General features: G+C 40.3%; 1 protein-coding gene across 2 annotated transcripts; it reads left to right on the top strand.

Moving 5' to 3' along the window:
• The first annotated feature begins 15,809 nt into the window (after window positions 1–15,809).
• LOC143643145 (beta-galactosidase-1-like protein 2) lies at window positions 15,810–62,857 on the top strand. 2 transcript variants are annotated; one of them, XM_077111927.1, is made up of 21 exons: window positions 15,810–16,127; window positions 17,626–17,718; window positions 17,868–18,065; window positions 30,670–30,738; window positions 33,444–33,539; window positions 34,397–34,505; window positions 37,644–37,736; window positions 47,236–47,317; window positions 49,242–49,306; window positions 50,348–50,432; window positions 51,200–51,337; window positions 51,984–52,064; window positions 52,664–52,770; window positions 56,790–56,936; window positions 59,031–59,102; window positions 59,553–59,640; window positions 60,316–60,403; window positions 60,767–60,878; window positions 61,517–61,633; window positions 61,734–61,797; window positions 62,452–62,857. In XM_077111927.1, exons 2-21 carry the CDS (start codon window positions 17,627–17,629, stop codon window positions 62,457–62,459), a joined length of 1,911 nt encoding a protein of 636 aa, XP_076968042.1. In that variant the 5' UTR covers window positions 15,810–16,127; window position 17,626; the 3' UTR covers window positions 62,460–62,857. The 2 variants fall into 2 exon arrangements, with proteins under 2 accessions (XP_076968042.1, XP_076968041.1); XM_077111926.1 differs by having other exon boundaries at window positions 15,811–16,212.
• The last annotated feature ends 9,232 nt before the right edge of the window (window positions 62,858–72,089 follow it).

The following is a 72,089-nucleotide window of genomic DNA, read 5'->3' as shown; positions in this document are numbered from 1 at the left end:
GGTTCAGCAGGAACTAATTCATATTTCTAGTGTGAATCAGTGGAACACATAGGTCTATACAACCCCTTTCAATCTTGTTCATCTTCAATATGGTAATATTATTTATATATACACTAGAAAACCACCTTCACTCCTACTTATTCCCTTATAGTGGAGTTCAACCTCATTAGCTAACCGTTCACCCTTCTCTATGTATCTCTAAGTCCCCTATTTTCTTTATTATAAGCCTCTGATTATACCTTTATGCTGGTCATAAAAGTGGAATCATACAATATCTGTCCTTTTGTGTCTGGCTAACTTTGCTCAGCATTATGTCCTCAAGGCTCATCCATCTATCATGTGCTTCAGAATGTCATCTTACCACTGCATAATATTCCATCGTATGTGTATATCACATTTTGTTGATCCACTCACCTGTTGATGGACATTTGGTTTGTTTCTATCTTTTGGTGATTGTGAATAATGCTGCTATGAACATTGGTGTGAAAATGTCTGTGTCATTGCTTTCAGCTCTTCTGGGTATATACCAAGTGGTGCTATTGCTGGGTCATAGGGCAACTCGATATTTAGTTTCCTAAGGAACTGCCAAATAGTCTTCCATAGTGGCTGCACCATTATACATTCCCACCAGTAGGGGATAAGTGTCCCAGTTTCTCCACATCCTCTCCAACATTTATAGTTTCCTGTTTGTTTAATAGTAGACATTCTTTTAGGTGTGGGGTGGTATCTCATTGTAGTCTTGATCTGCATTTCCCTTATAGCCAATGAAAATGAGCATCTCTTCATGTGTTTTGAGCCATCTATATTCACTCCTCAGAAAAATGCGTATTCATATCTTTAGCCCATATTATAATTGGATTGTTTGTTCTTTTTTTTTGTTGAGTTGTATGATTTCTTTGAATATACAGGAAATCAAACCTTTGCCTGATATGTGATTTCCAAATATTTTCTCCCACTGAGTTGGTTGCCTCTTCACCTTTTTGACAAAATCTTTTGAGGTGCAGAAGCATTTGATTTTGAAGAGTTCCCATGTATTTATTTTTTCTTTTGTTGCCTGCACTTTGGGTGTAAAGTTTAGGAAGCTACCTCCTATTATTAGGTTTTGAAGATGTTTCCCTACATTTTCTTCTAGAATCTTTATGGTGTTAGTGCTTATATTTAGGTGTTTGTTCCACTTTGAGTTACTTTTTGTGTAGGGTGTAAGATAGGGGTCCTCTTTCATTCCCTTGGCTACTGATATCCAGTTCTTCCATGCCCAATTATTGAAAAGACTATTTTGTCCCAGTTCAGAGGATTTTGGGGCCTTGTCAAAAATCAATTAACCGGGCGGGCCGCGGTGGCTCAGCGGGCAAGAGTGCTTGCCTGCTATGCCGGAGGACCTCGGTTCGATTCCCGGCCCCAGCCCATGTAAAAAACAAACAAACAAAACAAAATATAATAAAACAAGAAAATGTTTAAAAAAAAAAAAATCAATTAACCATAGATTTGGTGGTCTATTTCTGCATTCTCGATTCGATTCCATTGGTCAATGCTTGTGTCGTTGTGCCAGTACCATGCTGTTTTGACCACTGTGGCTTTATAATAGGTTTTAAAGTCAGGGAGTGTTAATCTTCTCACTTCGTTCTTTTTTAGGATGCTTTTAGCTATTCAGGGTCTTTTTCGTTTCCAGTTGAATTTGGTAGTTAGCTTTTCCAAATCTTCAAAGTAGGTTGTTGGAATTTTGATTGGTACTCTATTGAATTGGTAGATCAATTTGGGGAGAATTGACATCTTGACTATGTTTAACCTTCTTATCCATAGGCAGAGAATGTCTTTCCACCTATTTAGATCTCCTTTGATTTCTTTTAGCAATGTTATGTAGTTTTCTGTATACAAGTCTTTTACATCCCTAGTTAAGTTCATTCCTAAGTACTTGATTCTTTCAGTTGCTATTTTGATTGGAATTTTTTCCTTAACTGACTCCTCAGATAGGTCATTGCTTGTGTATAGAAATGTTACTGATTTTTGCACATTAACTTTATATCCCGCCACCTTGCTGAATTTGTTTATTAGATCAAATAACTTTGCCATACATTTCTCAGGATCTTCCGAGTATAGTATTGTATCACTTGCAAATAATGAGTTTTACTCTTCCTTTCCAATTTGGATGCCTTTTATTCCTTTGTTCTGCCTGATTTCTTTAGCTAGAGCTTCTAACACAATGTTGAATAATAGTGGTAACAGTGGGCATTCTTATCTTGTTCCTGATCTTTGTTATTTCTCTTCTCCTATTTGCTTTGGGGTTAGTTTGCCGTTCTTTCTCAAGTTCCTTCAGATCTGCTGTTAAGTCCTTGATTTTTGCTTTTTCTTGTTTTTTAATACAGGCATTTAGGGCAATAAATTTCCCATCAGCACAGACTTTGCTGCATCCCATAAGTTTTATTCTCATTTTTATTCATCTCCAGATAGCTGCTAATTTCTAACAATTTCTTCTTTAACCCACTGATTGTTTAAGAGTGTATTATTTAATCTCCATATATTTGTGAATGTTCTCATTCTTTGGTGGTTGTTGAGATCCAGCTTCATCCCATTGTAATCAGAGAAAGTGCTTTGAATAATTTCAATGTTTTTAAATGTATAGAGACCTATTTTGTGACCTGCATATGATCTATCATGGAGAATATTCCATGAGCAATAGCGGAGAATGTATAACCTGATGCTTTGGGGTACAATGATCTATATATGTCTGTTAGGTCTAATTCATTTATCAAGCTATTTAACTTGTTTATTTTCTTGTTGCTCCTCTGTCTGGTTGTTCTGTCTATAGAGGAGAGTGGCGTATTAAAGTCTCCTACTATTATTGTTGAAACATCTATCACTCCCTTCAGTTTTGCCAGTGTCTGTCTCATGTACTTTGGAGCACCTTGATTGGGAGCATACATTTATGATTGTTATATCTTCTTGATGAATTGACCCTTTAATTATTATATAGTGTCCTTCTTTGTCTTTTATGGTGTCTTTGCATTTAAAGTCTATTTTGTCCAATATTAGTATAGCTACTCCTGCTTTCTTTTGGTTACAACTTGCATGGAAAATCTTTTTCCATCTTTTCACTTTCAATCTATTTGTGTCCTTGTGTCTAAGATGAGTCTCTTGTAAACAGCTTATAGCTGGATAATGCTTCTTACTCCATTCTGCCAATCTGTATCTTTTAATTGGTAAGTGTAGTCCATTAACATTCAAAGTTATTACTGAAGATGTGTTTCTTTTATTCCACCATCTTATCTTTTTCATTTTATTTGTTAGATCTATATATTCTTTTCCCTCTTTCTCTTTGTATTCTTTAAATTACCCTTAGTGGTACTCTTCAATTCTGTTCCCTCCTCCAGACCTCGCTCTCCTTTCATTTTTTTTTTCAACTGGCAGAATTCCTTTTAGTATTTCTTGTAGGGCTGGTCTCTTGTTGGCAAATTCTTTCAGGACTTCTTTGTCTGTGAAAACTTTATTCTCTCCCTCAATTTTGAAGGACGACTTGTCTGGGTACAGAATTCTTGGCTGGAAGTCTTTCTCTTTCAGGATCTTGAATATATCATACCCTTGCCTTCTTGCCTCTAGGGTGCTAGTTGAGTATGAATTCAGTCTTATTTGATTTCCCTTGTATATAGTAAATTGTTTTTCTCTTGTTACTTTCACGATTTTCTGCTTCTCTTTAACATTTGACAGACTGATTAGTATGTGCCTTGGGGAAGGCCTATTTGGATTTATTCTATTTGAAGTTCACTGGGTTTCTTTGACTTGTATGTTAACGTCCTTTATGAGGGTTGGGAAGTTTTCGCCCATTATATCCTCAGCTACTGCTCCTAGTCCTTTACTCCTCTCTTCTCCTTCTGGGACAACAATGATTCCTATATTTGTGCACTTTGTTTTGCCTACATTTCCCTGAGTTCCCACTCAATTTTTTCCATCTTTTTGGCCATTTGCTGTTTTGAGTCTTTGAAGTCAGTTATCCTGTCCTCTATATCATTTATTCTTTCTTCTGTCTCTTCACATCTGGTGTTGTGTACCTCTAGTATGTTTTTTATTTGCTCAACAGAGTCTTTAATCTCTGTGATTTCTGCTGTTTTTCTATTTATTCTTTCAAATTCCTCTTTATGCTCTTCTACTGTCTTCTTGATCTCCTTTATGTCATTTGCCATCCCATTTATTTTATTAAGTAGAGTTGTATGAACATCTTTGATAAGTTGTTCCAACATCTGTATCTTCTCTGGTGTTTTAATTTGGTCATTAGGCAGGGCTATATCTGTCTGCATCGTGATATGCTTAGTGATCTTCTGCTGTCTTTGTGGCATGTAAATGTCTTGGTTGATTTACTTTGGGAGTTGATTTCTTTCAGTAGTCTAAGGCCTTGTGTTTGTGGGATGGTTGTATGAGCAGGGCAGGGGGTGGGCACTCAGTTCAGTGATTTGTTTCAGGGCAGATATAGGTGCAGGTTGGGGATGTCATGCTAATTGTTGTGACTGTGGGTGCCTAGCTGTCAGGGAGGATGTAGGTGTGTGGGTTCACCGGTCTGGGGGACGTTATCCAGGTATGTGGTGGTCTAAGGCCTGGGGTCCTCTGTGCACAAACGTAGAGCTGTGGCAGCAGATCAGCATGATGCCTTCATGGATTGGGGGCAGATGTGATCTGGCTGCACAGGTCAGCATTTTCTCAGAGCTGGGAAGTGCGGCTGAGGGTTGTTCACATGAGCAATTCTAGGACTGCTGTGAAGTGTGGTTTCCAGAGTGGAATGACTTGATCGGGGGCCTGTGCGCATGCGTGGGCCTGGGAGTGCCATAAACAGATGCACAGAACTCAGGCGGGATTAAGTGAGGCTGTGCAACACTATGGGTGGGGTGTGGTGGGGAGGTAGCCTAGGTATGGAGGTTAGTGCCCGCAGCCTTTATGTGCTAGCAATCCTGCAGGGAACAGGGAGGGGGAGGGAGTGCTCAGGAAGGGTGCAGGAGAGGTGGGTTGGGCTGCCCTTGGGGTGGGGGCTGGTGGGGTTGAGGTGCCTGGAGCCTGGGGAATGGGTGTAGGTGACAGGGTTCACTGTGTGGGATGTGGAGGGGGTCGCTGGTCATGGGACTGTGCTGGTGAGGGTAGCACACCCAAGGAACATGACCTGATTTATTTCCTAGCCCTGGGCTCCCGTCTGTGTGCTCCTGCGGGCTCTGTGGCTCCACACCTCCACGCCAGGCTCCAGCCTTCTGCCTCTCATTTCCTCAGCCTCTGAAACTAGAGCTGCCACATGTGGTGCAGAAGGCTCTTCCAGGCCAGCTGCACTCCCAAATCGCCGCCTCAGTTGCCCTCCTGCCCCTTCTTTAACTTCCCCATGGAGCAGGGCTAATCTTGAACTACTCTACTGGGCCATCTCCTGGAGGATGTCTTTTATTGCTCAAATGTGGCCTCTCTCTCTCTCTCTCTCTAAGCCCAACTCTGCAAGTGAAACCATTGCCTTCCCCCCTGCATTGAACATACATCCAGGGATGAAAGTCTCCCTGGCAGCCTGGGAAATGACTCCCAGGGATGAGCCTGGCCCTGGCCCCATGGCATCAACAATGCCATCCTGACCAAAAGGGGGAAAAGAAGTGGAACAAATAAAGTATCAGTGGCCCAGAGCGTCCAAATAGAGTTGAGAGGCTACTTTGGAGTCACTCTTACACAAGCTTCAGTTAGACATTGCTACCTATCATAATTTGCCAACCCCCAACCAAAACCATTCCTTCCAATCCTAAAGAATACAGAGGGCAACATATAAGATTCTACAAAGGTTCCGTGTGCAAAGGTAACTTTCCCAAACCTACAACCTCCAGATAGGTCCCTGAACCAAACAAATCCTAAAATGCTGAGGGGCCAGCCTCTCCAGAACATCAACTAGTTCCATTCCCCCTATTCCATGTTATCGACAGTCCCTTCCATCATAAAAAGTTAGAATGATCATAGCCATTCACAGAATGGTCAAAGGCGATGGTGGCATTACACAGAGAAGTTTGGGTTTAACAAATGAGTATGAGTGCTGAATCATTAAATTTATATTTCTTTTAGCCTCCAGTACTTTACGGCGCTAGAAATAAAAACTTAAAATTGTGGAATTGTAACCCATACCAAACTCTGAAACCTGTTCTACAACTAATTGTTGCAATGTACTTTGAAATTTATTGCTTTTATGTATATATGTTATTTAAAGAGAAGGAGAAGTATAACAAAGAAGATAGGATTTATCAAATGAATATGACTGCTGAATCACTATATGGTGTTCTTTTTAGCCTCCAGTGTTCTGGAGCAGCTAGAATGAAAAATCCGAGATGATGAAATGGTAGCGTATGGCAAACTCTTGGATCTGTTCTATAACTAGTTGTTGAAGTGTGCCTTGAAAACTATTGCTTTTCTCGTTCTTTGCTTCATATATATTTTTACAACTAAAAAAAACATTTAAAAACAAATCAGCCAGATTTTGTTTTAACCTTGGCCCAGATCTATTCTTGGTGGTCCTACAGAGGCAGAGCTCTCGAGCTTTTGGGCAGAGCTTTTGGGCAAAGTAAGGAGTTTGAATTTTTATTCTCAGCACTCTGAGAAACTATCAAATACATTTAAGAAGGGGCTGGAGTGAGATGATTTGATCTATGTTTTAAGATCATTCGTATTGTTTCGTAAATAATGGAGTGAGTGGCCGTAGGGGGCAGGAACAGAGGTACAAACAGAATGTAAGTAGTCTTAATTTCCTTCTATTTTGATATTTCATTTCTTGAAGGAAATTTGCTTCTCCTACTTTGTGTTATAGATAACAAGAAAAGGGAAAAACAGAAACAAAATGCTCTCCTAAATTTTCCTCTTCCCTCTTTCTCTTCCTTCCCTCCCTCCCTCTTTTCTGCTTCCTTCCATCCTTCCTTCTTTATCTTTTATTGGGTAGTAGCTAAAGATGTACATTTCTTACGTTTTCCCACTTACAATATACCACTCCACTGAATAGTTAACCTACAATAAATATTTAGGAAACTTTATTCCTAAATTATGTTTAGGCTGTGAATTATCCAGCTATTAAGAGGATAAAATTTTTTTTGCACATTGAATAGGTTAAATTAATATTCTTTATAGAAGCGTGAAGCCAGGAAGCAGCGAGGGGCCCAGTTTCTAAAGCCCTTCCTAATGATATTTTCAGAATTCTGTTTTTTACCTGAAGTATATTTGGATTTGTTTATTCTTTTCAGATACATGTAAATAATATATCAATGAATAAAATCTACTCAGGATACTAACCTGGTTCTACAAGCTGGCTTTATTTTAACTTTTAAGAAACCCAATTTTTGTATATTTTCCCATTAGATTTGACTAAGCATTTGGCTAATTTCTGGAAACATTCATTAAAAAAAATCTTCCCCTAATAAATGAGGCTCCAAAAATAAGCCTCCTCCTTTTTATTAGGAACTTGGCAAATTCAGTAGCTTGGGAAATTAACAGAATTCAATTTACAGTTTTGTTTATAGACAAAAATACAAGCATGTCCTAAGAATTACACTTGCACATGTTTTCCTGGCATACAGGGGGAATACAGTATTTTCTAATAAATACAAACTGGCATTCTGAGAGATGAGCATTTGCGTTTTCAATTGCAACTAACACTTGTTTATCTGTTGAATGCATGCTGTGTGACGAGAGAGGCTGGGCTAGGACAGAGAAATGCTTAAACTATGGTCCTCACAATCAAAGAACTTATCACCCCATTTCCCATTGCTGAGGATTATCTTCTGGAGCTTGGATGTGATCCCTCCTGGTCCAGAGTCGGATGGTTCCAGAATCTCCTTTCCCAGGATCAGCCTCCCTGTCCAGTGAGGGGACCAGTGGTGCACCTGGGCGCCATGGCCGTCTGCAGGCTCAGCATCTCTACCCTATGCACAGAAGCAGCTCTCGCAGATTGCAAGTAGGAAAAGCTTTCCAGAGCTGCATAACTCCAGTTCTCTTCTTCCTTCTCCAACCTGTCCGGGGGTCCTGCCTTTCTCCAAATTGCAGCTAACTGGCCCAACCAAATCAACCCCAATTCCTACCCTCCCCAACACACACACAGGCACTCAGAGTCTTTCTCCCTGCTGTTGAACAAGATGTCTGGCTCCTCAAATAAGGGAGGGCTGTTATCATCTCAGCCATGGAGACAATTGGAGGAAAAAAACACGTAATAACTGATGCAACTTGTTTTGAGGTTGTCTTGTAGTTTATTTGTGGACATATCAAGCCACTTATAGCCAGTTCTTTTCCAATGCCATCAATTCTTTGATGGATCCTTTGGTATCACATCTAAACCTGACTGAAACTCCATATGAGGGATCAGCTCTAGGTAGCAGAATCCATAAATTGCTGAGATGCAGAATCGAATCAGCCTGACCTTCAAAAGGCACGAGAAGAAAGGCTGCTGTTTTCTTCCACATCCCCCAGTCCAGCACAGCCTTCAGGCCACTTTGCCGAGGCATGGGAACATGCAGTTTTCTTTGGTCAGGTAGCTACTTTTATTTCCCATGTCAATTTCCCCTTAGGAAATTATGGAGTAGGAATTGTTCTTAATTTATTGAAATTCTGATGAGGAAAGATTACGTGACAAGACTTAGAACTGCCTTTGGCAACTTGTTTTCTTTTCTTTTCTAAAATAGTTTTTATTATATCAAAGTTACACAGATGTAAATAATTTTAAAAGTCAAATAGTTTCATAAGGAGTTTTTTGTGATACTATAAAATTATTTATTCACTTTATATGTGGAACATGTCCCTTATAAAACCTACATGTAAATCACTAAAAAGTATAATTTGGTGAACATTTTCTCAATTATAAGACATACTAAATCAGTTGATGTGATAATTCTGTCTGCCTCAAAATAATTTTAGCACCCAAAGAATCTCCTGTATTCAAGACTGAATACTAATTTTGGGGTTTCTTATTAATACGTCTTTGAGGAGGCAGTTAACAATATAATATAACTCTATTGTACTACAGTCACAGCACAATAAATCAGTTTATTGCAAATTAAAACAAATCATTTTTATTATTTATGTTAGTGAGATGCAAAAAGAAACATTGGGCACAATCGCAAAATTACTTATCTTTGATAGTACATATTAAGTTTTGTAATTTCATTAGGATATGAGTCGTGTAAAATATTGTTATAAATAATGCACCGCAAACAAAACAATGAGGCATACTGAAATGATTCACTAGATTGTGCTCTCCATAGACATTTATTGAATAAGTGAATTGTATCTATTTTTCTCTCCCCAATTATCCAGTAAAATGTTTTACCTAACAGTAAGGGTGCAATAAATGTATGCTAGGTAGCTAGATATCAAGATTCAGATTTGGAATTTACTTTGGAAAGGAGATAAAAACTGCATGTGGAGTACAAGTAAACAAACTCAGGTGCCTAAAAGGCAAATGGTTAAGCAGAAAACACTGGCACCAGAATAAACACAGGGAAGGTTTGTCAATAATTGCAAAACTGGAACTGACTTTAAGAGAGGACCAAGAGAAAGTTTATATTGGACCATACCTTTTTCCACCCAATTCAGTTTTAGACAGACCAACAGAGGCACTGTAAGAGTCTCTGGCTGTCTTCCTTGATATTGAGATATTCTAGTTTTCAATAATTTATTATGGACCTATGTTTTAGTTTGCTAGCTGCTGGAATGCAATATACCAGAAATGGAATGGCTTTTAAAAAAGGGAATTTAATCAGTTGCTAGTTTACAGTTATAAGACCAAGAAAATGTCCCAATTAAAATGAGTCTATAGAAATGATCAGCTTAAGGCATCCAGGAAAAGATACTTTGGGTCAAGAAGGCCAATGAAGTTCAGGACTTCTCTCTCAAGTGAGAGAAACTGTTCACAGGGTGAACGCAGTCACGTTTCTCTCTCATGTGGAAGGGCACATGGTGAACATGGCATCATCTGCTAGCTTTCTCTCCTGGCTTCTTGTTTCATGAAGCTCCCCGGGAAGCATTTTCCTTCTTCATCTCCAAAGGTCGCTGGCTGGTGGACTCTCTGCTTCTTGTGGCTGTGCTGTTCTTCTCTGCTCTCTCTGAATCTCCTTTTCTCCAAAATGTTTCCTCTTTTATAGGATTACAGTAAACTATTAAGACCCACCTGGAATGGGTGGAGACATATCTCCACCTAATCCAGTTTAACAACCACTCTTGATTGAGTTGCATCTCCAGGGAGATGATCAAATTAAGGTTTCAAGCATACAGTATTGAATAGGGATTAGAAGAAATGGTTGCCTTTATAAAATGGGATTAGGATTAAAAATGGCTTTTCTAGGGTACATACATCCTTTCAAACTGCACAACCTATTACCTATGAATAGGTATAGGGGATTACCTATTCATATTAAGGATTAGTTTCCACATGTACAAAGTTGAATTTCCTTTAATTTGTCCTAAAATGCTTACTTTTAAACTCTAAGGGACTTCAATTATTCCATGTAGTTTTCCATAACATTCTTTTATCTTTTCAGACCAGAGTCAAAATATTCATACAGTATTCATACTGCAGCACCTTCCACCCTTTGGTCACTTGAACTGCCGTTCTTTGGCTTTTTTCCCACTTTTTCAGATCTTTCTTGAAGTGTAGTAAGCAGAACTGTACTGGGTATTCCAGCCGCGGTTTGGTCTTAAATAAAAGAAGGGTGTTTGTCAGTTTGGTTTTCTTTACCCTTCTCTGTGGTATACAAGATTTTATTAGTTGAGCTGGATGTAGCAGCTTACTGGGCCAAATTTTCAAGAAAATAGTACAATAGTTTCTGGTCTTTTCCCTGGACTGTAGCTTATCAGCTCACATTCTGTGTAGCACCCTTCCTTTCTCATTGAAGCATTTTCTGTCATTTTTCTTCTTGCTTCCTTGGCTCTCATTGTGGCAGTAGCTTCTGGTATGCCCTGGTCTTCCTTGATCTGCTGTTTCTAGGACTCTGTTCCAGTTTGCTAGTTGCAAACTTTAAAAAAGGGGAATTTAATAAGTTGCTAGTTTACAGTTCTAAGGCTGAGAAAATGTCCCAATTAAAGCAAATCTATAAAGATGTCCAAATTAAGGCACCAACAAGATGTTACCTTCACTTAAAAAAGGCCAATGAAGTTCAGGGTTTCTCTGTCAACTGGAAAGGCACGTGGTGAACATGGCGACATCTGCTAGCTTTCCCGGCTTCTTGTTCCATGAAGCTTCCCCCGGGACGTATTCCTTCTTCATCTCCAAAGGTCGCTGGCTGGTGAACCCTGGCAGTTCTCATGGCTATCTCATCGTTCTCAAGCTTTCTCCAAAATGCTTCCTCTTTTAAAGGATTCCAGTACACTAATCAAGACCCACTGGGAACAGGTGGAGTCACAGCTCCCTCTAATGAAAGGTTAATACCCACAAGTGGGTGAATCACATCTCCATAGAGAGAACCTAATCATGTTTCCAACCTACATTATTGAATAGGGATTAAAAGAAGTGGTTGCTCCCACAAGATTGATTAGGATTAAAACAGGCTTCTCTAGGGTACACAAATCCTTTCAAACCAGCACATCATCTTTGGCATCACGAGAATCCTCAAATTGAACATAAACCAATCCTCTCGGACTAGGATTATAAAAATCAAGTGGAATGTACACATCAACTGTAACTACCAAAATCAAGATGTAATTCTTCAGACCTGGTGTTGACGGCCATGTTCCTCAAGAACAGAGACCTGTTGGGTTGGGGGTGGGGGTGCAGGTAGCAGGGCCTAGAGACTGGACCCCAGAACTAACCAGCTCAGCAAACCACCTCCTCACACACACACAGTCAAAAAGCTCTAGCAAGGCAAGAGCTTCTCCCAAGACTTCACTCACAAGGATTTTAATGAAAGACAACAGCTCTCCTTTACATATTTCTCAACTCTCGAGTCCTATTTTGCAGAGACAGTTACAGAACTCTCTAGCAATTATCTTCAAATTTCCAAACAGCCTTAAATTCCTATTTGCTAATATTTAATCTGAGATATATTTATTTCTTTCTTGATGTGGAAAATGAGTATGTATGGCTCCTGCACCCCATACATAGGTGTCTTTCTCTCCACCTATCCTACCAGTGTAATTAACCATGGTCTTTGGTTAAATAAACACTCAGTGTTTACATTAATCAGTGTATTGTTTACAGCTGAGGAACATAGTGTTTTATGGTGTCTTTTCTTGTATGGTTTACTTTTGGAAATTTTTAACCTTTTCTCATTAGACAGTCAAGATACAAGTTGTCAGAATTGATTAATACTCTTCTATATTCTAGATTTTGAAAAAATGTCTTCATTCCACAATATAGTCATAATGTTAACATAAAATAATACTAATATAAATAATGATACCAATAAAATAGTAATAATATACAAAAGTAAATATAAGGAGAGAGGTATCACAAAATGCAAATCCTAGAATACGTAGTGTAAGTTGGGTTTCTATACCAGGAAGTTCCTATTGGGCTGCAGAAAGTGGAGAAAGAAATGGACAAATTCAGGGCTTCAAATTCCCAGCTCTAGTGCCACAAAAATTATCTCTAATTTGTGGGTGTCTTGAAATATACTCTTTATCTCCTGTAGCCACAGAATTGGAGACTTCTGAAAACCAATCCCAGAGTTTGATTACAATGCAAGTTGCCTTCCCAGTTTTGCAGGGTGCATGCTGCTATTAATTGGGAAGGAATGATGCCCACAAAATTGGTATGAGGAAATATGGGAAGACGTTGAAGAAGATGAGATACTGAATTCCTAAATTCTGCTGATCCTCTTTGCCAGTAGAGGCAGCCCTTCCAATCCACCTGTGGGGGTCAGTCCTGCTTTTCTGTATGAACCTGTAATGGGTTGAGGTAGTTGACTTGAAAAACTGCTGATTTTCCGCAGGACCCACTCTACTACCCCTCATTGCTTCTAGACCCCTAAGTAGTCTAAAGTCTCAGGAGGTTCTGAAAAGTGAACCACAAAGTGTTACCTGTGAGGATGTGATCTACACTCAAGAAGAACTGCATTCTTTATCCAATGCATATGGAGACAAATCTGGGGCATCTGTGTGGGAGTGGATATTAAGGGTGTGGATAATGGTGGAAGGAACATAAAGTTAGATTCAAGCTAAATTTTTGATAGGGTCCCGCTAAACAGAGATTCTGGGTTCAATGTTGTAGTTCAGGACTTAGAAAGAGCTCTAACAGTTTGGTTGGTTGGCTGAAACATGGGCCAAAAAGACGCCGTCTTAGTTTTCTGGCTGCTAAGAAAAACACTACACAAAGTGTAACAATTTATTGGCTCACAGTTTCCGAGGCTAGAGGGCTTGCTTCCCCCTGGGGTTGGTAGAGTTCCGGTTGGCCAGCAATCCTGCCCATGGCAATGTCCTCTCCTTTGTCTTCCTGAGTTCTGCTGACTTCCAACTTCTGCTCCTCCATGTGGTGGCTTTTTTCTTCATAAAGCCTGAAGAAATAGGACTAAGGCTTCACTCAGGTGACCACCCCTTAACAAAAACTAACATCTTCAAAGGGTCATTTTTATAATGGATTCATACCCACAGGAATGGATTAAGATTAAGAACATGTTTTCTCCAGGAGTATATAATCCAACCTTCTACAATGACCTACACTACCTGAACTTGAAATGCCAGAACTTCCCTGAAATAATGTAGAGGAAAGTATCCAAAGGCTTGAGGAGATTGGAATGGTAGAGTAGATTTATCATGTAAGATATGCTCACCCACCTCAGGAACATCCAAAGGACACATCTGTCACCATGATAGTGAGAAATTAATTCTTGAGGGGAGCGCCAGCATCCTTGAAGAGCTCTGTGGATGGTCTTTTCTGTAGGTCAGGAATTGCAGTTGGAGATGCTGCCACTGAACTGGGGTTCTCATTGTAATTAAAATGTTTGGATCCCCAGGCTGGCAGGGGCCAAATGGCAGCACTTAATCACCAAAGACAAGGTAGGCCTGGCAGAGTCAAAGCAGTAATCAGAATAGTCTAACTCACAGAGACCTATGGCATTGGCAATTGATCATGGGGCAACTAGAAGTGAAATAGATGAGCAGTCCATTAAATTCTTATTTGACATGTATAAGCAGAAGACTTCTAGGTCAAGTGAACAGAAGTCTAATTTGAATAATCAAAACAGAGAGTCATAGCCCATCAATCAACTCCCAGATTTGAGACAGTTTTCAGATAAAGAACTCCTTGAATGAAGAGAAGGCCAGGTCCCCTTGAGGGTGGACTTTGCTACACTGCCAAAAACTCATACTGTTTATCTTTCTCCAAGCTTTCCCCCGAAGGGACCTATGGCCTTTTACCAGGATGACTGTACATTAGGGAAAAGAAATGATCAGATTTTTCAGGGATTACTGGACCACGGCTCAGAAGTGACACTAATCCCAGGAGTCCAAAGTGTCACTGTGGTTCACCAGAATAGGGACTTATGGTAGTCAGCAGTCAACAGAATTTCAACCCATGTCCAGCTCACAGTGGATCTGGCTGGTCCCTGAACCCATCCTGTGATTATATTCCCAGTAATGGAATTCATAATTGGAATAGACATACTCAGTAACTGGCAGAATCCTTACATTAGTTTCCAGACATTGGAGGCCATAGAACAGTCTCTACATAGGAAAACAGTAAACCAAAAGCAATATTGCATTCCTGGAAGAATTACAGAGATTCGTGCCACCTTCAAGGATTTGACAGATGTAGGGGTGGTGATTCCAACCACTTCCCCATTCAACTCTCTTATTTGGCCTGTGCAGAAAACAGATGGATCTCGGAGGATGACACTGAATTATCATAAACTTAACCATGTGGTGACACCATTTGCAACTGCTATTCCAGAGTTGGTATCATTGCTTGAACAAATCAACGCATCCCATAGTACCTGGTATGCAGCTATTGATCTGGTAAATGCTTTTATCTCCATACCTTTTAGAAAGACAACCAGAAACAGTTTGCTTTCAGCTAGCAAGGCCAACAATATACCTTTCCCATCCTACCTCAGAGGTATATCAACTCTCCATCTCTGTGTCATAATTGAGTCTGTAGGGGACTTGAACCCCTTTCTCTTCCACAAGACGTCATGCTAGTCCATTTTATTGATGACCTTATACTGATTGGATCTAGGGAGCGGGAAGTAACAACTACTCTAGTTGTTACTGGTAAATTTAAATTTTAAAGATTCACTTAAAATGTGGTAAACATTTCTTAAAATAAGGATTGTTATTATGGTGCACAGTGTCTATGAAGAGGAGAGTTTATTATCTTCCTTGGGAAACTGGATCTGGATTATATGAATTCAGCTGTGTGAATTTTAAGTGGGCCTCACTCTCCCACCCCAGCAGGCTGAAAGAAGGGCCAACCCAAACACACTGGTGAAGTCAACATTAGATTCTCCCTACTTCTCCCCCATACTCCACACCCATATACAGGGGAAGCTCCAGACAGGTAGCGGGCCAACTTCAGCATGCAGAATGGTCTTGAGAGTTTGTTACAACACAGAATGTATGGCCCCATCCCAGAGTTTCAGCTTCGGTAGATCTGGGCTGGAACTGGGAATCTTCTGGTGTGTTCCTGGTGGGGACTGCCTCTGTGAGCTACAGCCTTGGGCACAGTCAAGTTACTGGCTTTAAAGCAGGATGGCTGAGTTTCCTACAGGTCTCTTAAATCGACTAGGGAAGGCAATCTTTCTTTTCTTATTTATTTGCATCTCAGCACCTAGCAAGGGGGAGCCCTGGTTTGTAAACCACTGGTGAAAGTTGCCTCCAGACTCTAGCTTGGACTTCCAGGAGGATGGGTCACCCTCCTATGGCCAGGCGAGTGTGTGGAAAGTCCTTTTCAGTGAGGACTACAGACGAGGCTGAAACCACACTCATAACTAGCCCAGAACCTGATCAGGCCGCCTCTCTGAGCCAGACGCCAGGCAACTCTTGGCTTTCCTGATCCTTAGCTACATCATCGGCATAATTCGGAAAGGTCAAAGCCAGCCTCGGGGATCCGTGGGCGGTAAAACCAACCGACCCAGCAAAGCCACTGGCACTCACAGCAATTGTATCCCCGGGGGAGGCGGCCCCGCCCGGGCGCGGGCGGAGGGTCGGGCCTGCCAGGAGAAAAGGTCTGACCCGGAGGGGAGGCTCTGCCAGAGACCGGGTGCTTTCTGCCCCAGAAGGGAGGGCCGCCTGGGAGGGGCGTCTGCCGGGGTAAGGGATCTACCTGGGAGGGGGTTCTGCCCCGAAGGAGGGGTCTGCCTGAGAGAGGGAACTTGCACCGGAGGGACGCGTGGGGGCGGGACGTATCTCAAGTGCCCGCCGCTCGTACTCGCACCTTGCAGGCTAGCAGGGCGGCCGCGGCCCGGGCGCAGGTCGAGGGACACCTGCTGAGAGGTGGAGCGGCGGCCTCTGACTGCAGAATCTGTCCACGAGCGCTCTGGGATTCCCTGGTGCCTCTACCTGGGCCCCTCTCCAGCCCTGGGCGACTCCGCAGTCCTGGCGCCCTTGCTCTGGACAGCCCCCTTGTGTGTGTAGAGCTGTCACCCCAGATTCTTTCCGCGGGGCCCCTCCTCTCCTTAACCTGGAGTTCTGCTTCTCCCTTCTCACTTCCCCCTGAGAATCCCTGCTCCAGCGTCCTCGAACTCATTCTGGTTTTCCCTGCACCCTTCAGAAGCCAAGCCCGCAATGGGTAACCTGGTGCACCTCAACCTCCACTGCCCCAATCCTGCCGAAAGGGCGGTGGCTGCATTTCTTCCCCGGGCCTGGCTTTGCCTGACCGCCGCCCGCGTTCTAACTTCCCTTTTGTCACCCTAACTCCTCTCCCGCGCGTTCCGCATAAACTGCTATTTGCCAAGCAGACGGCAAAGCTGAGTTTTCTGGTGGCGTCACGGACGTTTTGTTGATTCTGGTTGCTCATTCATGTGTTCCAAAAATATCCAACTATGATTTTAGACACTGTTCCGGGCCCTGGGGATGCGGCCAAGGTCGGCGGGGCACCCCTCGGGGTCCCAGACCCACAAGCCGTCTGAGCTGCCGTGAAGCTCCCTTCCGTCCACCCCAGACTCAGCATTTCTCCCAATATATGCAGCAAGTGCCATGTGTTCTGGGACCTCGTGGGGGGAGTCGTACAGTGGCAGGGAAGTGGACGGTTAGCTTGGAGACAGAAATGGGGACCTCACTCTAGAGGAATCTGACCTTACATCCTAACCAGTTTTCTGCCGTGTATCTGAATAAAGGGTAGTTCAATCCTTAGGAATCGGTGGTCCCAGCCAAATTTCTCAGAGGTTATTCTGTTTGGCAAAATGTTCTTTGACTGAAGCTTGATCCTCTAAGAAGCAAACGGATCTGAAAACCCACCCCTTTAGCAGAGGCTGTCCCATGCAGTTCATCTCTCTCCAGGTGGTAGACAGCTGGAGGGGGGTGGGGGTCCTGGCCTTGAGGTGTTCTGTCTATGATGATTGCATGTGGTGGAGAGACTGTGGGACAACTGCTCCAGGATTCTGCCTTCCAGTGGGGACCCCCTCTCTCCTCTCTTTCCGCCAGGTCCTGCATTCCTCAGACCCCAACTCTCCCTTCCCTCCTTTGCCTAATCCCTCTGACCCATCTTCTATTTTATCTGTTCAGCATGTCCGCCTTCCAGATGAGACTTGAGTGCATTCTGTGCCTGTCTTCAGCCATATCAGTGATGGCTCAGCCCACATACAACCCATCATCCAGGTATGCTGAGGAGGTAGGAAAAGGCCGGTTTCTCATTCTCCTGGAGGTGTGCCCGAGGCTCCCTCCAGGAAAGACCTTGCCCAGCTGCTCTTTTACTGCATTCTTAAGTAATATCTCTAGGACTTTATGTGCTTCCTTTGTCCTTGCAGGATTAACCAAACTCACCTGACCCCCTTCCACCTGCAGAGGCGAGGTGCAGGTCTGAAAGTGGAGGGCTCAAAGTTCGAACTTGACGGTTTCCCGTTCCTGATCATAGCGGGAACCATCCACTACTTCCGGGTGCCCCGGGAATACTGGCGGGACCGCTTGCTGAAGCTGAGGGCCTGCGGCTTCAATACCGTCACCACGTGAGTGCCACTCTCAGCCAAGAGAAGAGAAACATCTCCTGTGAGGTTTAGGTTCCATGAGGGATTCTGACGGGGTCTAGGAAGAGTAGGGGGTAATTCTGGATAGGGTATTGTTTCAGACTTGATTAGGAGAAGTGAGGATTAACAAAAGATTGGGTACTGGCATGAGGCCAGGGCCACTTAGCAATTGGACATCCCCAATAACAGACAGGTGTAGCAAAGAGGGTCAGAGGTGTGACAGGTGAGAGGAAGCAGTAGTTATTCAGAGATGTTGATGGCCTTTCACAATTGCTACATGACCTTGGGAGAAACTTGTTTCCTATCAGTTTTGCACCTGACTTTGTATCTACGTCTCAGTCTCAAAATGGCGATGCTGGTTCTCCCTTTTCATTCAGTTTGGGCTGATTTCCACTCTCTCAGTCCTTGGCAGTTTTTTTTTAACCTTTTATTTTGAAATAATTTCAAATTTATAGAGATGAAAATAATACAAAACCAATGCAGAGAACTTGAATATGACATTTACCTAGATACCCAGATTTACCAAATTTAACATTTTAGTCCCATTTGTTACATGATTCTATCTTTTTTCAATACAGAAAAATCAGTTTTATCTGTATATATATACTGTCATAAGTAATTTGAAAATATTTTTAAATTAGAAAAATGCCATTTATAATAGCAACAAGAAGCATATTCTAAGAATGAATTTTTAATTATTATTATTTTTTACATGGACAGGCACCGGTGATTGAATAATTATTTATTTTTTATTGATATACATTATACATTCACTTACCATGTAATCACCCAAAGTGCACACTCAGTGGTTCACAATATCATCACAGAGCTGTGCATTTAACATCAAATTGACTTTTTTTCACTTTATTGTGAAAAATAACATATATATATATAAAACAATACATTTCAAAGCACACTGCAACAATTAGTTGTAGAACAGATTTCAGAGTTTGGTATGGGTTACAACTCCACAATTTTAAGTTTTTACTTTTAGCTGCTCTGAGATACCGGAGACTAAAAGAAATATCAATATAATGATCCAGCAATCATACTCATTTGTTAAATCCTACCTTATACCCATCATTCTATCTCTATTTATCTGAACATTTGAAAATAGGTTCTCCTTTGACACTTAAGAAATCCATGTATATTTCCTAAGACCAAGAATATATACTATGTAACCACATTAGTGGTTTCATAATTTTGGGATTTCATAATTTTTAGCCAGTATTTTTAATACTTATTTCTTTCTTTCTTTCCTTCTCTCCTGCTTTTCTTCCTTCCTTCCTTCCTATTGAATCCCTCTGGGGAATTTTTTATTTCTGTTATTGTGGCCGTCAACTCTGTTTGGTTTCCTTTTATGACTTCTATCTTCTTATTGGCATTACTTTTTTGTTTCTCTACATTTTCTTGATTCCCTTTAGTTCTTTGTCATGTTTTCTTTTTGCTCCTTGAGCATATTTAGGACAATTTATAAAAAATCTTTGGTATGTCCAAGGTCTGGCATTACTCATTGATGGCTTCTAATGTTTATCTTGTTCCTTTACATGAGTCATCGCTTCCTGGTCCTTTGTATACTTTGTAATCTCTTGTTGCACACTGGACCTTTCAATCTTTTAATGTGTTATCTCTAGAATTTAGTCATTGAGGCATCTGTTTCTTAAGCTTGTATTCAGCTAGTGTTTTGAAAGAGAATTCCCTCAATGTCAGGAGCTAACAAAAAAAGAGAGAAGAAAAGTAAAGAAGGAAAACACCTTTCCAGTCTTCACAGATTGGCCCATGCAAGAGTTCTCAGAGCTTCGCCTGCTAAAATAGAGTTTAAAGAACAGCCTGAGGCAAAAGTATAAGGTCCTTCACAGTCTTTCATGAGCATGCGTCTTTTCTTAGTTTGTCAGGGCTGCTATGACAAATACCACACTATGAGTAGCCTCAGTACTGGTAATTGATTGGCTCACAGTTTGTGAGGCTAGAAGTAAAACATCAGGGCTCCAGCAAGCACATGCTTTGTTCCCGAAGGCTGTAGTATTCTGATGCTAGCTTGGAATTCCTTGGCTTGCATCTCTACCTGCCATCACATGGTTATCACTCTCTCATGTCTGATCTTCTTGTTTCTGCTGACTTCTGTTTTCTCCCTGTGACTTTTTCTGACTCCTCCATCTCCAGGCTTACCTTTATAAGGCTTTCATTAATATGTTTTAAGACCCACCCTGATTCATTTAGCCACACCTAAATAGAATCTTCAAAGATCCTATTCATTAATAAACCTACACCCTGACTTACTGTAACATATTCAAGCATACTATTTAAAATGGGTTCACATCTATAGCAACAGGGACTAAACTTGAACATGTCTTTTGTCAGGAATGTGACATATGTCGTCCTGGGCATGCATGCATTATACATGGCCTTAGGAATTTTTCCATTTACATGGGACTGAATGTCACTTTTCCCCTAGGAAATCACATTTCTTCCTGGTCCCAGGTGTTACGCTGTTTGTCCTATGGTCAGTAATCCTTTCCCCCAGGCAGCTTCAATTTGACTATTCTCTCACAGTACTATCGCTGTCCTGTGAGCCACTTCTATGCACTGGGCATGTTCTAGGATGGCAAGCCTATGATGGGTGTCCTCTGTCAGTCTTTCAGGATTCCACCAGAAAGATGGGCTTAGACATACATGCACCCTAGTATGTGCACAAGGGTTTCTTTGCCCCTTTGGGACAGGCATGAGGGACCTAAATTGGAAGCCTAGGTGGGTCATTTTCACACCAAGCTAAGGGGCAGTGGGAGAAGGGCCAGCAAGCACACCATAGGGATTTCCTAACATTTCTTTTTAAATGTTTTTTATTGTGTAGTATAACATATATACAAAGCAAAGAAACAAAAAGAAAACAGTTTCAAAACACTCTTCTACAGGTAGTTACAGGACAGATCCCAGAGTTTGTCATGGGCGGCCATACCATCCTCTCAGATTTTTCCTTCTAGCTGCCCCAGAATATAGGAGACTAAAAGGAATAAATATTTTTTATCATCATAATCAATGTTTTTTCTTTTTTTGTAAAAGAAAGCATATGTATACAAAATATGCAATATTTTTGTAAAAGAAAACATATATGTACAAAATATACAATACAAATAACATATATACAAAAAAGCAGTAAATTTCAAAGCACAGCACAACAATTAGTTGTAGAACAGATTTCAGAGTTTGATATGTTGTCGCAATTCCACAATTTTAGATTTTTACTTCTAGCTTCTCTAAGGTACTTCAGACTAAAATAAATATCACTTTAATGATTCAGCAAGCATACTTGTTTGTTAAACTCTACCTTCTCTATATAAGTCCACTATTACCTTTGATCTTTCTATCTGACTCTTTAGGGTATTTGGGCTATGGCCATTCTCACTTTTTCATGTTAGAAGGAGCTGTCACTAATATGGGGTAGGGAGATGGAACTAGCTGATGTTCTGGAGAAGCTGGGCCCCCTAGGTCTCAGGACTTACCTGGTTCAGGGACCCATCTGGAGGTTTAGGTTTCTGGAAAGTTACCCTAGTGCATGAAAACTGTAGAATTTTATATATTGCCCTTGGTATTCTTTAGGATTGGCTGGAATGGCTTTGATTTTGGTTTACAAGTAATGATAGGTAGCAATGTCTAACTGAAGCTTGTATAAAAGTGACCTCTCAACTCTATTTGAACTCTCTCAGCCACTGATACTTTATTAATTACACTTCTTTTCCCCCTTTTGTCAGGATGGCATTGTTGATCCCACAGTACCAGGGCCGGACTCATCCCTGGTTGTTAACTCCTATGCCACCAGGGAGACTTTCACCCCTGGATGTCATGTCTGATGTAAGGTGGAAAGGCAATGATTTCACTTGCAGAGTTGGGCTTCGAAAGAGTGAGGCAACATCTGAGCAACAAAAGAGGTTCTGCAGAAGTAACTCTTAGGTTAAGCTAGTTTCTTAGCATCTTAGCTTAGCTTAGGCTAAGCTTCTTTGCTACCTACATAAGCTTCACAAGAACAAGCCTTATGATCAAGGGCATGTTCTATTGATTTTGGTGTCCCTATTGTTTGACACAGTATCAGGGGTTTCCCTGATGGTAAGGTTAATTGTTCCATATATTTTCTCTCATCCCTCAAGGAACTTTGCCAATACTTTTTGATTATCTGCTTACTATATTCTAGGGTGTATCCAGGTTTACATTAAACTGCACAGGATTAAAGGCCCTCATTCTTATTCTGTGTTGCAATTGTTCCCTGCATTTCAGTTGTTCAAATGAGCTATCCAGACAGGTAGAGTTAGATTATGTGCCACAGAAAATTTAGGTTCCAGTCAAAATAAACCTTTCTTCCTTTGGTCTCAAAGAGTAGGTGAGGTTCTAAAATTTAGGCAATGTCTGCCTTACCCCTGTGTTCTGAATTACCTTAATCCCAATCTGATTGGTTTCACTCTTATCTCTAAATACCAGGTTATAGATATATGAAACAGCCTCTCAAAATCCAGGAATTGCCACTCTAAACTAAATGGGTCTGCTGTAAGAGCTTACAATCTAGGCCCCTGTTTTCTTATAAGCATTTTCTAAAGGAGACCATACAATCAATGTTCTTTCATTTCTGGTTTATTTTGCCTTACCACATGTCTCACAGGTTCTTTCACATCATTGCATGCCTCGGAATGTTGTTCCTACAATATTCAATCATATGTATACACCATCATTTACCAATCTAATTTTCAGCCAGTGCATCCTTCAGCCACCTGCGTTCACTGGACATCATGTATAATGCCCAAAGGCCACAGTCCATCAACACTCTCAATTTTAAATAATTTCATTGTAACCAAGAGAAAAATACAAATAAACACACTCTCACCAAATAAGAAATCTAAACCTCCCCTTAAATCTTGTTCCTCCCCCCATTATTTACCCCTGCTGTTGCTGTGATACTGCTGAGGTTTTACTGTTAAACATAGCCCATAACATGCAATAGCAGTTTTCTCCCTGTACCCTGGACTTAAACACTCTTTGCACATGAAGCATACTTGTAAGAACTCATTTATATTTCTAGTGTTAAACAATGGGACACATAGGTCTATACAATCATTTTCAATCTTGGTCACCTTTAATATGGTAATATCACTTATAGACCCATAGAGAACCTCTCTGCTTCTATCTATTCCCTTACATTTGAGTTCAATATCATTAGCTAACCATTCACCCATCTCTAGATTCTAAATATCTCTAACTCCCCTATATTCTGTATTATAAGCCTCTGATTTTACCATTATCATTGCCATAAAAGTGGAGTCACACAGTATCTATCCTTTTGTATCTGTCTTCTTTCACTCAGCATTATGTCCTCAAGGCTCATCCATCTTGTCATGTGCTTCAGGGCATCATTTTGTCTTACTGCACATAATAGTCCATCATATGTATATACCACATTTTGTTAATCCATTCATCTGTTGATAGGCATTTGGTTTGTTTCCATCTTTTGGTGATTGTGAATAACGCTGCTATGAATATTGGTGTGAAAATGTCTGTTTGTGTCTCTGCTTTCAGCAGTTCTGGGTATATGCCTAATAGTGGTATTGCTGGGTCAGAAGGCAACTCGATATTTAGTTTCCTAAGGAACCGCCAAATTGTCTTCCCTAGTGGCTGCACCAGTATACATTCCCACCAACAGTGCATAAGTGTCCCAATTTCTCCACATCCTCTCCAACATTTATAGTTTCCTGTTTGTTTAATAGCAGCCATACTTATGGGTGTGAGGTGGTATCTCATTGCAGTCTTGATATGCATTTCCCTTATAGCTAATGAAAATGAGCATCTCTTCCTGTACCTTTTTTTATTACATGGGCAGGCGCTGGGAATTGAACCCAGGTCTCCGGCATGCGAGAACTGTTCCACTGAGCCACTGTTGCCCTTCATGTGCTTTTGAGCCATCTGTATTTGCTCTTCAGAAAAATGCCTATTCATTTCTTGAGCCCATTTTATAAATGGGTTGTTTGTTCCTTTGTTGTTGAGTTGTATGGATTTTTTATGTATAAAGGATATCAAATATTTGTCCAATATGTGATTTCCAAGTATTTTCTCCCATTGAGTTGGCTGCCTCTTCACCTTTTTTGACAAAGTCTTTTGAGGTGCAAAAGCATTTGATTTTGAGGAGTTCGCATTTATCTATTTTTTCTTTTGTTGCTTGTGCTTTGGGTGTAAAGATTAGAAAGCCACCTCCTATTACTAGGTCTTAAAGATGTTTCCCTACCTTTACTTTTAGAAGATTTGTGGTGCTAATTCTTGTATTTAAGTGTTTGATCCACTCTGAGTTAATTTTTGTATGGGGTATAAGGTAAGGGTTCTCTTTCATTTTGGTTATTGATATCCAGTTCTCCCATGCCCATTTATTGAAACGACTATTTTATCCCAGTTCAGTAGATTTAGGGGCCTTGTCAAGCATCGGTTGACCATAAATTTGGTGGTTGTGGTAGTTAGATTCAGTTGTCAACTTGGCCAGGTGAAGGTGTCTAGATCTATTGCTGTGGACATGAGCCAATGGTGTGTGAACCTCATCTGTTACTCATTACATCTGCAGTTGGCTAAGAGGTGTGCCTGCTGTAATGAATGATGTTTAACTTAATTGGCTGGTGCTTAAGAGAGAGAGCTCAATGTAGCACAGCCTAAGCAGCTCAGCATACCTCATCTCAGCACTCGCAGCTTAGCCCAGGCCTTTGGAGATGCAGAAAGGAATCACTCTGGGGAAAGATGTTGGAACCCAGAGGCCTGGAGAGAAGGCCAGCAGAGATCACCCTGTGCCTTCCCACGTAAGAAAGAACCTCAGTTGAAAGCTGCCTTTCCTCTGAAGAACTAACAGAATAAATCCCCTTTTATTAAAAACCAATCCGTCTCTGGTGTGTTGCATTCCGGCAGCTAGCAAACTAGAACAGTGGTCTTTCTAGTTTGAGAGAAACTAGTGTTCTCTCTCAATTTGGTTCGATTGATCAATATTTCTATCTTTGTGCCAGTACCATGCTGTTTTGACCACTGTGGCTTTATAATAAGTTTTAAAGTCAGGAAGTATTAATTCTCCCATGTCATTCTTCTTTTTTAGGATGCTTTTAGCTACTCAGGGTCTCTTTCCTTTTCAGATGAATTTGGTAACTAGCTTTTCCAAGTCTTCAGAGTAGGTTTTTGGAATTTTGATTGGTACTGCATTGAATCTGTAGATCAATTTGGGTAGAATTGACATCTTAATTATATTTAATCTTCTTGTCCATGAGCAGGGAATGTCTTTCCACCTATTTAGATTTTCTTTGATTTCTCTTAGCAATGTTATGTAGTTTTCTGTGTATGAGTCCTTTACATCCTTAGTTAAATTCATTCCTAAGTATTTGATTCTTTTAGTTGCTATTTTGAATGGATTTTTTTCTGTAACTGACTCCTCAGATAGGTCATTGCTTCTGTATAGAAACATTACTGATCTTTGCACATTAATTTTTTTTAGTTTTTTTACTAATTAAGAAATTAACAACAAACAAAACATTAAGATATCATTCCATTCTACGTATACAATCAGTAATTCTTAATATCATCATATAGTTGCATATTCATCATTTCTTAGAACATTTGCATTGATTTAGAAAAAGAAATAAAAAGGCAACAAAAAAGAAATAAAACGATAACAGAGAAAAAAAAGATTATACATACCATACCCCTTACCCCTCGCTTTCATTTACCACTAGCATTTCAAACTAAATTTATTTTAACATTTGTTCCCCCTATTATTTATTTTTATTCCATATGTTCTACTCTTCTGTTGATGTAGTAGATAAACAGAGCATCAGACACAAGGTTTTCACATTCACAGAGTCTCATTGTGAAAGCTATATCATTGTTCAATCATCATCAAGAAACATGGCTACTGGAACACAGCTCTACATTTTCAGGCAGTTCCCTCCAGCCTCTCCACTACATCTTGAACAACAAGGTGATATCTACTTAATGCGTAAGAATAACCTCCAGGATAACCTCTCCACTCTGTTTGGAATCTCTCAGCCATTGACACTTAGTCTCATTTCACTCTTCCCCCTTTGGTCGAGAAGGTTCTCTCAATCCCTTGATGTTAATTCTCAGCTCATTCTAGGGTTTTTCTCAGTCCCTTGCTGCTGAGTCTCAGCTCATTCCAGGATCTCTGTCCCACGTTGCCAGGAAGGTCCACACCCCTGGGAGTCATGTCCCACACAGAGAGGGGGAGGGTGGTGAGACTGCTCGTCATGTTGGCTGGAGAGAGAGGCCACATCTGAGCAACAGAAGAGGCTCTCTTGGGGGTGGCTCTTAGGCCTAAATTTTAAGTAGACTTGACCTATCCTTTGTGGGGTGTCCCACGTTGCCAGGAAGGTCCACACCCCTGGGAGTCATGTCCCACACAGAGAGGGGGAGAGTGGTGAGACTGCTCGTCATGTTGGCTGGAGAGAGAGGCCACATCTGAGCAACAGAAGAGGCTCTCTTGGGGGTGGCTCTTAGGCCTAAATTTTAAGTAGACTTGACCTATCCTTTGTGGGGTTAAGTTTCATATGAACAAACCCCAAGACTGGGGGCTCAGCCTATAGCTTTGGTTGTCCACACTGCTTGTGAGAATATCAAGAATTCAACTTGGGGAAGTTGAATTTCTCCCCACTCTCACCATTCCCCGAAGGGGGCTTGCAAATACTTTTCCACTCACTGATCAAATCACTCTGGGATTCATTGGGGCATCACTCTGGACAAACCAACAAAATCTCATGTCCTACCTGAGATTCCAAGTATTTATGACGTTCAATCAAACTCTCTACTATCATGATCCTGGGGTGGATGTGGCCTGGCTGGGCAGGCCAACTTTTCCCCAGAGCTGGGGGGCATGACTGGGGGGCTGTGCAGTATGTGTATATCTGGGAGAGTCTAAACTGATGTACACACGCGCAGAGCTCACGGGTGGTGGCGGGGGGGAGGTGGGATGGAGTTGAGCGACTGTATGGGCTGGGGGCAGGTGTAGCCTGGGTATGGAGGTCAGCTCCTTATGCAGCCTTTATGCGCTGTGGACTGCCTGCAGGGGGTAGGGCAGGAAGGTAAGGCTCGGGAACGGCGGGTGGGGGGGGAGACTGCACTTTTGCAGGAGAGGTGGGTTGGGCTGGGGTAAGGGTGAGTGCAATGGGGGTGGAAATGTGGGGTGGGTATGCGTTTGAGGGGTTGGTGGGGCGGGGGCCCTTGGAGCACAGGGAGTAGGGGCGGGTGACAGGGTTCAGGTGCATGTGGTGTGGGATGAGTCGTGGATCATGGGCCTGCTCTGGTAAGGGTAGTGTATTCAAGGATTGTGGCTTGGCTTACTCCCTGGCCCCATCTTCCCATCCTGAACTCTCCGGGCTTCTGCATTAGGCTGTTTACACTAGAGAACACCTCTGTCAGTTGAGAAGGAATGTGGTATCTGTTGGTCCTTTTAGTTTAAAAAATTTGCCTGGGAGCATTTTCTTTCTGCACCTCCAAATGTCTGTGTCTAGGCATCTGCTCTTTCTGTCAGCACTCCAAGCATCTCCAAATATTTGCATCTCTGTTGGACCTGAGCTTTCTCCAAAATATTTCCTCTTTTAAAGGACTCCAGTAAACTAATCAAGACACACCTTAAATGGGTGAAGCCACAGCTACATCTAATCAAAATGTCACACCAACAATTGAGGAGATTATATCTCTATAGAAACAATTTAATCATAGGGTCCCACCCTGCAATATTGAGTCGGATTAGAAGAACAAGGCTTTTCTGGGGTACATAAAATTTCAAACCAGCACACCATTCTAGTAGGCATGAAATGATATCTCAATGTGGTTTTGATTTTCATTTCCAAAATTGCTAGTCATATTGAGCATCTTTTCATGTGTTTTTTCACCATTTGTATTTCCTTTTTGGAAAAGTGTCTATACAAATCTGCCCATGTTTTTTTTAACATTTGTTCCCCCTATTATTTGTTTATTTTTTAGCCATATTTTTTACTCATCTATCCATACTGTAGATAAAAGGAGCATCAGACACAAGGTTTTCACAATCACACAGTCACACTGAGAAAGCTATATCATTATACAATCATCTTCAAGAAACATGGCTACTGGAACACAGTTCTACCATTTCAGGCACTTCCCTCTAGTCATTCTAATACACCTTAAACTAAAAAGGGGCTATCTCTATAATGCATAAGAATAACCTCCAGGATAACCTCTCAACTCTGTTTGAAATCTCTCAGCCTCTGACACTTTTTATTTTGTCTCATTTCTTTCTTCCCCCTTTCTGTTGAGAAAGTTTTCTCAATCCCTTGATGCTGAGTCCCAGCTCATTCTAGGATTTCTGCCCCATGTTCCCAGGGAGATTTACACTCCTGGGAGTCATATCCCACATAGAAAAGGGGAGAGCAGGGAGTTTGCTTGTCATGTTAGCTGAGAAAGAAAGGCCACACCTGAGCAACAAAAGAGGTTCTCTGGTGGTGAATTTTAGGCCTGATTTTAAGTGGGCTTAGCCTATGCTTTGTCAGGTAAGTTTCATAGGATCAGACCCCAAGATTGAGGCTTTTGCCCATTTTTAAATAAGGTTGTGTATCTTTTTATTCTTAAGTTGTAGGAATTCTTTATATATTCTGGATATTAAACACCTATCAGACCTGTGGTTTCCAAATATTTTCTTCCATTGAGTGGGCTGTCTTTTCATTTTCTTGGCAAAGTCCTTTGAAGCACAAAAGCATTTATTTTGAGGAGGTTCCATTGATCTGTTTCTTCTTTCATTGCTTGTGCTTTGGGTATAAAGACCAGGAAACCATTGCCCACCACAAAATCTTGAAGATGCTTCTGTACATTTTCTTCTAGGACTTTTACGGTCCTGGTTCCTATATTTACATGGGGGAATTTATTAAGTTACAAGTTTACAGTTTTAAGGCCATGAAAATGTCCCAATTAAAGTAAGTCTATAAAAGTGTCCAAAGAAAGACACCAATAAGACATTACCTTCACTCAAGAAAGGGTGATGAAATTCAGAGTTTCTCTCTCAACTGAAAAGGCATATGGTGAACATGTGCTGTCTGCTAGCGTTTTCTCCAAGCTTCTTGTTTCATGAAGCTCCCCAAGGGGCATTTTCCTTCTTCATCTCCAAAGGCTGTGTGAACTCTGCATTCTTGTGGCTCTGATGGATCCTATCATTCTCCAAAATGCTTCCTCTTTTTAAGGATTCCAGTAAATGACTCAAGATCCACCTGGAATGGGTGGAGTTGCATCTTCCTCTAACGCAAGGTTAATGCCCACCATTGGGTAAGTCACATCTCCCTGGACATAAACTGTAGTACTGGATAGGGATTAAAAAAAACAGTTTGCTCTAACAAAATTAGGTCGGGACTAAAACATGGCTTTTCTAGGGCACATAATCCTTTCAAACCAGCACAGCTACTTTTAAAATTTTCTCTTTTTCAGTGACTTTCAATAATTTCATCATGATTTGCCATGGTATAGTTTTCTTCTTGTTTATTCTACTTGTGGTTTTGAAAGTTTTGGATCTGTAGGTTTATAGCTTTCATCAAATTTGGAAAAATTTTGGTCTTATTTCTTCAAATATTTTTACCCATCTGCTTTTTCTGGGACTCCAAGTACATGTATATCAGATTTCATAAAACGAACTCGTGTCACTGATGCTATCTACAGTTTTCTTCACTTCTTTTTTTTCTCTTTTCCATTTTAGGTAGCTTCTTTTGCTATTTATTAAAGTTCACTGACATTTCTTTCTGCTGTCTACTGTATTTTTAATTCTATCCCATGCGGTTTTTCATTTGCTGTGATTACTTGTATTCAGACTATTTTTCATTTCAGATATGGTGTTTTTCACATATAGAAGTTCCAATTGGGTCTTTTGTGGATCTTCTATTTTTCCCCTCATTATGGTCATGTTTTCCTCTGATTAGTAAAGATATGGAGTATATTTGTGATAGATTTTAATATGCCCTTTTGCTAGTTTCATCGTCATCATATGTGTTATTTCTGGGTTTGATTCTATTATTTACCCTGGTTACATGTCATATTTTCCTGCTTCTTAGTATCCATATTAATTTTCTAATAAATACTGGGCATTGTGAATCTTATATTGTTAGTTGCTGGATTTTACTTTATACATTTAACTGATACATAATCCAGCTCTATAAACTTTTTGACTCTTTCTGGTTTCTGCTTTATGGTAGTTTTCCATTGTTGCCATTCTGCATGTGGACCTAAACTTTTAAATATGTTTTCATGGTCATTTTAGAAGAGAAATGTGTAGTTGTGTCACAGAGGATATTATATGCACACATATCTATCTTACCTGATTCTGAAGTCCAGAATGATGGGACAATACTGTCTGCTGGGATCTTTTCTGGGTATTAAAGGGAGGAAAATTTCAGCATAATACACTGTGCACACATAGAGGTTCGGCTATGGGAATTTTCAACCTTCTTCATGGTAGAGGTAACCTAAATCCTATATTAAAATTGGAGGAGTCAGTATGGAATTGGAGTCAGGTGAAAGATTCTTTTATTTCTCTTGTTTTCCATTGCAGACACATCCCCTGGAACCTCCATGAGCCAATTAGAGGTCAATTTCTTTTCACTGGAAACCTGGATTTGATGTATGTATTAATGTTTAAGTTGCCCAATTCTGTAGCTCAGGCCAGGGATTGAGTTTGTGGGTTTCAAATGAAGCAGTAGGAGCACCTCACTTTCTGCTTTTAGGGACCTCAAGAAGCTCTGATAAGCTTTGTACCCTGGATTACCTAGACCTTCATATCTGTGCAGGTTATTACTCACCGTGTGGTTTAGAAATTGTACTTCTCAACTTCTACATTTTTAGTCCATCATAAGAAACCTACTCTTTCAGGTAAAAGAGAAGATTTCTGAACTATAGTTTACAGGCTCTCTATGGCCTGACAGAAGTAGAATAATGGTTGATTCAAAAATATGTGCTAAACATCTACTATAGTTCAGACATTGTCTTTGGTACTGGAGGTGGAAAGATAGATACTTTATGCTGTCAAGAATGAGGATCCTAGAAAGGGAAGCACATGGCAACAGAATAGACAGCCCAAACTAAGGGAAGGAATCAGGGAGGACAACAGTGAAGTTACAGCTGAGATTAACTTGATCACTGAGCAAGAGTTAACTAGAAGGGTGTTCTAGCTTGCTTGCTGCCGGAATGCAACACACCAGAGATGGATTGGCTTTTAATAAAAGGAGATTTATTTCATTAGTTCTTCAGAGGAAAGGCAGTTAACTTTCATCTGAGGTTCTTTCTTACGTGGGAAGGCTCAGGCTGATCACTGCTGGCCTTCTCTCCAGGCCTCTGGGTTCCAACAATTTTCCCTGGGGTGATTTTTTTCTGCATCTCCAAAGGCCTGGGCTGAGCTGTGAGTGCTGAGATGAGGTATGCTGAGCTGCTTGGGCTGTGCTATGTTGAGCTCTCTCATTTAAGCTCCAGCCAATTAAGTCAAACATCATTCATTGCAGCCGGCATGCCTCCTAGCCGACTGCAGATGTAATCAGCAACAAATGAGGTTCACGTACCATTGGCTCATGTCCACAGCAACAGAACTAGGTGCCTTCACCTGGCCAAGTTGACAATTAAATCTAACTACCACAAAGGGGTTGAATGATATTTTTAGGCAGAGGGTCTAGCATGGGCTAAGTCTGGGATGTGAGAGAAAATTCTATGCTAATTAAGGTGATGTTAGCTGCTATAACACATCATCCCTGAAGTCTTCATTATTTAACACATTATTTTCATTGCAAGTAAAATCTAAAATGGGCATCCCTGGTGAGCTTGTCTTTCTTCCAAACAGCAGTGGAGGAACTGTCAAGAAATAAAGCTAAAGAGATAGCCAAGGGTCAGATCCTAGCTTTATATGCCATCTTACAGAATTTGAAAGCTATTCTAAACGCATTGGAAAATTAATTGAAGAATTTTAATTTAGGAAGTCCACATTTGCCACAGAAAGATCGTTCTGGCACTATTTTAAGAGGGAGCATACTATAGTAGTGAAGATTGTATTTTTTCAAGCACTTTGCCTGAGTTCTAATTTTAGCTCTTCCATTTGCTAAAAATGTGACCTTGAGGAACCCACAACTCCTTTAAGCCTCCATTTAAAAAAATCTATCAAACAGAGACAATTGATAACTATCTCCTGGAACTGTCCATTGATGTAATAAATTTGAAGAATTTAGCTATAGTGCCTGATGTTATTTGTAACTTATTTCTAAGCTAACAGTCTAAGTAAATATTAGCTCCTAATGATGTTCATGATAACATTATTATTAGAGTAATTGGAGAGTGCTTGGAAGAAGGTAACATGAAAGAAGTAAACCGGTCAGAAGACCATTCTAATAACTTAGGTGTGAAATGATGAGCTCTTGAACCAACATGGTAGCAGTAGGAATGCAGAGGATTTCCAAAATTGAAAGCATTAAGTAGGAGGAATAAACACTGTTTGGTGCCTGCCTGAAAATTGGGGGTGAGGAAGAAAGAGGAGCCAAGGGTGACTGATGAGTTTTTGCCTTAGGTGGCTTTTTGGGTGGTGGCTATCCACAGGAATAGGAAATGCAGGGGGAGGATTAGATTTGGAAGGGAGGTTTAGAGCTTGGTTTTGGATATCTGGGCTTTCACTTTTGTTAGACACAGGGTCATTAAGGAATCCCCATGGGACATCGAGTCAAAGCTTAACAGATTTACTGTGAGAGAGAGAGAGAAAGCAACAGAGTGAGAGCAGGGGGACAGTAGGCAGACGGGAGCCAGTGAAACCTGCCCCTGAAAGGAAAGGAAAAATGGCTCCTGCTGTCTTTCTGACAGCTTGTGGATTTAAAGGACAAAATGTGCCAAGAGGGGTGGGGAGTGACATGCAGCTGCAGGTATCCCTGGGAGATATCAGGCTGGTGCAGTTCATGACTTCATGCCCATGGGTATCTGGTTTGGCCTCTGAGGTGTGAGATGTTGGCCTGTCCCTGCACGTCTGTGCTGCTGTCACATCAGGTCCTGTCAGAGGAGCTGCTGCGGGAGAGAAACTGAAGGGGCCCCAAAGCCGCAGAATCCATCTTGCATGTTAAGTTTTATTTTCTGAGACCTGACAATTTAATATTATTCTCTCTAATGCCTTAATTGAACTCATTTCTTACTGAGTGTTGGGTCCCTTGCCCTCCCAGGTCATGGCTCCTACAGGGACTTTTCTAGGCTGGGCTGGGAGTTTCCACTTGTCCCAATCTCAGAAGAAAGCAGGGAATGAAACATAACAGTGATTTCGGGCCCCAGGTTTTGAAGTGAACTCATCATCGTTGCTTTCCTTCCTAGGGCTTTTATATTCTCGGCCTCAGAGGTGGGGCTGTGGGTCATTTTGTGTCCAGGCCCCTACATCGGTAGCGACTTAGACCTTGGAGGCTTGCCCAGGTAAGTTGTGCTCCAAGGGTCACTGGTCCTGTCTTCCAGGGGCCACAGGTATGTTCACATGCAAGTTAGAGCAAAATGTTTTGCTTTGTTTTCAGTGTGCTTTTTTTTTTTTATAATCGGCACTATTTTTTTTTCCCCTTTAATGATTATAAAATGGATTTTTAAATATTGGGGATTATATAGTATTCATTTCTTATAAACCTTCATCTCTGTATTGCAAATGAGGTAGAATACATATTGATTATTTAAATTCAAACTAATGGCTACCACTTATGCCAATAAGTTCTAGTTTTTATGGTGGCAGTACAGATTGGATCAATTATCTCCTTGCATGAGTGTTTTTTTTTTTTTAACAAAACTTCAACACCTCTAGGTTAAGAGTCAGCAAACCTTTTTTATAAAGGCCCAGATTATAAATATTTTACTCTTTGCTGGCCATACAGTATCCTTTGCAGCTATTCAATTCTGCTGCAATGGCACAAAGACAGCCACTTTCATACATCAACAGATGGATGTGACTCTGCTCTGATAGCACTTTATTTACAAAAATAAGCAGCAGATTTGATCTGGCCCATGGGTTGTAATTTGAGGACCCCACTCTAGATCATTCCATCCTTATGCAGCCCCCATTTGCATCAGGGTAAGAGAGGTGAGGGCTCAAGGGCAGCAGTATTTGTTACTGGGACACAGACTTCTTAAAGTCCAACTTCTTAAAGTTGGACTAAAACCTCACAATGCACTCTCCTTATGTGGCTGTGCAAATTTGGGCTGTCCATATTTTTCCAACCTCGTATGCTTGAACATTTCTTATTGCTGTTTCCCATCACAAGTCTGAGTCTCGCCTTCTTCAATCTTAGCTGGTTACTCCAGGATTCGAAAATGAAGCTGAGAACAACTTATAAGGGCTTCACTAAGGCAGTGAATCGCTATTTTGATCAGCTGACTTCCAGGATAGTACCACTCCAGGTAAGACCTAAATTCTCATCTATTTGCCCCAAGGAAGTAATTGCCTGAATTTATTTCCTTGTTTGGGCTAGCCTACCTCCATTAGAATAAGAAGCAGGAAGCATAGCAATAGTTAATTCCAGTTCCTTATCTAAAACGCAACAGGCTTTTGTGCCTTTATTCCATCTATGGTCTGAACTGGATAAAACTCATGTGCTGCTATCTGCCTTTTTTCCTTAGAGCTACACTCTGCACATTTTTGTTTCACCTTGCCCTTTATTTTTTTGCTCTATGCATCGCTGTAAATGATTAGTGAATGATTATCACCAAAATGACTTCATTTAGCTGCTAGTCATAGTTATAGTTCAGTTCTTCATGAACAATATCTAATATAAATGACCTTAGCTCAGTGATTTTGTACAAGTTGCAATTAATTTGATTTTTAATACACTTCTTTGGCAATAAAGCCATGTTGTTGTACATACTTATCATTTAAGTAGAAGTAGTCTGCTACTATATTTCTAAAATGGTTGGGAAATATGAAAAGGACTATATACTAAGTAGAAATTGAGCAGAGGGAAGGTTTCTATTCTAGACAACATCTAGAAGAACATTTATTAGTGTCAAACTTTGTGCAACTAACATTTACCTGGCATATTTCATCCTCTCACTAATCATTTGAAGTAGTATTATCATGGATCAAATGGAAGTAATGACAAGGCCTATTTATGGGGTAGTGAACGCTTGCAAAGTGTGAATTTACTGAAGAGAGTTTTTCTCTAATGTAGTGAGTATCCCGGGATTAGTCAGACTTAGGGAAGCCATTAAAACTCCTAAGTAAATATATATATAAATGTATGGGTCAGTTTGAGGGATAGTAGAGATAGTCCTTTACAGTGTCAATATCAGCACTCTCCAATAGAGTAGTTATTTTCCACATGTGGCTACTTAAATCTAAATTAATTAAAATTAAAGAAAATTAGAACCTCATTCCCTCGGTTACACTATCAGTAATCCAAGTGCTCAGTAGTCACATGTAGATAGTTGCTACCATATTGGGAAACAGATTTAGAGCATTTTCATCACTACATGCAATTTACTGGACAGTACTGGAATAGTGTTTACTCCATCCTGAATCCATGAATCTTCAGTCTTGAAACTCCTGGAAAGCTAAATTAGTGGTCAGGAGGTTGCTTAGAGCACGGAATCAGGGCCTGAAGAGTTTGCGTGGTCTTAAAGCTATTTAATCAATGCCTCATGAATCAGCACTTCCTTACAACTGAGAAGCTCCTTTTTTTTTTAGGGCTTTCTATTGTATTTATCAGATCTAAGACTTCTTGCTTTGGATAATTCCATGGATAGTGAACTTCTGGGTCTTTTCTTTTTCTGTTTTTGAGTCTGCTGAATTCCTTATCACAATGATGGGAAGGGGAAAGGAAGACGCAGGCTTTGAAAATATTTTCCAGCATTTTTCAGGAGGAGATCTCAGTTTTGTTTTGTTTTTTTCATATGGGCAGGCACTGGGAAACAAACTTGGGTCTCCAGCATGGCAGGCGAGAACTCTGCCACTGAGCCATTGTTGCCCACTCATAGTTATACTACTACTTTACTATTTTACTTTATTTTATTTTTCTGTATGGGCAGGCACCAGTAATTGAACCTGGAACTCCAGCATGGGAGGTGAGAACTCTGCCTGCTGAGTCACCATGGCCTGCCCAAGATATCAGTTTTAAGTTTTTGCTTTAAGTTTCACGTCCTCTTTTCCTTTCTCAGCAGGATACAATACAGTCGGTTTATTCCTTGCTTGCTAAATATCTTCCCATTTCAACTCTTTCCAACTAAAGTTTCTCTAAGATCACAGTGATCACAGTTTTTGGTGAATAAACACTTTAGTCACACTTACAATAGGCCTAGGTTTTCTCAAATTGCTAGTTACGCTGTTAGTAGAGCCTAATTTTTAGAAGTGAACAGTATTTCTCCTGTTTATTTCTGCTTAGAGGTGTACTCCATGTATTAACAAGAGTAGATTGAGTACTACAAAAGAGGGCATGGTGAAATCTGGCTAGAATGTGTGTGTGTGCAAAATATGAAAAGAAAATAAATAGCTGGGCAGGGAGTATGGATTGGGAAAGAGCTTTAAAGATAGGAGACCCTTGAGCATGCTTGGTATTGACAGAAAGGAACCAGTTGAGAGAGGAATTTGAAAATGATTGCAAAAGGGTATAAGAGGGATATCAATATTTGAGAGATGAGTAGAGCAAGAGGAGCTCACAAAGAGACTGAGGAGGAGTGACCAGAGAGGAAGGCCAAAAACCTGCAGAGAATATTATAGAAAATACAGAGGAAAGTGTTTCAAGGAGAGAATGGCAGAATATTAGATATTTCTGAAACAATGATTAAGTTAAGGTCTAAAATTTGTGTTTGAATTAAGCAAAAGAGGTCCAAAGTTGTTAATTTAGTTGGAATTAAAAGGACGGAAGTAAGGCTAAGTGAGTAAAGAGGTGAATGAGAGGAGAAGCAAGGAGTGTAGATAATGTTTCAGAAAGTTTGGCTGTGAAAGCAAAGAGGGAAGGGGATGGTCACTGCAGGGGAAATATTCCAGGCAAATTAATTAACATAGCACATTGAATTAAATCAGTTTCAGTGGTGATGGGAAGGGGTTATTAAAGAAGAAGTTGAAGACAGAGAAGACGGAGGGTATACTTTTAGAGTAAAGTTCCTGAGAAGTGGGAGAGGATGAGCTCCAGCACACAGGAAATAAATTGGCCCCTAAATTGGGCAGGGTCTCCCTTATTCATTAAATTAGTGTTAAGGTGGAAGGAAAGAATGTGGAGGCTTGTGGCCTTCTGTTTCATATATTATGAATGAGTGAAAAAATAATGAGCATAAAAATGCTTATGCTCATATGTAGTATTGGAGTATTAGGAAAGACAGCATTATAATCACCAGAGGTAACTTTGCTGACTGTTAGGTGAGAGACATTGCCAGAAATGTAGTGCAACTTGGGGTTGGGGTTAAGGGTGTGTTATTTTTTAATGGTACTCTAAACTTGTGTGTACAACAGTAAATTTTGGAAAATACAGCTTTTTCCCATGAGTAGCCTCCTTCTCAAACTTTAATCTTTTTGACTGATGGGACCTCTCTCTCTTTAACTGTCAGTACCACGAGAATGGCCCCATCATTGCTGTCCAGATAGAGAATGAATATGGTTCATATCACCTGGATAAAAAATACATGTCATTTGTTAAAAAGGTAAGTGTTCATTTAATTTTCTCTATATTTACATACATCTTTCCTTACTCTGCTAGTTCACAGAGCAAGCATCTCCTGAGTGCCTAGAGCTTGCAGGGTACTATAGGCTATGAAGATGAATAGGATCAAATTTAATTCTTCCATGCATTTATAATCTAAAAATGGGACTGAGAACTACCTACAGAACTCGAATGTAAGGCAAGGACTGATGTTAAAATCTCATTCTTTTCTGTGGATATCACAGCTCTCTTCTGGTTAGGGGTTGTATGACACATATTTTTCTATCCCTCTTCTTTCAACTTTTCTGTATCCCTGTATTAAGGTGTATCTCTTGTAAGCAGCATATAATTGGAATTTTTTTTTGTTAATTGGTGGGATAATCTTTGCCTTTTAAATGGATTATTTGGCTTGTTTATATTTAGTGTAGTTACTGATCCATTTGCATTTAAATCTACCATCTTGCTACTTTCTTTCTATTTGTCTCATCAATTCTATGGTATTTTCTATTTCCTTTCTTGCCTTCTTTTGTTTGACTATTTTTTTTACTATACCATTTTCTCCTCTACTATCTTGCTATACATATTTCATTACAACAGTAAATTTTGGGAAATACAGCCTTTTCCTAAAAGTTGCATGTCATAGATATTACAGCAAACATCCTTGACTTATAAAATGCCAAATATAAATTAATATTTTTCCAGGCCCAAGACAATGAAACATCTTAGAACAACTTATATACATTTTCCTCCCTCCTACCTTAGGTACTATTATCATCATTTCTTTTAAAGCTACATGTATTTTAGATCATGCAAGATATTATTATTATTAATGTTTTATCAAGTTAGTTTTCAACTACATGCACCCACATAACCTACTTTTTGATACTTTTTTCTTCTACACCTTTGAGCCTAATCTCCTAGAACATTTTCCTTGGCCTGAGAAACAACCTTTAATCTTTTCTTTGGTGCAGGTATGCTGGTGACAAATCCTTTCACCTTTCATTTGTCTGAAAATATTTCTAGTTTGCCTTCATTCTTGAAGGATATTTTTGCTTTATGTAGAACACTAGATTGACAGCTATCTTCTTTTAGATTCTTTTAGTTTCAGTTGTTCCTGCTAAGAAGTCAGAAATCAATGAAATTATTGTTCCTTTCAAGTTAATGTGTATTTTTTCTTCTTACTGCTTATAAGATTTTTCTTTGGTTTTCAGTATTTTTGCCACAATTTGTTTAGAGTGTGTTTCTATTTATTTTTGCATGTATTTTTCACACCCTTTAATTTGTATCTTGAAGTCTTTCAAAATTTTGGAAACTTCTCAGCCATTAACTGCTCCAAGGCCTTTCTCCTCTCCTACAAGATTTCAACAATAGCAATGTTAGGTGATGTCATCATATTCCATTTTTCCACCATGCTTTTTGTCTGGATAATTTCTTTTTTTACTTTTTCTTCAGTTTTGTAATTTGATGTTAAACCCATCCATTAAGTCCTTACTTTCTGTTACTGTATTTTTCAATACTAGAATTTCAATTTGATGCTTTTTATAGTTTCTAGTTTTTGGCAAACATTTTCCTTTGTTTCTTAATTCCTTCAACATATTAAGGATAGTTACTTCAAAATCTAAGTATGGTAGATCTATTTTCTGGATCTCCTATGGATCCATATCTATTGTTATTTTTTTTTCATGCTTTTCAGTAAAGTATTGTTTTCTAGTATGTCTAATAATTTTGTGATTCATTATCAGACATTTATGTATGAAAATTATATTTAGATTATTTGAGGTCCTTGATAACCTGCCAGAAGGATTTATTTTTGCTTCTAGCAGGAATTTGCAATTATTTGAAGCTGAGCTTCAGTCCTTGTGAGAGATAATCTATTTCTTTACTTTTTCTAAAACATTTTATTTTGAAATGATTTCAAGGTTACAGGACAGTTTCAAAATAATACAAAACCTATATAGGGAACTCCAACATACTCTCTCCTAGATACTAAGATTAACAAATTTTAACATTTTTCCATATCTGCCATATCACTCTGTTTGTCTATCTCATATATATATCAATTTTAAACATTTGAGAGTAGATTATATGTGTCATATGTCATGCTCCTTAAAAATGTAATATTTCCATGTACATTTCCTAAGAACAAGACAAGGAATGACTGTTTCTATTTTTCTATATTCTTGCCAACATCTATCTTCTATTAAAAAATAATAGCCATTCAAGTGAATGTGAGATAGTATCCACTGTAGTATTGATTTGCATTTTCCTAATCACTAATGATGTTGAGGATCTGTTCTAGTTTGCTAGCTGCCAGAATACAATATACCAGAAATGGAATGGCTTTTAAAAAGGGGAATTTAATAAGTTGCTAGTTTACAGTTCTAAGGCTGAGAAAATGTCCCAGTTAAAACAAGTCTATAGAAATGTCCAATCAAAGGCATCCAGGGTAAGTTACCTCGGTTCAAGAAGGCCAATGAAGTTCAGGGTTTCTCTCTCAAGTGAGAGGACACATGGTGAACACAGTCATGGTTTCTATTTCAGCTGGAAGGGCACATGGCAAGCCTGGCGTCATCTGCTTGCTTTCTCTCCTGGCTTCCTGTTTCATGAAGCTCCCTGGGAGACATTTTCCTTCTTCATCTCCAAAACGCTGGCTAGTGGACTCTGCTTTGTGGTGCTGCAGCATTTTCTGCTCTCTCTGAATCTCCTTCATGCTCCAAAATGTTTCCTCTTTTATAGGACTTCAGAAACTAATCAAGACCCACCCAAATGGGTGGAGACACACCGCTACCTAATCCAGTTTAACAACTGGATTAAATCTTGATTAAATCACACCTCCAGGGAGATGATCTAATTACAGGTTCAAACATACCATACAGAATAGGAATTAGAAGAAATGGCTGCCTTTACAAAATGGGATTAGGATTAAAACATGGCTTTTCTAGGGTACATGTATCCTTTCAAACCAGCACAGGATATTTCCATGTGCTTATTGGCTATTTATATATCTTCTTTGAAGAAGTATCTATTCTTGTCTTTCACCTGTTTTGAAATTGGACTGTCTTTTATGGTCCAGTTGTATCATTTCTTTATATATTCTGGAAGGAAACCCTTACCAAATTGTGGCTTTCAAATACTCTCTCCCATTCTGTAGGTTGTCTTTTTAATTTCATAATGAAGTGCTTTGATGAACAAAAGTTTTTGATTTTGATGAAGTTCCATTTATTTATTTTCTCTTTTGTTGCTTGTACTTCTGGTGTAAAATCAAGAAATCATTGCCTAACACAAGATCCTGATGATTCCCTACATTTTCTTCTAGAAATTTTATAGTCCTGATTTTTACATTTTTGTCTTTGATCCATTTTGAATTGCTTTTGTATATGGTGAAGGTCCACCTTTATTCTTTTGCATATGAATAGTAAATATTCCCATCACCATTTGTTGAAGAAACTGTTCTGTCCCAGTTGAGTGTGGCACCCTTGTCAAAATTAATTGGCCATAAGTGTGAAGGTTTATTACTGAACTCCCAGTTTACTTCCACTGGTCTATATGTTGGTTCTTTTGCCAGTACTATGGTGTTTTGATTACTGTGCTCTTAAATTTTAAGAGCAGCAATGTGAGTTTTCCAACTTCATTCTTCTTTTTTCAAAATGGCTTTAGCTCTTCAGGGCCCCTTATCCTTCCATGTAAATTTGATGATTAGTATTTCCATTTCTGCAAAGAAAGTTTTTGTAATTTTGATTGAGATTGTATTGAGTCTTTTAATTGCTTTGGATAGAATTGATATCAACAATATTTAGTCTTCCAATCCATGAATATGGAAGGTCTTCTGTTTGTTTGTCTACTTTGATTTCTTTTAGAAAATATCTTGGTTAAATTTATTCCTAGATATTTGATTCTTTTAGTTGTTGTTCTAAATGTAATTTTTGTTGATCTTCTACCCACAATTTTGCTGAATTTGTCTATTAATTTTATTAGTTTTGTTGTTAATTTTCAGGATATTCTATATGTAGTATTGTGTCATTTGAAAATATGGAAAGCTTTACTTATTCCTTTCCAATTCGGATGTTTTTTTTTTTTACTTCTTTTTCTTGCCTAATTGTTCTGGCTAGAATTTTCAGTACAATGTTGAATAACAGTGGTGATAGTGGACAGTCGTATCTTGTTCCTGATCTTAGGAGTAATGTTTTTGGTCTTTCAAGATTGAGCATGATGTCAGCTGGGGGTTTTCATATATAAACTTCATCATATAGAAGAAATTTCCTTCTATTTGTAGTTTTCTGAATATCTTAATCAAGAAAGGATGCTGGATATTGTCAGATACCTTTCTGCATGAATTGAAATGATCATGTGTTTTTTCCCCTTCATTCTATTAATGTGGGGTATTACCATAATTAACTTTTTATGCTGAACTGTGCTTGCATACCTGGGATAAATCCCATTTGATCATGGTGTATAATTGTTTTCATGTGACCTTAGATTCCATTTGCTATTATTGAATATTTGCATCTATGTTCATAAGGGATATTTGTCCATATTACTGGTCCATAATTTTCTTTATGCTGTTTTAGTATTAGGGTGGTGCTGACCTCATAGAATTAGCTTAAAAGTGTTCTTTCCTCATCAATTTTTAGAAGAGTGTAAGCAGGATTGGTGTTAATTTTTTCTGGAATATTTGTTAAAATTTGCTAGTGAAAGCATCTGGTCTTGGGATTTTCTTTGTTAAAAGGTTTTTGATTAGTGATTCAATCTCTTTACATGCTATTGGTCTGTTGAGATCTTCTATTTCTTCTTGATGCAGTATAAGTAGTTTTTGTGTTTCCTAGGTATTTGTCTGTTTCATTGAGGTTATCTAACTTTTTGGCCAACAGTTGTTCATAGTCTTCTCTTATAATCATTTTTATTTCTATGGTGTCAGTAGTAATGTGTTCCCTTGCATTTCTGATTTCATTTATTCATGTCTTCTTTTTCTCTGCTTAGCTAAAGGTTTGTCAATTTTATTGATATTTTTTATGAACCAACTTTTAGTTTTGTTGATTTTCTGTATTTTTTTTAATTCTCCGTTTCCTTTATCTCTACTCTAATATTTGCTAATTCCTTTCTTCTGCCCATTTTGGGTTTAGTTTGCTCTTCTTTTCTTTGTTTTAAGGCATACATTTAGAGTTATAAATTGCTCACTCAGAACTTCCTTTGTTGCAACCCATATGTTTTGGTATGCTGTGTTTTCATTTTCAAATGCCTCATATATACTAATTTCCCCTGTGATTTCTTCTTGACCCATTGGATTTTAAATGGTGTGTAGTTTAATGTCCACATACTTGTGAATTTTTCAGTTCTCCCTCTGTTATTGAATTCTAGCTTTATTCCATTGTGGCCAGAGAAGATACATTGTATAATTTTAATATTTTAAAATATATTGATACCTTTGTCAGTCTAGCTAAAGTTTCACAATTTTATTGATTTTTTCCAAAGAATTTATTTTTGATTTTGTTGATTCTCTCTATTGTTTTCTCTGTTCTCTTTTTCTTTTATCTCCACTCTAATCTTTATCATTTCCTTTCTTCTGCTAACTTTGGTTTAGTTTGATTTTCTTTTCCTAGTACTTTTTTTTGTATACTGTGTGATGGGGGTCACACTTCATTCTTTTCCATGTGAGTATCCTGTTATTGCAGCACCATTTGTTGAATTTTTGTTTGTTTTCTTTTTCTTTCTTTGCTTGTTTGCTTGTTTTTGGGAAAGTGCCTGAACCGGGAATTGAACCCAGGTCTCCTGCATGGCAGGCAAGAATTCTACCACAGGACTACCCTTGCACCCCCTTTTTCTAGTACTTCTACATGTAAGGCTAGGTTAGTAATTCAAGATTTTTTTTGATGTGTGCTTTTGTAGCTGTAAATTTCCCTCTGAACATTGCCTCCACTGCATCCCATATGCTTTTATGTTGTTTTACTTTATAATCATCTCAAAATATTTCCTAATTCTCCTTGTGATTATTTTCTTTCATCCATTGTTTAGGTGTGTTTTATGATTTCTACATATTTGTGAATTTTCCAGTTCTCCCTCTGTTATTAATATCTAGCTTTTTCCATTGTGGTTGGAGAAGATATTTTTGCATTATTTCAAGCTTTTAAATTTATTGAGACTTGTTTTGTGATCTAACCTATGGCCTCTTAGATTATGGTCCCTGTGAGTAGAGAAGCATGCGTGATCTGTTGTTTGGTGAAGCATTCTATAAACACTGCTTAGGTCTAGTTAGTTCATATTATTTTTCAAGTACTGTTTCTTTACTGCTGTTCTGTCTAGATGGTCTAGCTATTATTGAAAGTGGCACATTGAAATCTCCTACTATTAATGTAGATCCATCTGTTTTTCCCTTCAAATCTGCTAATGTTGCTTCATATATTGTGGGACTCTGCTGTTAAGTTCATATATGGCTATAATTGGTATAACTTTTTGATGAATAATATTGTATCAATATTTAATGCCTTTCTTTGCCCCTTTTAACTATTTGACTTACAGTCTATTTTGACTGATATTAGTATAGCCACCCCAACTCTCTTTTGGTTACTGTTTGCATGGAATATTTTTTCCATCCTTTCAATTTCAAACTGCTTGTGCCTCTCAGTTTAAGGTGAGTCTCTTATATACAGCATATAGTTGGGTCAAGCTTTTTTTTTTGTATGCTGTATGGCAGGGTCACATTTCATTATTTTTCCATGTGAGTTGGGTCAGCACCCATTATTGCAGCACCATTTGGTGAATTTTTGTTTGTTTTACTTGTTTGTTTTGGGGGAAGTGCATGGACTGGGAATTGAACCTGGATCTCCCATGTGGCAGGCGAGAATTCTACCACTGAACTACCCTTGCACCCCCTGGGCCATGCTTTTTAAAACCAGTTCTACTTATCTCTAACTTTTAGCTGGAGAGTTTAGTTCACTTACAATGAAAGTAATTGCCAATAACAAAGGACCTACTTCTGTCATTTTGCTGTCTGGTTTTTGTAAATCTTATACCTTTTCGGTTCCTCAATTGTTCCTTTAGTGTCTATTTTTGTATTTAGTTGCTTTTTTTGTAGTTAACGCTTTAGAGTTTCTTTTCATTTCCTTATGTGCACATTTTCCCAATATTTTCTTTGTGTTTACAGTGGAGCTTTTTACATCCTAAACCTTTAACAATCACATTTGATTTGCAACCAACTTAATTTCAGTAGCATACTGAAGGCAAGCATTCAATAGCATACTGAAATTACAATATGAACTTAGCAACAGAGTCCCAAAATATATGAAACAACATTAACAGGTATAAGAATGTTCTAGCTACCTTTATGTTGTCTTTGTTACAATTTACATCTTTGTACATTGTTTTTCCAAAACCATATTATCATTACTTTTTAGATCCTGAAAGACGTACCAAGTAGAGTTACAAACCAAAAATGGAATAGTACTGGTAATTAAAATTGTTCATGTGTTTAACTTTTATGAGGGTTTTATTTCCTTATGCATCTTCAGCCAACCATCTAGTGTCCTTTCCTTTCATGCGAAGAACTATTTTTAATGTTGCGTGTAGGACAGTCTACTGGTGATGCGTGCCCTTTCCTTTTGTATATTTTGGAATGCTTTCATCTCTTCCTTCTTTATGAAGGTTGTCTAATCAGATATAAAATTCTTGATGGGCAATTGTTTTCTTTCAGCAGTTTAGATATTTCATCCCACTTCTTTCTTGCCTCCATGGTTTTCGTGAGAAATCAACACTTAGTCTTACCAGGGCTCCCTTGTATTTACTTGCAGCTTTCAGAACTCCCTCCTTGTCCCTGGCATACAGTGTTTTGACTACTTTGTGTCTGGGCATGGTTCTCTTCAAGTTTATCTTGTTTAGGGTTCATTGGGATTCTTGGATGTGTATATTCATGTTTTCCACTAAGTTTGAGAAGTTTAAAGCTATTATTCCTTCAAATATTCTTTCTTCTCCTTTCTATCTTCTCCTCTGGAATTCTAATAATGCAAACTTGATGGCATCCCACAGGTCTTTTAGGATCTGTTCACTTCTTTTTTCTGCATCTTCCTCAGAATGAAAAATTCAATATATGTGTATATATGTGTGTGTATGTGTGTGTATGTGTGTGTGTATATATATATATATATATATATTTTTTTTTTTTTTTGGTGTGTGGTCCGGGAATCAACCCTGGTTCTCCCACATGAAAGGCAAGCATTCTACCACTGAACCACCCATGCACCCCGAAATTCAATATTTTTATCTTCAAGTGATTATTTCTTATGTCAGCTTGAATCTGCTATTGAACCTTATAGCGAATTTTTAATTACAATTATTACAATTATTGCAGTCTTCAGCCCCAGTATTTCTGTCTTGTTCTTTCCTATGATTTCTATCACTTTATTGAAATTCTTTTGCTTGCTTATCATATCCCTGATATCTTTTAGTCCTTTTTCTTTGTTTTCCTCTGGCTATTTCAGCAAGGGTTTTAAAAAACTCTTTGGGTATTACATTCAAAGTCTGGTATTTTTCCTTAGTGGTTTTAGGTGCTTTATCATGCTCATTTGGGTCGGGCTTTGTTTCCTATTTCTTTGTGTGTCTTCTAATCTTTTGTTGCACACTGGGCACTTTGATTTTTTAATATTAAAAATATTAAACCCTGGAATTTAGTTCCTGGGATATCTGTTCCTAATCTTTATTTCCAGCTAATGTTATGACAGAGATTTCCTTGAATACCAGGACCTAATAAAACAAAACAAACACCTTTCCTAGTCCTTACAAGGTGGCTCTTGGTTCTCTGAGACTCGCCTTCAGAATTTAGCTATTCCAACACTTAATCTGAAGAACACCTGAGATGAAAGCAGAGAGTCCTTTGTTGTTTTTCCTGAGAATGCATTTTTCCTGGGCATACACTTGTGGGTTCAAGAATTTCTGCATTTACAAGGTCTAAGTATCCTTTCTTTTCCTAAGAAATGGCATATACTTCTTGTCCTGGATGATCTATTGTGTGTTTTAAATACAATTTTTTTTTTTTTGCCCCTGGCCCCTGTGGTTTCTCACACTGATTTATCTGACCCATAAGCCACTTCTGGGATGGTGAGCCATATCTACACTCACATAGTATGCTTATGGTACTTAGTCTGTGTCTCTGGAACCGAGACCAGGGACCTGCACTGACAGCTCAGGCTAGCTCCACCGGCAGGGGAGGAGCTGGTGAAAGAGCCAGCAAGGGTGACATTATCTATTCTTATCATCTTTATTTTTAAATTGTCATTTTTCTTGATTTGTTGCTTGCCTAATTATTGCAATGCTTGTTTTCTAGAACTTTAAGGAAGATGGATCTTTGTGTTTGTTGTTAAAAAATTCTGGGTGGGCCAGAGCACTGGAGCCTCTCATTCACAATTTTGGAGACAACACATCCATTGTAGTACTTTTTAGGCATATTTTTTCAAGTGTGAAGCAGTCCCATGGAACTATAGACAGTTCATTTTCTCCTACTGAATTCTCCATAGGCCCTGGTGACAAGAGGCATCAAAGTACTGCTCCTGACTGCTGATGATGGAAAAGACGTGATAAACGGCCACTTAAAAAATGGTAAATGTTTGGGTTTGCACTATTTATCCCATCGGTCAGGTTGGAAAAGGACCAGGAGTTCCTCTAATACTTCATTTCCCTTTGAAATAGACTTCATATCTCTCATTTCCCATTGAAATAGACTTTATAGTCTATGGATGAAAGCAATGGGGAGTCCTGCTCAGAGCCAAAATGTAAATAACCTGCCACTCACTTCTGCTGCCCATTGGCTTATTATCCCAGAGCCTCAAAAATGCAGATCGCTCACCCATTTTCTTCAGGCCATCCTCCTCCCCTATCCACCTTGTAAAAGGCTCCCACCCATTCTCTGAAAATATCCTTCTAAGCCCATCCTCCTCACGCATGCTTCTCACCCAGATCTCACTGACCGCTCCACACAGCGTTCATCTCATTGCATCACCTCACCTGTACTCCTTACTACGTTTTCCTCATCCTGCCTCCTCATCCATTCTCCTCACCCATTTTTCTCAAACCATCATCCTTACTCCATTGTCCTAACTCATCCTCCTCTCCCATGCTCCTCAAAGAATACTCCTCAGGGCATACTCCTAACAGAATTCTCGTCACCCGTCCTCAAACCCCATTTTACTCGCCCATCCTCCACACTGCATCCTCGTCATCAGACTTCTCACTTCGCCTCCTCCACCGTCCTCCTCACCCACTTTCCTTGCCCGTCGTCCTCACTCTCCCACTCACCGCACTCCCGGCAAATAACCACCTATCCTCTACATCCACCCTCCTCACCCACCTCCCTGCCTCACCTCCTCACTCACCCTACTCACCTACCTACCTCATTCACCCTCCATACCCACTCTGCTCATCCATGCTTTTCACTAATCTTCTCACTCAACCTTCATACCCATCCTTCTTGCAGCTCTGCCTCATCTGTCCTGCTTATCCATGTTCTACCCCATCCACCTCACACATTCTCCACACGTGCCCTGCTCATTCACCCTCCTCACCCATGCTCCCCACGCATCCTCCTCACCCATCCTCCCCCCACCCTCCCATCCATCCTACCCACCCATCCTCCTCACCGCCTTCATCACCCACCTTCCTCTCTGATCCTCCTCACCCATCCCCTGCATCCATCCTTCTCACCTACCCTCCTCACCCATTCCCTTCACCCATCCTCTTCACCCAATCTCCTCAGGCCTGCATTGGCCCTGACTGGGGCCTTGGTTGTGACTAGTGTAATGGCCATCTCCATCAGTGTCCAGTGGTCATTGCTGAGTAACAGCATTGGTTGTTGTGTTGGGGATATAGTGCTCTCGTGGACACAGCTCAGGGACGTCATGATCTTATATCATGTGACTGTTCTGTGGAATAAAAGCAGGAGAGAATTATGGAAATAGAACTAGAAGGTAGAAATGTGAGTTTAAATTCTGGAAAATGAATAAATGAAATGCACAGACATATGGAACTGGAGAAAATGCTTTTTAGAATTCTTTAGCCCCAATAATCCTGTCAGTTACTTTCTCTCTGGTGTTCTCTCTCCAGGGCTTTTTGGTGACTCTTCCTCATCTTGGGGTTTGAGGGACAGAAAATTGTTCTGGATTATAAATCAAGAGACCTATAGCTGATTTTTTGGTCTTGGGCTTGCCATCACCTCTCTGAAGCTCAGTTTATTTATTGACATATTATGGTTTTTTTTGAAGTGTCCTTCTCTTTTTCTAGTCATTCACTGTAAATACTGAATGAAGAACTGTATTCAAACACCCTCTGTAGATTCCATGATTGAATACACTACAGAATGCTCTTTATTATCAGTCATAAGCCATATAGTGTTCAATGGGAAATGTCCATTTGGTGTATATGTCAGAGGTGCTGTGGCCTGGCTCTCTCTTTCCCCCTAGGTCAGCCTCCTCCTTGCCTGGCAGTGGTTATGCTGGACCTCATGCAGAGTTTCTCTTTCTTTCCACAGTGCTTGCCACTCTCCATCTGAAGAATATAAATAAAGATACTTATAAAAAGCTCTCTTCAATTCAGGTAAGGACATTTCAAAGCTAGGAGGCTTTATGATTCTTGTTCATGCCAGGACCTCTTCACTCTTTTATGAAGGAAGTTCTCAGCAATTTTTAGTTTAGTTAAAACATGAATCTTTTGTACTCTTGCAATGCCTACTCTAGGTGGTTGTAGTTTGACTAAGTTAAACTCACATCCCCACTATAGACCATCTTGCTCCTTCCTGGCCATACAGGACAGGAGACAGCAAAGGAGTCAAGGTGCTTCAAAAGAAAAGTTGTTTTTAATGCTTTACTCCAAGCCCCATTTACCTTTAATTACTGATGGTCCATTGAGAAAAACAAAACATGTAAATACACAACAAGATCACAAGATTGCCAGGTGAAAATATAAAGATAAGAATGAATTCATAGTGGGTCAAGGTGGCAGATTTTATGACTTTCTTTGAGCATCTGGCAGCTCAGGCATTGATGTGGATATAGCTGGGGCTGGTAGAGCTGGAGATTGTGATAGGAATGAAAGCAGAAATACAAGTAGTTCATGAATTTCAGTGTTAAAAGGAACAAAATTGAAAGAGCCAAGTATGGAGTCAAGTTTGCCTAGAGGCTAGAAAATCCCAATGGATTAGAAAGACACAGGACATGATTATGGCACAGGGAAGAGTGAGAGCCCAGAAGTGGGTGGAAAAACTGGGTTTCTGGGATTCTCATTTATGAATTTAACCTTTTGGTCCTCATTCATGGAGTATTTTTAGTGCTTCCTCTGTGTCAGGCAGTTCTTTATTAGACTTCTATCTGGACTTCATAAAAGAAGACTATGGTTCTGGAAAAGGCAATGTTGAAATGGCAGCTGTTTAATGCTCAACCTGTGCTAGAAGGCTAGTGAAAGCAACGGAGGACTAACTTGACCAGGAAATGTGGAAGAATATGAGTTTGTGAGAGGAGGTGCAGGGTGCTCAGAGTTGCAAAGGGGTTATGAGACCTGGATTTTACAATTCCCTTCTAAGCAACTTGGGATTTCTAAATTGCATGAGCTCTTCCAAACTGACATTTCCCTTTTTTTCAGGGTCTGAGCCCCATCATGATGATGCTATATACAGCAAAATCTTTTGATACCTGGGGTGTTTCCCGCCACACTCTGGATCCACATGGTGAGTGTGATTTAGCTCCTTCTCAGAAAGGATGGTTCAGAAGGCAATGACCTTTTTTTTTTTTTTTTCTGCTGATTAGTGTGCTTGGGATTTAGGAGACAAGGGTCCCAGATTTCATGGCTTTGTTAGTATTAATGTGATTAAATAGACACCTCACAGATGTTTGTGCAGTAAAATGACAGCACCAAATGGGCATCCCAGAGGCCATTTCAATTGAAATTGAAATTAGTAGTACTTCCTTTCTAATTTTATTTTGTTCAGGCTACTAAAATAGTTTCAATGAATTGTTCTGACATATAGAGAAATTCAACAGAAGTGTGTTGGGTGGAAGTAGAAAGTTATCTGGTTCCAGATTATCCACCCAGTTCTCCCTGGAGAACGACCATAATCATTAAGTAGGTTTAACAATGAATCTTCTTGGTGACATGATTTCAGATCCACATCTTTTTAAAATATATACCCACTAAGCTGGGTATATATTTACCTAGAATAAAGATGCATAAGCAATTATTTAATACATCCCTTCTGTTTGGTAGAAAAAAATCTTCCAAATGTAAAACTGAAGAGAAGAAAACAATCAATTCCCAGCCAATTCTGGATAATCCCTCCCAGCTTCTGGGCATGAGGTCTTGGTAGATGTTGACAGACAGAGCAATCAATTTGATTACTTGTGGTCTAGATTATTTGATGATCCCACAAGGGGCTATTAACCGCTCTCAAATCCTAATTCTCTCCCCATTCTTCTTTTCTTCCTACTTATATTGCAGTGTTGATGAAAAATGTCCGTGAAATGTTCAAATTAAGATTCTCCCTCAACTTCTATATGTTCCATGGGGGCACGAACTTTGGCTTCATGGGTGGAGCTACAACTCTGAATGGCCATAGCCCCATGGTCACCAGCTATGGCAAGTAATTGTCCCCCAGCATTTTCTCCAGACTGGCTCACCCCATTGGAGACTAAGAGCTTTCAAGCAGATGTTTCAGAACAATATGCCTTGCCTTTAATGTATGTTGAAAATTGACGGTTTGTCATATGTCCTCTTGACAGTACTAGAATTTATACACAAGGCTAAACTTGTCTATCTGTTGTGCAGACCCTGGTTTTTAGAGAACAGGTTACTCTGTATCTCTTTAGGGCATCGCTGTATGGATTATTATGTCTTCCCATCTATAGCTCTATTGATTGGACAGGTGGGAAGTTGAGGATGAAAGAAAGAAAGAGGTCAAGTTAGAAATAGGATAGGAAGGAGGAACCATTCGATTAGAGTAGCCTCAAGTTTGGTTTATTTTATGTTCATGAACTGGTGCTATTTGCCTCCTTTTGGAAGCCCTAAAGATGTGGTAGGAATTTTCTAGTTTTGACTAACTGGGACACAAGCAGAAGTTTCAGGAACATGGTCACTAGGTATTTTCTTGTATAATGCCAAAAGTTTTCTCTTCCCAAAGTTGCTGTATTAAATAGCATTTTTCTCAGTGCCAGGTTCTCATCTCTTTCTTTGCTGAAGCTGGTGCTTTCCTGGGAAAAATGTCAAATTTTGTTATATTTTTCAGACTATGGAGCACTGCTGACAGAGGATGGAGAATACACATCTGAGTTCCTCACATATCAAGAGTTTTTTAGGAATGTTTTAGGTATCTACTGATAACCTCAACTTGAGTAACATCTCAGCCCCTCAAGTGTGCTCTGTCCTGTGGAGAGAGCAGTAAGGGAATGGGGTAGAGAGCTTTTGGGGAGATATTCATTTTGATCCAATGTATTTTATCACTGATTCAAATATGCACAAGATACAGTGCCTGCCTTTTAGGCACTCACCATCTAGGGCCATGTTGCTTAGTCATGGTTGTGCATCAGAATCCTCTGTGGAACTTCTAAAACCAGAGTTGCCCAGACACTTCATAGGGCCGTTACAGAAGGATATCCTGGATGAGATGGGGAGGAAGGGGTAGAGTCTGATCAGGTGTATTTTCCTACTGGGCTTAAGGAGATTCTGATGCACATCCAGGTTGAGAAGTGCTGGTCTAGTGAATGGGGTTCCTGGATAGTAGGGTACCCACCTCACTGGTGGATATGTCAGGACTTCGACTCAGTGCTTGGATTTGGGAAGTCATGTTCTGTGACTGGGCCCTTCACTCCTGGTGGCTTTAGGATAGAAGAGCATGTGGTAACCTTGAATGGAGGGGGTTGGGTAGGAGGGTCCTGGCATGGCCCAATTGCCTCTTTTTCATTGCAGAAATGCCCGAGCCTGTAACACCACAACCTATCCCTAAGGCGGTATATAATTCAGTGAAACCAACACACTACCTGTCACTATGGGATTTGGTGCCATACTTGGACAGGGTAAGCATTTCCTGGGCATAGAAATGCAGCATAGCCTTTGGACTAAAGAGAGGAAAGTGAAAGACTTAACTCAAATAACAGGGAGAGAATTATTGGGGAACTAATAGAAATCCTGAGCAGTTTTAGTTTCTTTTCCCAATTTTAGAATTTAAAATAATGAACCTAGATAAAAATTTTGGAGTAAGAAAGTTGAATTGGAAGAAATAGTATACATGCTTCAGGGTAAGACAGTTTGCCTCCAGAGCAGGTGCCCTTTAGTGCAATGCTGTGTCCCCTTGACACAGATGTATGTCCCTTTTACATCCAGCTGAGAAGAGGATCTACTGCCTTATGAAGATGGTTAGAAGGAAGGCACCTATACCCATGGCATAGATTTCCAAACTTTTGTACTAGTAGAGGAACTATTTCTTCAAATTTACCGTAAGGTTAAATCCATGAAACAGGTAAAAGACTGCCCTGGTTAAAATAGGGGTAGTTGTAGCTCTTGACTTTCTCTCTCCCTGAGGGTCAGTATCCGCTTCTCCAGGATGACTCATGTACCACTTCTGAGTTACCCCTATGGCTCTGAAGAGATCAGATGGAAAACCCCTTGTCCAGAGAAACTGCATTCTTATTTCTATAACAATTCCTGAACATTAATGGTTTGGGGAACTGTGTTGTCAAGATGTCATCTCAGAGAACTTCCCATCTAATGGGTAAGAAAGGAAGGTAGACTAGAGATTAGAGGATTCTAGATTCTATGGTAAAAAGAATGAATCTAGCACAGCATTGTCAAGGGGACACAGCATTGCACTAAAGAGCACCTGCTCTGGAGGTAGACAATCTGGATTTGAATCCTTGCTCCCTTATTTACCAGCCTCTACCTCATTCAATCTCATTCTACCTCATCAGCAAAATGAGGATAATAGTCCCCATCTCATAAGATTAGGATATGGAATAAATTCTTTATTATTTAATTAAAGTTAATTCTTTACCTGGCACACAGTTAAGTACTCAACACGTCTTAGCTATTATTATTTTTATTGCGATATGATCAGAATGCTGGACAATCAGATTACATCTCAAGAGTGTATCGCAGTTGAGGTGATTCTGAGATCTGAGAGATGAACGGGAGCTAATGAAATGACGGCAGGGTATAGAAGAGAGGGAAAGGAGTTCGGGGTACAGTGGACACCATGATACAGTGGACTTGGAGAAAACTGCATCTTTGGGCAACTGTAATTAGGATTAGAGTGAAAAGTCTTTGTGGGAGGGTGGCAGGAAGGGAGCCAGGCACCAAATGATGGAGGCCTTTTGGTCTTGTTGTTCTCCCATAATTTTTTATTTGGAATTTTAAAAACATGAACAAACGGGGCAAGAATAGTAGTGAACCTCCATGTGCTCAACACGCATCTTCATCTTTATCATATATGGCTCATCTTTTCTTTGTATACCACTATTTGTTCTCCTCCACCTTCTACAGGATTAGTTTAAAAGCACATCCCAGATGCCCTATAATTCAAGGTGTAAATATTTAGTGTACTGCGCAAAAGATAAGGACTCTTAAAACAAAAACATAACTATAAAATCATTATCACTCAGTAATAATAATAGTAATTTCTTAAAATAATTGATATGCTAGGATATATTTAGCAATTGACTCTCTGGAAGGAAAAGCTCTTATTAGGAATGTTTGCTACTTTCTGTGGTGTAAATACTTCTGCCATGCCTGACTTTAAGCTGTCAACATGATGTCAGTGAATGCAGAGCTGGGAAGCCAGGTGCACAGTGGGCTCTCGTGACCTGGAACAAGTCGTCTCCAGTGCCCCGGTGCTTAAAATCACAAAATAGCCAATGTTCACATTGTCTAAATTATCTCATAAACTGTTTGACATTTCTTTGTCAGGATCAGAATCCAAATAAGTTCCATGACACATTGCATTGAGTTGATATGTCTCTAACGTCTCTCTTAACCTAAAGATTTTTTTTCTTCTATTTATTTATCAAATAAGCTGCATTATTTGTACTATAGAACCCCCCACATTCTGGGTTTTTCTGATTAGATCCCTACTGTCAAGTAACACGTTCCCATACTCCCTGCATTCTGCAAACTTATAGTTAGATCTTGATAGTCAGATTCAGGTTAAATTTTGCCTTTGTTTGCAAGTGTATTTCATAGGTGGTGCTGTGTACTTTCTAGGCATCCTATTCCAGGCACATAATGTCTGGGTGTTTCTGTTTTCATAATTCATCTGTGGAGTTCAGGTAGAATTAGTCTGAATCTTCTACTACAAATTTTCCTTTCAACCTTTTACCTAATGGTTTTAGGAGCCATTGATGATTATTGCTTATATCTAGTATTTTAGTAGGTCTTTCAGAATGGTATCATTCAAATTCCTTTTGCATTTACTCAGCTGAATTTTTCTACAAAGAAAAACTTTCTTTCAATTGTTTTGCTTCCTTGAAGTGCACTTTATACAGAAAAATCAGGACAAAGTTCAAGTATTTGCTTTTTTGTATGCTGTATGGCGGGGTCACATTTCACTCTTTTTCCATGTGAGTATCTCCTTGCTGCAGCACCATTTATTGAATTTTTGTTTGTTTGTTTTTTCACTTGTTTGCTTGTTTGTTTGTTTGTTTTGGGAAGTGCATGGGCCAGGAATCAAACCTGGGTCTCCCACATGGCAGGCGTGAATTCTACCTCTGAGCTAGCCTTGTACCCCCAAGTATTTGCTTTCATCAAAATGACAGATTTATCCCTGGGTATCCTCCAAAGGTAGCCAGTGAGTCCTTTTGCTGTTGTTGCTTTTTATATGGTTATCAACTCACAAGTTTTAAAACACACTATGTTTTGATCTCATCACAGTTGTTCTTTTCGATGCTCAAATTATCCCATCTTTGGCCAGTGGATTCCTGTGTCCTCTTGACATGACTCCAGGAGCCTTGGAGGTTATCTTTTGCTTTTTAGTTATGAGGATGTTTCAGGCTGTGTGGTTGCACATTTCCTACCACAGACCTGAGATCTTCTACTTCTGCAAGGAGATCTGAAGGTTCGTGGTTTTGTGCCTATAAATTTGAACATTTCCCTGAAAGTCATGGAGAAGCAGTTTAATGCAGAGGTGGGAGCAAATAACCAGACCTGTATTTCAGCAGGATTTCTTAGGTAGCTACATGAGGGGGGATGGATTTTCTGCAGGGACATGATAGAGCACTGAAAGCTAGCAATTGTCTACTCCTGTAATCCAAGCAAAAAGTAAAGAGAGTTTGAGCTTAAATGACAGGAATGAAGAAAGAGGGGCAGTAAAACAAATATTTAGAGTGAGACTGCTCAGGAAGTGATGACTAGTTGATGTGGGATGCTGAGGGAAAGGTCAAGGACATTGTCCGTGCTTTTCTCTACTGTGACTGGATGGACGGTGTCATTCTTCTGAAAGGAAAAATATGGGGTTGGGATGTGTTGTGGTAAATAAAGTTTGAGTTGTATTGAGTTTGAAGTACCTGTGGATCTCCAAATGAAGAAGTCCAGTAGGTATGAGGGTAAACAGGCAAGGAATGCTTGAGGTCAGTTCTAGATAAGTATATTTATAAACAATTCTGGTCAGTTCGATCATGGGTCAGGATGAGGTCTCTCAGATGGTTAAAAAGGAAAAAAGAAAAAAAGGCCAATGATAGACACAATCTGGCACACCTGGGTTGGAATTTCTGGAAGCAGGAGTCTAGGTACAAACTCCATCATGAATTGATAGGTGAGTCTTCCCCAAATCATTTGCCTTTTTTGACTTCAGCTTTTCCATCTACAAAATAGCAATGCCTTCCTTGGCTAGCACATACGAAGAAACATGAGGCTGATTTGGGAAACAAAAAGAGCAATTTATATGCAGTGCTTAAACATTGTCACCGTTCATATTCCTTTTTTATACTCCTGTCCCCAGGCTCTGGGGGCCATTCCTCTGGTGAATGGGGCTTTGGGTGGGGTTTTCTAAGTTTATTCTGGCTCACCTAAACTTTCATCCTGTTTTTTGCTCTTGCCTTTGCCACAGTCAATCAAGCTGACCAAGCCAATCAGCATGGAGAGGCTGTCTGTGAACCAAGGTAGTGGTCAGTCCTTTGGGTACACACTTTATGAGACTTCCATTACCAGTGGAGGCATCCTCTCCTCAAATGACCATATTCATGACCGGGGGCAGGTAAGGGGTAATGGACTGGTCTCAGTGCCACATCTCTGCTTTTTGTTTTATTTTGTTTTGTTTTTTCATGGGCAGGCTCCAGGAATCAAACCAGGTTCTCTGGCATGGCAGGAGAGAACTCTGCCACTAAGCCACTGCTGCACCGCCTACGTCTCTGCTTTTATAACTGGACTGTGCTGCTGAGGAGAATATCTAAATGATGATTAAATCTCTTTATGACCTTGGAAACATTATCACTTTTTCTTTAGCCTCTGTTTGTTCCAGGACACATTTTTTATGTATGCCACTGCTACTGTCTGCCCAAGATATGAAACAGCCTTGGGGAAGGTGCCAGTTGAACTCTTATGGGAACTGATGGGGTTTTTTAAGGAGACTTGGGAAGAACAAGTAGCCCCTGGGCTTGTTGTACATCAGTCCTTATCATTTACATATTAAATGTTACAGTTGGCTCTGTTTCATTTAATTCTCATGACACCCATTGGAGAAAAAATGTATTATAAAAGAAGAGAACTCAGAGAAGTTAAATGACTTTCAAAGGCTATTTGACTAAAAATGGCAGTGCCACAGCTGAAGGTGTCATCATCTCACTCTAATTGAAGAGCCATTCCACTAGATGTTGGGAATTTTTTTTTGTCCTTTACACTCCTGATGCTCTCTAGATCATTTTCTTCCAAGGCTTCAAGTATTTTTTGTTTGCAACTCCAACCCTCCCCTCTTTCTCAGTTCTAGGCCCTTTTTATTTATTGCTGTTTACTTGGGCATTTACCTTTACTTACACACACATGTGCACAGACACACATATATTGCATAGGCTTCTCAAACTCATCATGCTCAAAACCAGACTTATTAGTTTCCTAAAGAAACCTCACCCTGTACTCCTTACAATGGTTTATGGATTCATGGTCTCAACCTAAAAATGCTACTAACATCTTCTCCTTTCCCTCTTCTTCACCCCTTACTTTCAACTGGTCCTCTGAATGGTATGAAATTATTCAGTTATTCTTTGAAAATCTGTGCAGTCATTGTGTTAGCCTAGTCTGTGAATCTCACTTCTACTATTGCTAAACCCTCAAAACTGATGTTCCTACATTAGACTTCTTATGTTTTACTTCCATCCCCCTCTCGTCCTTGCTAAATCCTGCTCTTGGACTGCCATTAGCGTTTCCTTCTAAGGTAAATATCTCATCATCTCATGTCCCCACTTAAGGTCTTCCGGGGTTCCCCTGCTCCAACATCACCATGTCTGGGAACTGCTACTGTATTTGTTCCCCTTCTCTGGTGTTTACCTACTGTGGTGCCTTATAATTATATCTACACATTATCACCCAATCTGAGTTCCTCAGTAGTGGACTTTTTACCCTGCTGTTAATAAATGTGAATGTCTAAACCTTGTTATTTACTCTAGTAAGCTCGAAATTGTGAATTTTTCTGTTCTGCATATTAACCTTTTCATGTTTTTTCATATGTGTGGATTGTTATTTTTACCATTTCCTAGTCAAATTTCATTTGAAAAGTTGCAGGCTAACTCAAACAGTCTAAGAGGTAAATCAATTATCCTTTTCCTGTCTTGTATAGCCAAGGCAGTGAGCCCTCTAGGGCTGTAGCAATGCGGTAGAGAAAAGAGAGGAAAATGGATTTAGATTCAGGTCACCCTTACAAACCATATACAGTAGTGACAGCAGGCTTTTCAGATAAAAATCTGGGAAAACCTGGCAGAATTGGATCTCTTTTTTTTTTTTTTTAAAGGAAAGACAGAGAGAAGGAAGGAAGGATAGAAGGAAAGAAGGAAGGAAGAAAGGGAAACAACTTTAAACATTTTCTTGTTTTATTGTATTTTGTTTTTCCGTTTTTTGTTACATGGGCTGGGGCCGGGAATCGAACCGAGGTCCTCCGGCATAGCAGGCAAGCACTTTGCCCGCTGAGCCACCGCGGCCCGCCCCAGAATTGGATCTCTTAAACATTGATTTTGCAAACTCCTGGTCAGCTTGTAGTGTTCTGGGAGATGCCAAGAATTGCCCCTCCCTTTGCTTTTCCAGGGTTTCTTTCTCCCTTTCCTTAAGGGGACCAAATAGTGCTTTCCTCTCTCTTTGGCAGGTGTTTTTAGATAACACATATGTGGGAGTCCTGGATCATTCTACTAATCAGCTGACTCTCCCCAACAAACAGGTATGTAATTTGATTGTGAACAGACTAAAGTTCCAGCAGCTGCCTAGCTCTCGGCTTAGCTGTGCACATACCTGATCTGCTATGGCCCATTTTCCCTCCAGCTGTCCTTCTGAACAGCTCCTTGCAGGCCTCTGTGTATCTGTAGGTACAGTGGGCATGCCTTGGGTAAGCTGAATTTTTCCTTGGATATTTGTTATTGAAGAAACTCTGGGTTGGTCATTAGCCCTCGGAGAGTCTTTGGTAAAATGATCAAGTGACTCTTTCCTGGAGAGGACTGCCCCAAGGGAGTGTGGGGACAAGTAGGAGGAACAGGAGTACAAGGGGTTCTTTGACAGACCTGGAGGTCTGCAGGCTTCTGATGCCTCCTGCTAGCCTCGATCACCCTATTCACTTAGAAGGTTAGAGGAAGATGCTTGCGTTGCACCTACTCTGCTGGTCTTTCTTGGACAGGACTCTGGGGCTGTCCATACCCTGAGGATCCTTGTGGAGAATCAAGGCCGACTCGCCTATGGGAAGAATATGAATAAGGAGAGAAAAGGTGGGCTCCGGAATGGAGAAGCTGGTGATCTCAAGGCACCAAATTCCTGCCGCACTTACACCAGTGGAGGACAGTTATGGACAGTCATGCAGTAGAGAAGAGACCAAGATCTCCCGGCCAACGAGACACCATGACGGAGTCTTGTTTGCTGGGAAAAGATGGAGCAAACGACCTTGCCCTAGGCTCTCCCAAAATGTGTTCTATAAAACCAAATCAATGTCAGTGTATTCCTTGTCCTCTTGGGAGAAGAGGCTTTTGAAAGTGGCTTCACTGGGAGAAAGCTGTGGAAATCCTCTGAAGAATAAATGGTTAGGGTCTCTCCCTAGGAAAAGTGGTACTTTCTTCTCTGGGCCCCAGTGCCTGATGCTCTCTGCAAATTGTCCCCAGTGCTCACTGGGCACAGAGTCATGTATACTTTTTTCCTCCTACCTCAGTGCTTTCACTTGCCTAAGGGTTAGAACTAATTTCAACCCTGTGCTGGCCAGAACTAGCAGGCATTGCATGTGCTGTCCTGTGGAAGATATAGTCACATCTAAGAGGTCTGTATTCAAAAGGAACCATCTGTGTCATGATTTGCAGAAACCTCCATTCTCCCTCAGGGGGGATCTGGTGCAACTGATTCATATCCTGCATCCCTCTTGCTTTCTCAGGCCCCTTTTCTTCCTTCCCCTCCAGGTTTAACTGGGGATATCTATCTGAACAATTCTCCATTAAGAAGATTTACAATATTCAGCGTGGATATGAAAACAAAATTCATACAGAGGTGAGTGCCTGCTATTGATTGACTCAAGGCAATCAAACAAAGATGGTAAGCATTTAGAAATAGGAGAAACCTCAGAGATTGCCCACATTAACCCCTAGGTACACAGAGAAGAGCCATCAAGACGCAGAATACTGAAGGAAGTGACCTCAAGTATCATAGTTGTCTGGGGGCAGATCAGTGACCTTTCCTCACTCACCTACCTCCTGGTCTCAGTTTTATTTGCTGTTCCTTGTGAGACATATGCCTGTACTAGAGCTATAGAGGGACTACCAGGCCCTGGCAGGGAGAGACTCATCTTAAAGGTGACCATGACACATTATAAAGAAAGGCACTACTTTTCCACTTGCTTGACTCCTTTCTTAGGAACCTTCCAAACCATTGGAAACCAGTCTCCTCTCAAGTGAGTGGCCCAGCTTTCTTCCTTGGTTACCTGGAAGTTGAACAATCCCCTGCAGATACCTTCATAAAGCTGGAGGTTAGTGAATTTTCTCTTCAAGCCCATTTCCCTCCCATCTCAGAAGGATGTTTGAGAGAAAGCTCTTTGTTGTGTGAGTCCTCCCCTGTGTAAGTGATCTAGGCTAACAAGGACCTCAGTCACTCAGCATTTGGGATACTGCTCCCTCTCCCAGTATAAGAGTGAAGTAGAAACTAAGCTGGAAATGCAGAAGAGACGTGAGTGGCGTGTACTAGTGAGGAGAGTTGTAGCACCCATTCCATAGAAAGTCTGGTGAGAATGACCCACCAGTCCCTAGACATACTCCAAGGAGTTGATTCTCTTCACAAACTGATCATCCATTCTATTGGAGACATTGTAGGGGAGATTCCAACACATTTACTGCCACATTTCAAGTTTTACATCTCTAGCTATGTTTTGGACCCAGTATATTTTGATGAACCCCTGATGTAAAGGGAAATAGTGCCCCCCCATCCCCAGGCTTGGGACAGACACAGAGGTGAGTAAAAATCAGTGCCCTCCTTCTTGAAGTTGTGAAACCCATGCCAGGGCAACACAGAATGCTCTGACTCACCTCCCATCCAGGGTACTATTTGTCACTCCTTGTTTCTTTATGTCTAGCACTCAGATCTTGAATCCTTCTTTCGAAACTTTTCCAGGGCTGGAATAAAGGAATAATATTCATCAATGGACAAAACCTAGGCCGCTACTGGAATGTAGGTCCCCAGGAAACTCTTTACCTTCCAGGACCCTGGCTTCACCAAGGAAGAAATGAGGTGAGCCCCCTCCCTCAGCTTCCCAGTCCAGGACTCTTGGACTCTCCCTCCCTCAAAGATGAGGCATATTCTCATGGCCTGCTTACCTTCTTCTTGACAGTTCATTGTATTCGAGGAATTCAATTCTGGCCTAAACATCCAGTTCACGGACAATGCTCAGCTAGGTATGTTATTCTCAAGGGTAATCTTCAGCATTGGTGACCAATATTTTGGGCTCTTTCTGGTTGAGGTAGAGATAAAGAAGGCAGAAAGTACAACATCTCCCAGGACCCAGAAGCCTTCCTCACTGCTCTTCATGGTAGACAGATTTTCTCTTACACCTGTCATCATCTCCCATTTTAAGATGGCACAACTCAATCCACCCCTCAAGCCAAACCCCTCAGCCTTCTTTCCTTGCACATATTTCTGCTGTGCTTTCTGGAAGCCCTGTTTCATTTTGAATGAAGTTCCTAAGATCTTCCACTTCTTGCCTTTTCTGAAATTTACTGTTTCCTACTGCTATTTCACATGCTTGCCATTTAGATAATTCCAAGATGCTTTTTCTCATACTTTCTCTCAGGTTGCAGTAGGCAAGGAATGGATAGACCAGTTACATCCAGGGAAACTTTTGCTGATTGTACGGGCCTGCCTATAGTGAATATCTGTGTGCACAGCTCCCTGATCTCTTTTATTGAAAGCAGGCTCCAGATTTCCTTTTGGAGAATCATTCTCCCATCAGTAGAGTCTTTAAGGGACTATTAATTAAGCCCTTCCTATCCCCTCCTGGGGGCTGGGGGAGGGATGTAATCCAAATAGGCCAATCAAACTTTCTTTTCCAGGATATTGAACCTTGAGTGGAGTGAGATGAGGTAGGAAATTGACTGAGCTGAGTGGTTTCAAAAGTGGTGCCATGAAGAAACTGTCTGTTGGTCAAGACACCTGGGTTGCTGGAGCTACCAGGCTTCTCTGTCCACTCCAAGGTCTTCTTAGCATCCACTACCCACCTCCTTATCTGCAGATACATTCCTCTTTTGGGTGAAGTTAGCTAATTTGCTTCTGTTGCTTACAACAAAATAAAACTACCTAATGCACAATGTGTATCATGTATATGATTGCTACAATAAAAGATGTTGGACCACCAAATAAAATGTCAGAAAATGGGAAGATGCTCAGAATATAGACCCAACAAATATAAATCTGAAGCAGTAATGACCTTTCCAACAGATCAATAAAATTGAAACATTAAGCAAGAAATGACAGACAGTTCATATGTGCTGTGTTTTTGTTGCAAGAAAAAAAAATGTTTTCCTTTTACTTCCTCATGCGCTTTCCATTCTCAAGTGAAACACTGCTTCTTTGAAACATGGCAACCAGGCATCCCTTCCTCTTCCTGTCTTTACCATCATATAGCTACTTCCTGGTCACCAACCTTTGGTAACTGACTCCCAGCCCTGCTGCTTCCCTGTTCCACTTCTCCTACTCCAGTGGGTGGCTAGATCCTTCTGAGTGTCAGGAAAGGGCAGAGAGAACTGTCTAAGTTGCAGGCTGCTATCATTGCTCCAGTCCAGCCAGATGCCTTAGGCGCCTTAATTCCTTGCACAGGGTCTCATCCGAGCAGTGATGGTGAGGGCAGAACAGAGAAAATGTGCAATAATGAAATATGAGAGTTTGTACACTGATCAGACAGCTTAGCAGAAGCAATGGCAGCTATGGGCAGTGTTCTACAGCTCATGTAGACTTTGCAAATTTCATTTACCCCTTATATACATAGCCCATTTCTTTCCCATATCACCTCACTTTTTCCGCTGCATAAACCTTCTCTACATGCCTCAGACTTTCTTGTAAGGTGGAGTCAGCTGGGATGTGCTTGCTCCAGCACTGATTACTATTCGTTACATGGTGCCCATGTTTTTTCTCATCCTGTTGTTTGTTTTGAGGTGGTGCCCAGTGAGGAGCAAATACCGAAGAGCAGAGCTATTCAGTCACAGCTGAGTTTTCAGCCCCATTTGGTCAGTCTCCAACCTTTCAGATGGTTTCAATAATGTGGTAATTCCACCATCTTCTCCAAGCTTTAATGTTCTACAAATTCACGGCAACTTGTTCCTTTTACCTGCATATACTACTTTAACTTGTTTTAATCTGACCATTTTAAGGTATTCTCATCTCCCAATATGTTTACACAGGTAATGATCACTCATTACTTTTCCTAAATTCACTCAACTCTTGCCACCAATTTGGAAGATCCTTTCATTCCTAGTTTCTTGTGTCCTTGACATTTCAAGGCCAGTGACTCTATTTCAGTTTTCCATGCTCCAGAAACTCCCCTCGTTCTTGTCATCTAGGGCAACTCCACTTATGACATATAACTAAATGCATATATCCCATCATTCACTTGCACGTACTGTCCTTCCAGCTCTCTTTCATTTTGGAAGCTACCCCTATGGTAATGCTACATTCACATTTAATGCCCACCCCACCCCCCACTGCCATGGCCCATCCATGTTCTATCTTTCAGGCCCCTCCTGGCTTCCTTCCCTTGCTCTCACACCCACCATGGTCCATTATCTCAGCTGCTCTGGTCTGTCCCTCATGGAACCTCTCTTCGTCTTTTCTTTCCATCATACCATAGTCAGCCTCCAGGTTGTACCTGGGGCTTATCCTCCCTGCCCCTTTAATGCTCCATCTGTAAGGGTTTTGTGGGTTGGCACATTCATTGCTTGATTGAAAAGTAAGTTCAGGTGTGTGGGTTTATTTCATGTCTGTTCTTCCCATGTGGTTAAGATGCATCCTTGTGTGTGTCTATCTCTCTCTCAATTATTTTCTTTTCATATGCCAGCCAAGACTAGTTATTGAATACTTATTTTTCTTTCAACTTTTCCAACAGTGCTGAAGTAACAGCCTTTCTTTGCATCATCAGGGTGAGATTAGACTCAAGTATGGAATTGGGGGGGAAATAGACTTGGCCTCATCAGGTAGTTTAAGGAAAAAGAGTTTTTCATGGGATTCAGACCAGTTATTTGAGTTCCGCATTGAGGTGGGGTCAAATTCTAAGGTAAGAAAATATTACTTCACTTCATTAGTCCTGTGTATCTATTTCTTAGGATGTCTCTTGACTCATGTGGTCCTAGGTAGGATTTGGGCATTCCTGTGTCTCTGGCTAAATTTAATGAAAATATCAATCTCTCATCTCAATCCTAAACACCAACCCAGAAAACCAAACTCTGGATCCATTTACCCATTCACTTTCTCTTGATTCTTTACAATAGCTGGTGGCTTTTGCTGGTGAGAACTCACATTTAGGTAAGTTCTCTTATGGGATTTAATGCTCAAGTTAGTGGGGAAGATATTTAAAGAAAGATTATATATGAATCTTTAATTACTAGTAGTGGTGACTACTAGTAATTAAGCTACCCCTATGGTAATACTACATTCACATTTAATGCCCCCCTGCCATGGGCCATCCATGTTCTATCTTTCAGGCCCCTCCTGGCTTCCTGACTACATTAGTAAAAGGGACAGGTTATATGAAAGAGTTTAGAGATGGGTGGTAAAATGGTTAGACTCATGTGTCAATTTGGCCAGGTAATGGTGCCCAGTTGTCTGGTCAAGCAAGCATTAGCCTAACTGTTACTGCAAGGACATTTTGTGGACTTAAATCATCAGTAAGTTGACTGCATTTATGGCTGATCACATCTACAATCAACTAAGGAGAGTGTCTTCAGCAATGAGAGATGTTTAAACCAATCAGTTGAGGGTTTAAAAGAAGTGATGACTTCAGCAGTCAGAAGAGAGAACTTTCATCTGTGCTTCAGCCAACCAGCTTTTCCTGCAGAATACATCAAAAACCTTCATCTGAGTTTCCAGCTTGCCAGCCTGCCCTATGGAATTTAGTCCCATGCATCTCCACAGTTGCATGAGACACTTTTATAAAATCTTATATATTTATGGATATGTCCTGTTGGTTCTGTTTTCCTAGAGAATCCTGGCTAATACAGGTGGTAAGGGAAGGCCTGATGGAGAAGGTGACTATATTAGTTTGCTAAAGCTGCCAGAATTCAATGTATTCAGAAATCAGTATAAAATGGAATTGCTTTTATGAAGGGAATTTACCAAGTTGCAAGTTTACAGTTCTAAGGACATTAAAATGTCCACACTAAGCCATCCAGAGAAAGATACCTTGACTCAAGAAAGGGGTGATGGTGTTTGGGGTTTCTCTGTCAGCTGAGAAGGCACATGGAGACATTTGCTAGCTTTATCTCTCGGCTTCGAGTTTCAAAAGGCTTCCCTGGATCCATTTTCCTTCTGCATCCCAAAGGTCTCTTCTCTGTGTTACCTCTGAAGCTTTTTCCAAAATAGTTCCCTCTTAAAGGACTCCAGTAAGTGACCCCTCCTTGAATGGGTGGAGACATCTCCATGGAAACTACCTAATCAAAAGGTCTCACCCACAATTGGATGGGTTACATCTCCATGGAAACAACTTAATCAAAAGGATCACACCCAACAACATTGAATCAAGATTAAAGAACATGGCTTTTCTGGAGTACACAACAGTTTCAAACTGGCACAGTGACATTTAAAATGAGATCTGAGGCATCAGCTTGAAGAGGAATGGGTGGTAGCAGGTGACAGGTGTAGGGAAGCCACATAGGAGGTAAATGACACCATTGATGTATTGTAGAATTGAAAAACAGATTGATGGTGGCATGATGGTGGTTCAGTGGCAGAATTTCCGCCTGCCATGCTGGAGACCAGGGTTTGTTTCCTGGTGTCTGTCCATGCAAAAAAAAAAAAAAAGAAAAAAAGAAACAGATTGATAAGCCTGGAATATAATAAATGAGCCAGAGAATGGTCAAGTTTTTTTTTTTAAATGCCATTTTATTGAGATATGTTCACAACCATATAATCATCCAAAATGTTCATAGTATCATCATATAGCTTTGCATTCAACACCACAATCAAGTTTTTGAACATTTTCATTACTCTAAAAAAAAAGATATAAAAAATAAAAATAAAAAGAACACCTAAAACATCCCATAGCCCTTATCCCTTCTATTATTTATTTATTTATTTGTCCTTAATTTTTAGTTCTCTGTCCATACATTGGATAAAGGGAATGTTAATCACAAAGTTTTTACAATCACATGGTCACACTTTAAAAGCTATATAGCTATACAATTGTCTTCAAGAATCAAGGTAGCTGGATTACAGTTCAACATGTATTTTCTTCTAGCTATTCTAATACACTAGAAACTAAAAAAGGGTATCTATGTAATGCATACAAATGACCTCCAGAATGATCTCTCAACTCTTTGAAATCTCTCAGCCACTAAAAATTTATTTTGTTTCATTTCTCTTCCCCATCTTGGTCAAGAAGCTTTTCTCAATTCCATAATGCCAGGGCCAGGCTCATCCCCCGGAGTCATGTCCCACATTGCCAGGGAGAGTTATACCCCTGGGAGTTATGCCCTACGTAGTGGGGAGAGCAGTGAGTTTGCCTGCTGAGTTGGCTTAGAGAGAGAGGCCACATCTGAGCAGCAAAAGAGGTTCTCTGGGGATGACTCTAAAGTGTAATCATAAGTCAGCCTAGTTTCTCCTTTGCAAGAATAAGTTTCTTAGGGGCAAGTCCCAATTTCTAGGGCTTGAGCTATTAAACTGGTAGCTCCCAGTGCTTGGGAGAATATCAGGAATTCCCCAGGTAGGGAAGTTCAGTATTTCCACATTTTCCCCCAATCCCTCAAAGGGGCTTTGCAAATATTTCCTTATTCTCTGCCAAAATTACTCTGGGATGTTTCAGGGCATCATACTAATCTGTACAAACCCACAAGATCTCACTCCCTATTAAAGTTTCCGTGTAATTATAGTGTTCGAATAAACTGACCTTACAAGTTAAATTAGATAATGTGCTACAGAAAAATATAAATTTTACACCAAATAGATATCTCTTCCTTTGATCTCACACAGAAGTTGAAGTTTTGATGAACAATCAATATCATCCCTTACCCTTTAGTCTGATTTACTTTAACCCTAAACAGTTCTGTTTCACTCATATCTCTAATTGAAGTGTGAAGTGTGATCCTTTTTTTTTTTTTTTTTTTTTTGCCTTTTTAACAGTTGCTGTATGGGACAATGCTGACTTCAGTGCTGCAGAACTCTAGTCTCATGTGTCATACTGATACCTGAAGTTCCAGGGAACTATCAGGTTATACACAAAGGGCTCAGCATCTCAGAATTTAGAAATAACCATTACAGTTCTGGAGTAGTTATGACTGCTCTAGGAGCTTACTATCTACGAACCCTTACAATAAACCTTCCCTGATAACCTATGCTCTCAAATTCAATTCTCACAATTTGCACAATTTTAGTGAGGTGTTTGTCTTTTTATTTCTGGTTTGTTTCACTCAACATGTTGTCCTCAAGGTTCATCCACCTGGTTTCGTGCCTCACAACTTCAAGCCTTCTTGCAGCCTCTCATTATTCCATTGTATGTGCACACCACAGTTTCCCATTCCTTTCCTCAGTTGATGTGCCCTTAGGCCACCTCCATCCATTGCCAGTAGTGAATAGTGCCGGCATAAACACAGTGAGGGGTAGATTGTACTGAAAAGTCAGTTTGTGGTCTGCTCACTTAGGTTCTTCCAGGCCAGGATAAGGATTTTGACCTTCATCTTCAGAGTAAGGAAACCACACTGAAGAGTTTAGCAGGGGAAAGATGTGGTCAGATTTGCATTATTATTATTATTTTTAAATGACTCTGTGTTGTGTGTGGAAAAGAGGTTAGAGTGGGTCAACAGTGAAAGCTGAAAGCTTAAATATGAGATTCAACGTTGGACTAAATAAAAAAGCTCTCCCAGTCCATGCAGTCTCTACATTGCTCAAGATGTTAAGGGGTCATGATGACAGGCAGCCTGACAACAATCATTGGCTTTTATATGTATAATTTGTAGCATCACTCCATATGGTGTATATTTCTCTATTCGTGTAAACGGAGTACTATTTGTTAACAAAGTATATATAATTTTCTCTTCAGACTCCTCCATACATGACCTTACCCCAGTTTACTCTAAGCATCCACCTATCTGTGTGAAAATTAGATTTTGTTGCAAAAGCAGAACAAAGAGAAAGAAGAAATAAGCTGTTCCCATCAGTCAGAAATAGGATTATGCACAAGGAAAAAAACTTCACAGATGGACTGTTGTCTTGAGAAAGGATTCCCAGAATTCCTTCATTTTTGCCTTTTGTGTATTAAGAGTCAATCCAACAGTGCCCAACTCCTAATGTTTTCCTGTAGAGTCAAGAAAGTCTTGCTTCTGACCAGTAGAATCAAGATGGCTCCACGGTAGGGGTGCCACCCGAGGCAGTTTGGTTCCCAGGGGGCATGTGGTAATGTCTGGAGACATTTTTGGTTAACACTCTGGGGAGAGGATGCTGCAGACATCTGATGGGTACAGGCAGAGAGGCAGCTCAACATTCTAGGGTGTACAGGATATGCCCACGGCAAAGAGTGATCCAACCCAAATGCCAACAGTGTGGAGCTGGAGAAACCCTGCTCTGTTTTCGTGGTTCCAAGACCTGTAAGTGGGTCCCAGATCATTTAGAAATCCTCAGGCCCAACTCCAGACTGACTGAATCAGGAGTTTTGGGGGTGAGGCCCTGTGTGTGTGCTTTAACACTCCTCTAGCTGATGCTGCTACTTGCTGAGGTGACTGCTCTGGGGAAGTAAAGTAATGAGACATAGCTTTGCCTGGTTCTTTGTTGGCTCTGGGCAATGATGGAGGGGAAGGACCAGAGAGAGGGTAGGGAGTTATGCAGCCTCATGTGCTCCTTCTCTCTGTGCTTCGTTGTGGTGGATTAAGCAAAGGAGGCACCTGGATACTACTAATTTGGACAGTGCAGCAAAAGTCACCGGGGGCAAATCAACTTGATGGCATAGTGCAGCAGACAGAGGGAGACCTATGGAGTTTGGCTTTCTCAAGCCACCATAAATTCCAGGCCCTCAGGTGCTTGGAAGAGTGGGTCACTGAAGAGGTGTGCGGGCCACTTCGAGGACTGCAGAGGAGCCCAGGAGTTGCAGCCAGATCTCAGAGACTCTGTGAGCACCTCGGAAAATCGGGTAGGCTAGGACCCTAATCATCCCGGGGAGTCAGGGATACCCCACCTGCATCCTGCATCTGGCAGTCCCCTTCTGGGTGACGACCTCTTCCTGGAGACCCAAGGAGACAGGTCAGCATGCCTGCAGACCCTGACCCTCCCTTGCTGTAGTGAGCCTGCAGGAGCCATATCTTCTCCCCTGGTGGAAAGGGCAGCAGGGTCAGAAAAAGGCCACCTGAGAGGCCAACAGGAAGCTGAACATACCTGCAGAGTCCGTTTCAAAGATCAGATTAGACAAAGCTTTAGTGTTTCCTTCCCTACTAACTGTAGGTTACTGTCTTAGATGGAATGCCAGGTGAATTACAGAGGAATTATAGAAGCTGCAATTCTCTGCACAAGTTCGTGGTGTGAATGTTCACCCTTCTGTATTGCTTTGTCTTTAGTGTCTATCGCAGTGTTAAGCATACAGTAGATGATCAACTGAGAAAACTAAATTTAGTTGCATTTAATATTTCCACCTAGATTCCATCAAAAATTTCAACAGGGGTACTAAATGTTATTCAGAAATGAGTTTTGATTTCTGTTTTCCAGGAGCAGGTTGAAGAGGTTGGGGACTGTCAGAGAGTTCTGTCTTTTTCTTCTCTATCATCAGAGGTCCTGCATGGTGGGAAAGATTTCAGTCAATGAGCCTCCTACCTTTCTAGTCATAGGAACAAAAATCTGTCTGTGAAGAGGGTAGAAAAACCTGAGAGTACTTGCAACTTGGTAAGAGCTTAGATGGTTTCTAGGAGCTCTTCTCCTTTCTCCTTTTGAGCAACCTAAATTTATACAGAAAATGCAAATTGTGCTCACTTTTGACAAATGTATGGAAGGAGAGATAGTGAATCAGCATGGAAGCATGGACGGTCTTCAGGCTTGTAGCCCCTCTGTAGACTCACTCATCCATTAGATGACACCTTAATCTTTGCTCCCAAACCCAGTGTGCACAAATGGCAACAGCCAGTTCCAAACCTTCTCTGTCTTCTGAACGCCAGCTAGTAGCTCACTTACCATCCCCAAATGCTTGGACTTGCTGTTTTCCAAGCCAGTTTGGAAATGGCTGTTTCATTTGTTTTGACTGGCTAGGAGAAATCTTGAGGCGAAGCTCTCCTGTTCTTAAGAGATTACAAAATTGAACCCAGCAAAGAATACTGAGTTCTAGAGACAGGGTTCATCTAAGCAGCATCCTCTGAACTCATTTTATTAGGTGTTAACCAGAGATAGGGTGATAAGACCATCCAGGACTGTGCAGCACAGCCCAAAGAAGGTCCCTAGGGGAATGGACCAGGCTGCAGGACCCTCCAGAGCTGGTGCCATCTCTGCACTGTGCAGGGGATACACATGTAGTAAGGAGGGTCCTTTCAGCTAAAAGCAACATAACTCCTCTTGTTTGATAGATGGTTGGGGTTGTAATTTTTGCTTTAATGAAACCTATGAAGAGGAAAAGTGAATCTGGGTCTTCAGGAAAGAAGAGATTTCTTCTGTTGCTTGTGCTTTGGGTATAAAGTCTAAAAATCCATTACCTAACTCAAGGTGTAAGAATTCGAGAGTTTTGCCATGCAAAGAAGGACTCCAAGAGACGTTCTCTCATGCAACACGCAAGGGGTTTATTTTCCACACATGTGTGGGGCTCACTGAACATGCAGGAACAGAGAGGCCCCAGTCTGAGTTTGCAAAAGCCTTTTAAGGGGTAAGATGAGGGGGGTGGGGGTTGAGCATGGGTCACAGGTGCTGTTTTGCAAAAAAGCAGATAAGAACAGTTTTACAATAAGCATTTCTTAACAGTTTTACAACAAGTAATCTTAACAGTTTTACAACAAGTAATCTTGGCGCCAGGATTGTTTATCTTCAGCCTGATGGGGCCCATAATTCTTTTCTTTTCAACTCACACCAAATGTATAGCAGTGAATATAAGATGACACAAATGTTTTTGCTGGATATTTCTGTTATTCAGAAGCTAAAATATATGTAAATAGCTAAATTAAGCAGGAAAAATAAGCTACTGCTAAGCTTTATAAAATCCTTCTTTACCTAAGAAAAGTTAGCTACTGTTAAGCTTTATAAAATCCTTCTTTACAAAGGTACTGAAGCTGCTTCCCTACATTTTCTTCTAGGGGTTTTACAATTCTGGTTCTTATATTTGGTCTTTGATCCATTTTTCAATAAGTTTTGTAATATAGTGTTAGGTAAGGGTTCACCACATTCCATTGCATATGGAGATCCAGTTTTCCCAGCACTATTTTGTGAAGGAACTATTCTTTGCCTTGTCAAAAATCAGTTGTGAGTAGTATGAACTAACATTACTGAGTGAACTTTGAGAATTAAAGTTAAGAAAACAGATTATTAGGAA

Source organism: Tamandua tetradactyla, chromosome 8 (assembly GCF_023851605.1).
Source record: "Tamandua tetradactyla isolate mTamTet1 chromosome 8, mTamTet1.pri, whole genome shotgun sequence".
Lineage (NCBI taxonomy): Eukaryota > Metazoa > Chordata > Mammalia > Pilosa > Myrmecophagidae > Tamandua > Tamandua tetradactyla.
This window is presented reverse-complemented; position numbering and strand designations above follow the sequence as displayed.

What these genes read in the sequence shown, in the direction of transcription:
- LOC143643145 (XM_077111927.1), top strand. Translation starts at nt 17,627, where the DNA reads ATGTCCGCCTTCCAGATGAGACTTGAGTGCATTCTGTGCCTGTCTTCA. An exon ending in GGCTTCAATACCGTCACCAC is followed by an intron (nt 18,066 to 30,669) that starts GTGAGTGCCACT and finishes TTTCCATTGCAG; the next exon opens with ACACATCCCCTGGAACCTCC. An exon ending in ACTGGAAACCTGGATTTGAT is followed by an intron (nt 30,739 to 33,443) that starts GTATGTATTAAT and finishes TTTCCTTCCTAG; the next exon opens with GGCTTTTATATTCTCGGCCT.